At 33.2% G+C, this 72,089-nt stretch overlaps 3 protein-coding genes across 4 annotated transcripts; 2 read left to right on the top strand and 1 right to left on the bottom strand.

Moving 5' to 3' along the window:
* Positions 1-24,223: 24,223 nt before the first annotated feature.
* Positions 24,224-31,256, top strand: LOC108466968 (uncharacterized). Its single transcript, XM_017767374.2, has 17 exons — positions 24,224-24,626; positions 24,731-24,773; positions 24,866-24,987; positions 25,092-25,199; positions 25,748-25,892; positions 25,971-26,062; positions 26,382-26,475; positions 26,606-27,101; positions 27,310-27,452; positions 27,652-27,983; positions 28,628-28,795; positions 29,051-29,341; positions 29,491-29,922; positions 30,017-30,061; positions 30,157-30,242; positions 30,501-30,594; positions 30,787-31,256. The coding sequence occupies exons 1-17, from the start codon at positions 24,438-24,440 to the stop codon at positions 30,862-30,864; spliced, it is 2,958 nt and encodes a 985-aa protein (XP_017622863.1). The 5' UTR covers positions 24,224-24,437; the 3' UTR covers positions 30,865-31,256.
* A 1,139-nt stretch (positions 31,257-32,395) lies between these two features.
* On the top strand, positions 32,396-37,977 carry LOC108466967 (NAD kinase 2, chloroplastic-like). 2 transcript variants are annotated; one of them, XM_017767371.2, is made up of 8 exons: positions 32,396-32,787; positions 33,232-35,157; positions 35,775-35,896; positions 35,976-36,117; positions 36,214-36,438; positions 36,654-36,728; positions 36,836-36,937; positions 37,497-37,977. In XM_017767371.2, exons 1-8 carry the CDS (start codon positions 32,569-32,571, stop codon positions 37,698-37,700), a joined length of 3,015 nt encoding a protein of 1,004 aa, XP_017622860.1. In that variant the 5' UTR covers positions 32,396-32,568; the 3' UTR covers positions 37,701-37,977. The 2 variants fall into 2 exon arrangements, with proteins under 2 accessions (XP_017622860.1, XP_017622861.1); XM_017767372.2 differs by having other exon boundaries at positions 32,399-32,787; positions 33,235-35,157.
* On the bottom strand, positions 37,578-40,415 carry LOC108466969 (1-aminocyclopropane-1-carboxylate oxidase 5). The gene is made up of 3 exons (XM_017767375.2): positions 40,177-40,415; positions 39,882-40,093; positions 37,578-39,805 (listed from the first exon to the last, which is right to left on the bottom strand). Exons 1-3 carry the CDS (start codon positions 40,276-40,278, stop codon positions 39,208-39,210), a joined length of 912 nt encoding a protein of 303 aa, XP_017622864.1. The 5' UTR covers positions 40,279-40,415; the 3' UTR covers positions 37,578-39,207.
* Between the last annotated feature and the right edge of the window lie 31,674 nt (positions 40,416-72,089).

The following is a 72,089-nucleotide window of genomic DNA, read 5'->3' as shown; positions in this document are numbered from 1 at the left end:
AACTCATTTATTATTCATATTATTCAATTCAGCCCAAAAATTATATTATGGAAAAATTATATTTTTACCCCTAAACTTTGACAATTTTACAATTGGGTCCCTAGGCTCATAAAATGAAATAAATTCAATTTATTTGATTCCCAAGACTAGTCGAACCTCTTTTATGCTTATAAAAGCCCACATTTTTCAATTACTCACACTTTTACACACATTTTATAACCTTTTTACGAATAGGTCCTTTTGACATTTTCATCAAAAATCACCTAGTAAAAGTTGTTTATCTTACATCTAACATACATTTTCTACCATTAGACATCAAAATGCACAAATATTCTTCAAGGTTAAAATTTTATAATTTGATTTTCTTTCAAATTAGTCCTTGAAATAGCTAGATTAGGTTACAAGGATTTCAAAAATATAAAAATCATTAAAAATGGGGCTAGAACGGACTTACAATCGAGCTTGGAAGATGAAAAAACCCAATCTATGGTTCCCACTTGAGAATTTCGGCCATGGGAAGAAGATGGACAAAATTTGACTTTTAATTTGATTTTTAATTCATTTATTAGCCAAATGACCAAAATGCCCCTAACTTAAAACATAAAATTTCTCTTACCTTATTTCCATTTTTGTCCAAATTAAATTAAGATGGTCTAATTACCATCTAAGGACCTTTAATTTAAATCTCATAACAATTGGAAACCTCTAGCATATAGAATTCAACTTTTGCACTTTTTTACAATTTAGTCCTTTTTTGCTAAATTGAGTGCTCAAACGTCAAAATTTTCAAGAAATCATTCCATAAAATTGTAGACCATAAAAATGAAATAAAAATAAGTTTTTCTACGCCGGATTCATGGTCCCAAAACCACTGTGCCGACTAGGCTTAAAATCGAGCTGTTACATAAGTAGTTCAAATCAATTGTAATTTGTGTAAGTAGAGTTAAGTTTCATCTGTTTTAGTGTAGTAACATCCAAGATTCGGATTTGATTCATCGAATTGGGTTTGGGGTGTCAAACGGGCCTTGGATGATTGGTGGATCGGGTGGACAAAGACTACTATTTTTGTCCAATTTTGTCCCCCTCACAATGTTTGTGGCTCAATACCCAAAAGTGGATATCGCGATACCTCAGGCAGTTTCGAGCCTTGGGGTATTCTTTGAAGGGTGGATATCGTGATACCACTGAAGGGTGGTCTCAATCTTTCATACTATTAGAGGTGTCGTGATTCCAATGTATGTATATTGTGATACCCTTTCCTTTGGTGTCGTTTTCACTCGTTTTCAACCTTCAACATGTCCTTACACCACTCAACCACACGTTAGGCCCCCTAATGGCACTATTAGCCAAATTGGGCTACAAAATGTGTAAAAAAAGAGATATTTACACTTATTAAATTAAAATTTAAAAATTACGAAAAATTATGAAAAAGAAGCTACTTTGCTAAAGAAAAAGTTCCTTAAGTATACCGAGAAAACCTAATTTGCCATATCAAATTATGACATATCAACTACTCGGTCAAAGCATTCATCCTAGATAAATAAAAAATGTATGATTTTGATTAAGTGTTTATTACTTTAGATAACACAACCAAGTTTTAGTTTTGGACAAAAAAATTAAAACTCTGATTTTTCCTCAAATCTATTTTTCGTTGCGTTTTCCAAACCTAATTTTCCAATAGTATCACTATTCGCAATGAATCCATTTTCTCGCTAAGTAAAAAAAATGACTTAGAAATTAATTTAATTTATTCAAATTATTATTTGATTAATTGTAATTAAATAATTAAAGTTCAAAGTAAGAATTAAATTTATTAGTCGTAATGGATTTCTCGAATAATGCAATTAAATATATTTCCTCATAAATTCTAGTATGGTAAAATTGTCATGACTTTAATGCAATTAGAATTGGAGTGAGAAATCAGCTTTGTTAGGGCCCCTTGGATAGGCAGTGCTTTTACTTGCGGTTAGTGTAAAAGCAACGGTGGCGGTGAGATTAGATACTGTAGCGATACTGTAGCGTGAGACAAAAAGAAAGCTAAACACATCACACTTGAGGTAAATGCCCATCCAATGGGTTCCTTTATCAACTAAATTAATTGGTTAAATAAATAATGTTTGGGAAATATAAAATATTGACTGGGTTAGATAAAGTATAAGTGTTAGATAAAAGTCTAGATAATACATATAATTGGACCTAATACATAAAAGGTCTAATTAAGCCTTGTGAAATACATGGGGCGGCAAACCTTAGTGTATTTTAGGGCATGTTGTCACCCGTAGCTCTTCTACTTAAAGTGGAAGTTATATTTTCTATTAAAATATTATTATTTAATTAGACCTTATTGGAATAGAACTCTTGTACCAGTTCTCTATAAAAAGGAACGATGTGTTGAACTATGCACTCACATTATTTGCGTTATTATTTCGTTAGAAAATAATGGAAATTTATTGTATAGAATAAATCCTATTTTATGGGGAAAACGCACAGTTTCTAGTTAAAGAGAGAATTAACTTTCCTACCGAAAGTTAATAAAATTTTTCATTCTATGTGATTGGTTCATGTTGTTTGAGCTCACTCTCAAAGCAATTCGTTGTTCGAGAATTGTAGAGAAGTCGTTCAATTGAAGTCGAGATTAACTTAACCACCTCATACAAAGCACATATATAATTTTAATTAAGGGTTTATTGTTATAAATATCACAAAGGCTAGGTTTTAAAGAAAAATTTTAAACTTTCGTTGTGCCTAAAGACATTGTTTTCTAAACCGATTTTTCCAACACATATATACAAGTATAAACTGATATATATGTGATTATGGATGTGTTATAGTGAAATTGAAAATACTAAGTAAACTTTGCCCTTGTAAACTTAGAGAAGCAGTTAGAATACGATTGGTATGCCAATATATATATATATATATATATATATATGAAGTTCTATTTTAGCCAAGAGTCTCATTGCCTTTGGGCTTCGCAATTTGGTGCCTTTGGTGTGGTAGAGGTTTCGCACTTATGTGCACTTTATATCGCCTTTGGACCTTGCACTTAGGTGCATCTTAGTGTGATGTAGTTATGCGCTCTTGAGCCTTTTTGTGTGTTAGGAAGGATGTTACATGATACATTGGGCTAGCAATCTTATGCTTTTTGATGTGGTGGAGGATTCTCATGTACCGAAATACTATTATATTAGTGTTTACTAAGGGCTTCGTGTTATAAGAAAAAAAACAAAGCATAATGTATAATAATATTAAATCAAACATGAATTATGAAATGAGTTCTAAAGGTAGAAAATGACTTAAATGAATACTCCTACAAGTATAAGTTAATATTGAAGTATAAGGTTAAATGACATTGAGAAAGTGAAGAATGAGTTATAGACCATCAATCTACTTAAAAAGGAATTCAAATTCATGAAAGGTATGAATTGAGAACTAGAATTGTACTCATTTTAATATCATTATAGTGTGAAATAACCCTATATAAACCCTTAAGGTAAGTTGAGTACATTTCTTGATTACTTACTAAGCATTTATGCTTAACGCCCTAATGTTTCTTGCTCGTAGATTCGTTTTCGAATTATGAGAATCCACAATCATTTGGGACTTTCCATCACCTTTGCAAAGTTGAAGAGTATATATTAATACTTGATCCTTATCTCCTATAGCATCGCATATACATAAATTTATTGAATTTTTAGAATTAGAACTAAAATGATAGATTTTATAAATATTGAGACTAAGTTTGTTGGATATTTTTATATTTAGGATCAAAGTGATAGAATATGTAAATATTGGAGGGATAAATTTGTTATCAAATAAATAAAAAACTTAAAAACTTGCAAAGTAGTAAAAGCTAGAAAACCACACCTTAAAAAATAAAATACACCATTAGTCATTAAACTATGGTAAATTTTCGATTAAATCATTTAATTAAAAGAAGTTACAATTTGGATACTAACATTTTCGAAATTATTTTTGGGTAAACTACAAAAATAGAACTAAAGACTTAGTTCGGTAACCATTTTTGTAGTTTACCCAAAAAACAATGTTGGAAATATTAATGATCTTTAGTTAAATAACTAAAATGAAAACGTACCATATTTTGGTGACTAATGATATAGTTTATTTTTTTTTATTTTTAAGTTTTTTTTTCTTAGAGATAGGGATTGTACCACAGGGGTGTGCAAATTTCGAGTAAAACCGAATTAATTCCGTTAACTGATCTAATTTGATTAATCAGTCAATTAATCGAATTAATTCAATTGGGGTCGGTTAATAATTGTTTGGAAGTTCAATTAACAGTTAATTCGATTCGAAATCAATCGGTTAATCGAATTAACCGAACTTAATAAATAATATTATAATATATAAGTATTAGCTCACTACTCAGTACCCACCTAGACCCAGGCCCCAACCACCAACCCACCCAACACTTCTAAGTCCTACGCAATATAAACCCAATCCAATATATATAAACCCAACTCGACCCAATCCTAAAAAGTACAAATAATTTAAATAATTTAATAATTTAATAAATAAAAATGAAAATCCTAAAACTAAAAATCATGCACAATCACAAAAATGAGAAATTCCTAACCCTCAAAATTCAAAATCCCTAATTTGAAATCTTTCAAAATCTCTACTACCGGTGCCAGTGACCTTCGTGAATCGTCCGACGTTTGTCCGCCATCCGTCATCGTAGTGACTCACCTTTGGTTTGGACTTCACTCACCACCGTCGGCACTCACTTTAGATTTTTCAAGTGTGTTTTATTACTTTGTTACTAGGACTCGGGTGGTGAACACTGTAGCGACGTAAAAATTTTGGTTTCGGGTCGCTAATTGTGGCGATTAAAAACTTGGAATTTGAAATTTGATTTTAGATTAAACCGGGAGTCGCCACCGATCTTTTTACTAGGTGTGATCGGACACCTATTAAATTTTTTAAAAAACGAGAAAAAGGCCGAGTTAAGGTCTCACGTTAAAAGCCGAGAAAAATTAGGGTTCGGAGTCGATTCTGCGCAAGGAAGGTATTAGCACCCTCGCGACGCCCAAAAATGGTATCTCATAAACAAGTGTTGTCTTGATTTTCATAAATATGAGTTCAAAGTAATATTCAATTGTGATCCAATTCAAAAGACGAAAACTTTCAATTTTTATTTTGAGAAGGATATACGTGTTAACACGGGCCTAAAAATTCCATCCAACATAGCGATGAAACTCGCGGCCTAATGTCACATCGATATATTGCCTCGCTTATTTAAAAACAAGAATAAGATTTTCGAAATAATGCTAAGCAAATTGATGCGAAATAAAGATAATTAAAGGATCTAGAAATATATTGAGGCGAATAACGAGTGTGACAAGAATATAAGAAAATAACAATAATACATGCAAGATTAAATGTAATAATAACATAAGATATGAGAAAACAATAAATATATGTATATATAAAAAATGGTATTAAGAGTATGTATGTAACGTACGTGAGAAATATATATACATAATATATTTAATATGAACATATACAGTATACATATATAATAATATACATGAAATAGTAAAAAGAATACATAACTAATAATATAAAAGATATATACACATACATAAAAGTGTATGAATAGTAAAGAAGTATACAATAAAGAACATTAAAATGTATATGTATAATTTATAAATATAGAAATATATACATACATTAGAAATAATAATATGAAAAAGAAGACCATTAGTATATTACATAAATACATACATGCATATATATATAAATACAAGTATTAGGAATATATAATATAATATTAGAGGTATACATAAAAATATAACTAGTAACATTAAAAATATATATAAAATATATATTAAAAGACTTATATATAACATATATGAAAAATATATAATATTAAACATTTACGTAAAAATACTGTAAAATATTAGAAGCATATATAAATAATGCATTATAAAAATACGTATATAATATAATATTGAAATATTTACATCATAACATGATAGGAAAGTAATAATATCATTAAAGTAAAAATCAATAATAATATATACATACATACGTACATATATATATTAAGATATATATATATATATAAATGATAAGATCTATAATAATAATAAATACAATACATTAAAAATGAGAAAAGTAAGAAAAATGACTAAACAGAACTATAATCAAACTTTTGGGGCAAATTTAGAATAAAAAGCAGAAGAGAGGGACTCATTCGAACACGCGTGCATGTAGTGGGGACCAATAGAGAAATTTTCCAACGCCTTTAAAGCAGTGCGCATCAAGGGGAACCAAATTGCGAAGCGCAGCAGTTAATAGGTCAATTTGCAAAAATTATAAGTCGATTTAGAACATAAAAAATGCGGAAGGACTGATTAGCAAATAACCCTCTATAAAAAACACGCGGATCCTTGTCCGGAGCGGATCGGATCGGGTCGGCCCGCCTCAAAAGCGGCGTTTTTTATTTAAATCTGGTACCAAAGCGGTATTGTTTCACTTTGGGCTATAAATAGCCTAAAAATCGAAAAAAACATTTGTGAGGTGGGAAAGAAAAAAAAAAAGAGAAAAGGAGAGGGAGAAAGGAGAGGAGAGAGAGGGCTCGGTCACGGGCGGTCATCGGCCGGTCGCCGGACGGCCACCGGAACCCGTCGGCGTTGGCGTCGACCTTGCCTGATGATGTACGGAAAATATTTTTTTTTTTTTTGTTATTTATTTATTTATATGTATTTATGGGTGTAAAAGCAGATTTAAATCGAAAATAGAAAGAAAAAAAGAAAAAAAATCACCTTAGGGTTTTGATTTCTGATTTTTGACTTGTTGATTCACTGATCTTGTATTTGAAAAATATAGTGTATGTATTAGAACTTGCCGAAAAAAGAGAGCTTTTACAGTTTTTGATTTGGGTTTTTATAACCCTTTTACACATATTTTTTATTATATCTGTCTTGTCTTCTTCCTTGCTTGCAGGGCATGGGCGAACGGCGGTGGCAGAGGCATGGTGGAGCAGACGGCCGATCTTGGTGTCGAAGCGTGGGCGTGGTGCAAGTCGAGATGGCGGGGTATGGGCGTGGTGGGATTAGGGTTTTCGAATCTTTGAGTTTAGGTTATTGGTTTGGGGTAGTTGGGCTTCGGGTTTAGTTGTTTAGGCTTAGTTTATTTGTAATGCATTTGGGTGCGAGTCTTATAAATGGCCCAAAATTGGCCTATCTGTTGCCCTCTTTGCTCATTGTCGTAACGGAATGGAGCAAAGACATAATGAAAGGCCAATTTTGCTCGGTCTTCTTTGGTCTTGACTTCATTGATAATCTCCTTCCAATTAATTGTATCTTGTAGCTTTGGTTCAATCCATGTATCTTCCGACATATGCCTTGCGACTTGATCTTCTCTAATGTAACTTCACTTGTATGAGATTTTGGGGCTTCGATCCGCTTCACTTGTAGCTCGGAAGGATGAGATCTCTGACTTCGATCCGCTCTTCTCTTGTTTTGGTTGAGATGCGATTTGTGGTCTTCTCTTCAGTAACTTTAGAGAGGCAAGATCGATATCCTCGATCGGTTCCATTGCAACTTCAAGGTATCCAAATCTGTGTTTCCCATCGACTTCAATCTTTAGTCTTTGCTTGGTGTGTGATCTTGTGTTCAACTCATTTCCGCAATATTAATTGACTCTTTAAAATGGACATCAAAAACAAAAGTTGAAAATACCTCATCAAGTGAATCGAGGCTCAACTCGTTTCTCATAATATGGGTTGATTTTTGAGACGTAGAAATTAAAAGGTTCAACTCACCTCTCGCAATATGAGTTAATAATTTGAAAAGTAGATTTGAAAAACGAAAATTAAAGGCTCAACTCACCTCTCGCAATGTGAGTTGATCTTTGAAAAGTAGATTTTGAAAACGAAAATTAAAGGCTCAACTCACCTCTCATAATATGAATTAACTTTTGAAAATAGAATTTGAAAATACCTTAGCGTGCCGCAAGGTTCAACTCACTTCTCACAATATGAGTTGATTTTTGAAACATAAATTGAAATTACCTTAACGTGTCTTGAGGCTAAACTCACCTCTCGCAATATGAGCTGATTTTCTTGGAAAACATGAATTAAAAAGCAAAAATTGAAAATACCTCAGTGCCACGAGGCTCAACTTACTTCTCTAATATGAGTTGATTTTGAAACATAAATTGAAATTACCTCAACGTGTCTTGAGGCTCAACTCACCTCTCATAATATGAAATTTTTTTCTTGGAAAACATGAATTAAAAAGCAAAAATTGAAAATACCTCAGCGTGCCCTGAGGCTCAACTTACTTCTCGCAATATGAGTTGATTTTTGAAACATAAATTGAAATTACCTCAACGTGTCTTGAGGCTCAACTCACCTCTCGCAATATGAGCTGTTTTTCTTGGAAAACATGAATTAAAAAGGCAGAAATTGAAAATACCTCAGCGTGCCCTGAGGCTCAACTCACTTCTCGCAATATGAGTTGATTTTTGAAACATAAATTGAAATTACCTCAACGTGTCTTGAGGCTCAACTCACCTCTCGCAATATGAGCTGATTTTCTTGGAAAACATGAATTAAAAAGCAAAAATTGAAAATACCTCAGCGTGCCCTGAGGCTCAACTCACTTCTCGCAATATGAGTTGATTTTTGAAACATAAATTGAAATTACCTCAACGTGTCTTGAGGCTCAACTCACCTCTCGCAATATGAGCTGATTTTCTTGGAAAACATGAATTAAAAAGCAAAAATTGAAAATACCTCGGCGTGCCACGAGGCTCAACTTACTTCTCTTAATATGAGTTGATTTTTGAAACATAAATTGAAATTACCTCAACGTGTCTTGAGGCTCAACTCACCTCTCGCAATATGAGCTGATTTTCTTGGAAAACATGAATTAAAAAGCAAAATTGAAAATACCTCGGCGTGCCTCAAGCTCAACTTACTTCTCATAATATGAGTTGATTTTGAAACATAAATTGAAATTACCTCAACGTGTCTTGAGGCTCAACTCACCTCTCATAATATGAGCTGTTTTTCTTGGAAAACATGAATTAAAAAGCAAAATTGAAAATACCTCGGCGTGCCTCGAGGCTCAACTCACTTCTCTTAATATGAGTTGATTTTTGAAACATAAATTGAAATTACCTCAACGTGTCTTGAGGCTCAACTCACCTCTCTTAATATGAGCTGATTTTCTTGGAAAACATGAATTAAAAAGTAGAAATTGAAAATACCTCAGCGTGCCCTGAGGCTCAACTCACTTCTCGCGATATGAGTTGATTTTTGGAAAAAACAAAATTGGAGGATGAAATTGAACATCAAAAAACACATCATTTGGTAGAATTCAAGTGTCTTTTCCTTTGATTCAATGTGACTCTCATTCCGCATTTCTTGCTCTTTGGAGTACTGTATATGCCATGCATGATGCACATGTTTGTCTTAAATACCTTTATGCCTACATGATTATGCAGTGCTCTTTAAGTATGTTTGTCGTATGTCTTTTTCATCTCGATTCTTGTGATGGTCTGCATTCATTACTTCGGCTCTTTGCCATGTACATGTCTTCAAGCTTCACGGGTAATCGACGTTTCTCAGGTGTCACTCTTTTGTCCCCAATTGAACTTTGTTCCTACTTTGAGGCTCTTGCGCTTATTAAATTTTCATCCGGGTAATGCTTAACATTTCTTTTGTTTAGAGCATGTCATTTCACCATTTATCATGTAAATAAACACATATTGATATGCATGAAAATGGTCAGGCAGGGACAAAAAGGATATCTCATATTCCTTTATTTCAAATGTGGCAAACAAAGAAAGTTAACTAATGATAGTACAAATGTGCAAAGAAAAGATCGTATTCAATGAATACAAATGCTTTAGATATTCGACACATGAACACTTCACGTTCCTCAATCAAGAATCTTTTAGAGTATGGCTCATTGCGTAGAAGATTTCGAGCTTTCAGAGATGCTTCAAATACTGTAGTCTCACTGTTTGTCGTACAGTTTAGAACGCCTTGCCTTGTAAGCCGAATATTTGCTTCATTAGAACGCCCTCTTGGGTTTTCATTCTAATCTTTTATGTTTAACCAAAGCGCCCTTTTCGGGTTTTCGCTCTGATCCCTTCCTCCTCTTTTTTTTTTTTTTTTTTTTTAGATGCCCTTTTCGAGTTTTCATCTCAAGCATAATATTTCTTCATCGCATCCGAGTTCCTTTGGATTCGACAACTCTTTCCCATCCATCTCGGTAAGGATCAAAGCTCCTCCTGAGAATGCCTTTTTTACGACGTACGGTCCTTCCCAGTTTGGTGCCCATTTCCCTCGCAGATCTTTTTGTATTGGGAGAATTTTTCTCAGCACGAGTTCTCCTTCGTGGAATTCTCTTGGTCGTACCTTCTTGTCATGGGCTGCGATCATTCTCTTTTGGTACATTTGCCCGTGACAAATTGCCTTTAGACGTTTTTCTTCAATGAGGTTCAACTGATCATATCTAGCTCGAATCCATTCTGCTTCTTCTAACTCGATTCCATCAATACTGTAGAGAGGGATCTCAACCTCGATGGGTATACGACTTCCATTCCATAGACTAGAGAGAAAGGAGTTGCTCCGTAGATGTTCGTGACAGATGTGCGATATGCAAACAAAGCAAATGGAAGTTTCTCGTGCCAATCTTTATATGTCTCGATCATTTTCCCAATGATCCTCTTAATGTTCTTGTTAGGCGCTTCAATGATTCTGTTCATCTTTAGGCGATAGGGCGAGGAATTATGATGCTTTATTTGGGCGCCGCACACTTCTTTCATCATTTTATTGTTCAGATTCATGGCATTATCTCGAAATGATTCTTTCGAGCAAACCATACCGCAAATGATTTTCTTTTTCAAAACTTGCAAGCTGCAGTCCTCGTCACATTGGCAAATGAAGCGGCTTCTATCCATTTTGTGAAGTAATCGATAACCACAAAATGAATCGATGTCCATTGGATGCTTTTGGAGAAATTGGCCCTATAACATCCATGCCCCACATAGAAAAAGGCCAAGGAGAAGTCATGACGTGAAGGGCGAAGGGCTACATGAATTTTGTCGCCATAGATTTGACATTTGTGACATTTTCCGCAAAACTAATACGATCGCTTTCCATCGTCAACCAAGAGTAACCGAGTCTCATAATCTTTACGGCCATCTTGGCCGTTGGCATGTGTCCCATGATTCCTTCATGGACATCTTCAAGTATCTTTCGCTTCGACATCATCCACGCATCTCAAAAGTATTTGATCCTTTCCCTTTATATAGGATATCCCCATCAAGAACGAATCCACCGCCATTCTTCCGATTGTTCTTTTGTCGTTCTCATTTGCTTGTTCGGGATAGCTTTGATTCTTGATATATTCTAAGATATCGTAGAACCATGGTCTTCCGTCGCCTCTTTCTCAATGCTACAACAATTGTGTGCGGGACCTCATTTATGCTCATTTTGAGGGCATTATTTCGCTTCTTTACTTGCTTTGAACATTGAAGCCAAAGTGGCCAAGGCATCCGCCATTGGTTCTCTTCTCGTGGGAAGTAATGAAAAGTTATTTCTTTGAATTCCTTGATTAATCCGACCACTAAATTGTCTGTACTTAATCAATTTTGAATCCTCACTTCCCACTCTCCACGAATCGGTAAATCACTAGGGTGAGTCCCCGACACCTCCAAGATCTCGATGTTTCGTTCGATAGTCTGCACGAAGCCCCATGATACTGAGCCTCATATTCTGCGATATTATTAGTGCGGAAGAAGTTCACCTTGCGGTGAGCGGATAATGATTCCCTTCGGTGATACCAGATTACTCCAATTCCATGCCCTAGAGCATTTGACGCACCATCAAAGCACATCTTCCATGACTTCTCTTTTGATGACTCGGATTCTATTTTCGTGATACACATTAAGTCTTCGTCTGGGAAATCGAATCTTAAAGACTCATATTCCTCTGTCGTTCGAGTTGCTAAGAAGTCACTATTGCGCTCCTTTTATCGACTTCGATTTACATAGGCAATGTCATATTCGAAGGAGGATCGCCATCGCGCCATTCTTCCCGATAGTGCGGCGATTCCATCATGTATTTTATTGGGTCCAGCTTTGAAATTAGCCATGTCGTGTGATACAACATATATTGTGCGAGTCTCCGAGCTACCCAAACCAGAGCGCAACAATATTTCTCAATGGACGAATATTTTGCCTCATATTGATGAACTTTTTTTGAGGTAGTAGATCGCTTTTTTTTTTTCCGACTCGTCGTGTTGCCCGATATACAACCCATTGAACTTTCGAACACGATCAAATACAATATCAAAGGTCTTCTAGGGTTGGCGGTACTAACTTTGGAGGACTAGACAAATATTGTTTTATCTTATCAAAGGCCACTGGCATTCTTCGTTCCATTCTCCGGGTTATGTTTTGAAGAAGCGAAAGATTGGGTCGCATTGGTTGGTAAGTTGAGCGATAAATCGGGCAATGTAGTTTAATCTCCTAAAATCCTCTAACTTCTTTTTGCGTGCTTGCGGAGGTGGTAATTCTTGGATGGCTTTTATTTTATCCGGATCAACCTCAATACCTCTTTTATCGACAATGAAGCCTAGCAACTTTCCGAGGTAGCCCCGAATGTACATTTGGTGGATTAAGCTTTAGTGAAACTTTCTCGACCTCTCGAACAACTTCTTGAGGTTCACCACATGCTCTTCTTCCCTGGATTTAGCAATCATGTCGTCGACGTAGACCTCTATTTCTTTGTGCATCATGTCATGGAATAACGTTACCATAGCCCTCGATATGTTGCCCAAACATTCTTTAACCCGAATGGCATCACCTTGTAGCAAAACGTTCCCACATTGTTATGAAGGTAGTTTTCTCCATATCCTCGGGGCCATCTTGATCGATTATACCCGAGAATCCGTCCATGAAAGAAAACAATGAATGTTTTTTGTGTTGTCCACCAACGTGTCAATATGTGGCAAGGAAAATTATCTTTGGGCTTGCTCGATTGGTCATGATAATCCACGCACATTCGTACTTTTCCATCTTTCTTTGGTACCGGACTATGTTAGCCACCCATTCGGATATTTGGAGGATTGTAGGAAGCCAGCGTCAAACTGCTTTTTGACTTCCTCTTTTATCTTCAACAGCATTTGGGTCTCATCCGTCTTAATTTTTGCTGGATGGGCTTGCATTCTGGCTTTAATGGGAGCTTGTGGACCACTAAATCTTCATCTAGCCCTGGCATGTCCTGGTATGACCATGCGAAAACATCTTTGTATTCGCGGAGTAAAGTGATCCAACTATGCCTGGTACTCTCTGAAATAGAAGTCCCAATCTTCACTTCTTGTTTCCTCTCTTCAGTGCCCAAATTTATTGTTTCCACAGGTTCTTCATGAGGCAGAATCAGATATCCTCTTGCTCCACCATTCTTAACAATTCAGAGGCGAGACATAATCTTGACATTTTCTTGACTTCAAATTCTCCTAAGCAAACGACCTTCTCAAAATCGATTTCAAGATTCAGAAGCGGGCTTATTCATGTCGTCAATATCGAGCACCGAAAGTTGAAATGGAAAAGGAAGCTATAGGGGACATCCAAGTATTGGAAACAACAAACAAAATGTTATGTCATGGTAATGAGGCAAATGTAAAGATAGGCTATGAAATGAGAGAATGATCATGAAATTAGTGATAACGCGAAAAATCGTGACAAAATGCATCTTCATCGATATTCATTTAAATGATAAAGAGCGAATGAAAGCTCTTACAAAAGAATTCTATTATATCTAAGGACACAATAGAAGGTTAATGTTTAGCATTACTCTGAAGACTTATAAACTACAAGAAGCTCCTCAGTAGTCCAATTGTTCAACATAAAACCAGGAGGGCAAAGGTGTATCCTCGAGACATCTTTACTTGCACCAACTTCTTTGTCGATGACACTTATATCGACATTCAAAACCCTTTCAATTAACTTGACATGTTTCAGTAGATCATCTTGTCCAGGTACAACATTCCCGCAGATGTAAATGTTTTTGACAAATGAGGGTACTCTATCGGTTCCCATTCGGTTCTCGGCCTAAAGTTCTTGCAATTCTTCTCTCTTGATCCTTCTTCCACTGTCTTCTTCTTTGGCGATGTCGTTGGAACCCCAAACCGTATCGGGCCTTGTGGTGCATCGCCTTAAAGCCCTAACTATTCCTTGTAGATGTCTCCCTAAACCTCTTCTCGCACGAGCTCCTCTTCCTACTGATCAACTTGACACCCATTCGGTATTTTCCGCGGTTTGGCATCGAATTTTGTTTCCTTCAGCGATGAAAGTGGCATTGGCGAATTCGAGGATCGAAAGGAACATTCCATGCGTCCTTACTTACTTCCGGTATGGCGATCAGCAGAGATAGATGCGACAATATCTTCTTCACCCTCATCGTGACCAAACAGACCATCCATGATAAATTTCAACTTTTGATGGAGGGATGATGGAACCGCTCAGCAGAATGGATCAAGGTCTTCCCAAAAGGCGCTTATAAGAGGGTGTAATGTCCATGACTTGGAACTCGACCTCATAGATGTAAGGGCCCACTTCCAAAGGGATTTCGATCTTTCCCATGACTTCGTGCCTCGTCCGTCGAATGCCCTTACCATGGAATGACAGGCCTTAAGTAGGACAAATCCATCGGTGATTCGGAAAGCGTGGCCAATGGCATGACGTTTAATCTTGGCCCATTATCGATGAGTACGTTCGGTATTATATAGCCCTTGCAGCGAGTCATGATATGCAGCGCTTTCACCGAGCCTCTACCATTTGGCGGTATCTCATCATCACTAAAAGAGATGAAATTGTCCGCATTGATTGTTTACCCATCTACCAAGCTTTTCGACAGATATGTTGTTGGCCACATAAGCTTGATTTAACACCTTCAATAAAGCATTCCGATGTGGCTCAATTTAACGAGAGAGATAGAACCGAGATTCGTCTTTGGTTGTTTGCTCAATTGTTCCACCACACTATACTCATTGTGCTTAATAAATTTCAAGAATTCTTGAGCTTCTTCCTCATTCACGTGCTTTTAGTTTCTTGTACGGTGGAATTTCTTGCTCGACCTCGACTTCGTGCATCACTACTTTCCCTTTTTGTTTCAAGTCGCTACTTTTCTTTATCGGTTCAACTTCTTTAGAATAGCACCGTCCACTGCGGGTAAAATGACCTACTTCCCCAATGTCTTCAGTTGTGACTTCAAGCTTTTCACCTTCAGGTGTAACGATGTTGACATCGTACTTCCACGGTACTGTTTTATTGTCCTTATAGGGGAAAGGAGATGGTACTTCAATTATCATTTTTGGTTTCACCGGCTCCTTCTTCGCGTCATAATAGATTATTAACGGTCGGTTTGCGCTTATATGAGAAAACGATGATTGATTGTCGAGGCACATATTTATCCATCGGCCTCTTTGGCTTTACAAAAATCCCAATCTCCTTATTGTCCATCATACTTTGCATAAACTTCAATTCCTTACGAGATTGAATGTTATGCTCCCCAATACCATGGAGCTTGCAAAAGCGTGACCTTTGCATCTTCTCCTTTGGATACTCCGTTAAAACGCAGAGCAACCCTTTCTCACTTAGTATCTCCCTGATTCTCTGCAGAGGTGTTCGTGCTTGAAACCCATCTTCTATTTTGTTGTTCATCCTCCTCTCCTCATCAAGGCCACATTCCCTTGGTGTGGTTTGGGAATGGATTCCGGTCTTCTTGCCAGTACCATCGAATCGCAAAATGCCCGCATCGATGAGCCCTTGAACTCTCCTTTTGAAAGCAAGATAATTCTCGATGAGAATGCCCTGGTTCCCCGCATGGTAGGCGCAACTAGCATTTGGATCGTACCATTTTGGGTATGGAGGTTTAAGGAGGCCATGTAATGGGGAGATATCAATTGTTTCTCCGAAGTTTTGGGTACAGTTCCCCATATGACACAGAATAGGGGTGAATTGTCATCTCTCGAGATTAGGCCTTGTTGGTCTTGGTTCATTTCGGGTTGGCTTTGAGTGGGCGAGTGTTTTGTGGAAATGTGGTGACGGGCCTTTGGTTATTCATGGCGTATCTGAGGTAGGGACGGATGTGATGCTTGGTAGTAAGGTGTTTGAGGAGGGTAATGGAAATTTGGGTGGATAATTTCGAGGTCGGGGTTGGTTAGAATACAAATTGGGGACGTAATGACTCCGGTTCCCACCATGTGGGCTTCGCTCTTTCTTCCTTACTGGTCTTTGCTTTTCTTGAGCCTTGATCCTTCCATTCTGCCGCTCTTGACGGCATTCTCTATGAGTTCACCAGATATTACGATATCCGAAAAATCCTTTGTAGCACTTCCCACCAACTTGTCATAGAACGGTGCTTTCGAGTATTGATGAAAAGGATTGTTATCTCGATCTTAGTCGATGGAGGCTCCACTTGGGCGAGATATCTCTCCATCTTTGCATATTATCTAAAGGATTCTGCTGGTTTCTTCTCCATCATTTGCAAGGTCATACGGTCCGGCACCATCTCCGATACATGCTTGTCTTGATCGCAAAATGTCGACGCCAAGTCTTTCCGAGATCGAATCTTTTCTCTACTAAGTTGATTGTACCACCGAGAGTGACCTGTTAGACTATCTTGGAAGCAATGTATGAGTAGTTTATCCTCGTTCACATAACCGGTCATTTTTCGACAAAACATGACCAAATGCGCCTTTGGACATCTTGTCCCATCATACTTCTCAAAATCGGTACTTTAAACTTTGGGGCAAAATCGGATCGGTACAGATCGAGTTCTTTGGCACCTAGTGCGGAGAAGACTTGATGCCTTCTATCGCTTTGAGTCTTTCCTCTAGACTCCTATATTTTGCGTCATGGTTATCCGATTTCAACTTGGCTACCTCTCTTTGGGTCATCCAGTGCGGAACTAGTGGATCGGCAGGACTATCCCCTGGCTTGACGCGAATATTCCTTGCCCCAAATTAGTGGGTGGAGCGGTGGCATGGGTCGATGTTCCAAGCCGGTGGGTTCCCCTGGTGCACCCTCTTTGTGTTGTATATGCGAATGGTGGAGTGAATCACGGGGATAGAGTGGATCTGATCGTGGTGAATTCTTGATCGAGATTCTTCAATGTCGGGCTCGCATGGGTCCTTTCCTTTAACTAGAGTGACATCATCTCCATCATTTTGGCCATTTGATCTCTTTGCTCGAGTGATTCCTCTCGAGATCTCATCATTAGGTCTCTCGTCTCTTGTTGTGATTTGGCCGATTGCTCTTGTAATTCTTTTTGAGTCCTTTCCATCCTTTCAATTCTCTCATTGAATTCACTTCCATCACTCTAGCTTGTCGGTAGCGTTTTATCTTGATGACGTGGTTCCGATCTTGTGGTATTACAAGCTGCGAATTATATATTTTGTCTTCAATGACCGAGTATGGGATATGCAATGTATGGATGAATGCATGAATGAATGTATGAATGTCAAAATGTTAACATGTTAATTATGCAAGGAATGCAAAAAATTGGTGTTAATTTCAAGGTAGCCCCATATTTAGGCATTTCATTGATCAACATAGCCTATTACACAAAGTTTCCATTTTCAATGGTTACACAAATTTCCTAGCCACATTGCCTTGTTTCTTTACTTGCTCTAAAACTCGATATGTTCGATCTTTGGCTCGGAGGGAATTGGTAACTGAGAACTTCGGCTTCATCTGATAATTGAACAACTTGCATAGCCGCTTTGCGAATTTTATTAATCAAGAAGCCGAGTTGCATTTCCTTTTCCTTGAGAGTTCCTTCATACGCGTGAATGTCCCTATCGTATCGCTCACTCTTTTCTTCTAGAGCCTTCAGAAGGTTATCTAATTGTTGTTGATGAGATTGCAGCATATTTTCTAGATCTCGTGTTTTCCTTTTTAATTCTTGATGTTTAGGTGACTTTTCGCCAATTCTGCGATGCTATTTCATACTCGGCGTTCTTCCTTCTTAACTCTATCAAAGCGCATGACCTTTTCCTCCTCTTTCTTTGCTTTTCCTTCCAAAACTCCATTCCTCCTTGATATTGCTAATTTCTTCCTTCCATTCTGCTGTCGACTTGCCCAACCCGCTATTCTTTATAGTGTTTCTTAATTTCTTATTTTCCAAATGAAGGTCCCTTAAGTCGTTTCTCACAATCTCGGCTTCTCTTTGTACCTTTTCGATTCGGATCTTTCAACTTTGAATTTCAATCTTGAGTTGATAGTTTTCTTCTTGAAGGGCACTAAGGTCTCGAGACATCTTGGCCTTTTCTCGCTCAATTCTTGTCTTGCCATTTCTAGCTCAGACGGCATTTCCTTGAGAAAGGATTCGGATGGGGTGGTTTGTTGTCGAGATTTCTTGACTATTCACCGTTGCTTCCTCCATACGTTGTAATCTTGGGTAAGGGTATCAGCATACAAGGCTAATTCCATGAAATGAATTTCCTTCCAAGATTTTCTGATGTCTCGGACTCTCTTCATATATCCTTCACCCGTGAAAGCGAACTCGAATCGTGCTAATCCTCCGGTTATGGGAGGAATTGTCGCAAGAGAATTGCCTTTGGACCAATAGCGGAGCATATCCAACTCCTCCCCATAACCCAAGTAAAGGTACCCAATCTTGGCTTCCACATTTGTATAGCAAGACTTGAAGGACGGATCCAGGTGCTCTCCATGTTATATCCTCTGCTGAAGGTTACGAAGATCGATACCCAATGTTGCTCAAGAACTTCCTTGACCATTCTTTCTTGAGGAAAGCTTCTAGCGGGAGAATGTTTTAGAAAACATATGGAATGGAGTGTGCTCTACCTTCCGAAGTGACTTAAAATCCAAATATTGAGCAGCTGCGGCGCATCCGATAAATCGTCCCTCCTCTTTCTTCGACAACTACTCGGGGACACGAAGGTCTCGGCTAGGATGGTTGGGACAGGTTGATTCCTTGTTTTAACCTTTGAAGAAATCGACTCTCGCCACTTCGAGATGTCCGAGAATCTTTGGGAAAATAACCGGACCATAAATGGCCAAAGCGAATAGATTTACCCTTTTCAAAGATGTCGGGATGGTTGAGTCAAATCTCGTAGGGAGGACCATGGAATGCAAATGGTTTCGTTCTTCTTCTTCATCATTTTTCAGCCCATGCATCGGTCATGTCATCGGTCTTACTAACTTTTTCTTGAAGGTCATCGGCTTAGGCTCCTTCACATATATTTTGTCGAATTGTACATTGTCGATGCGGAGTAAAGCAAGATACTCTTCTATGGTTGGAGTCATGTCTTCTTGATTGAAGGTGAAACACCGATAAGTTGGGCCCCGAACCGAACCATGGCTTGAATCAACTGTTCGTCTACACGGATGGTGATCAGGTGAGCTATATCTCCATACCTCTCGGTGAAAACGTCTCTAGTGTCTGAATCCCATCGATTCCAAATTCAACCAAGTCCTCAAAGTTATTTTGGTGAACATTTACAGTTATATGTTCGGACAAATTGGCGACACACCCTTTCACTAGACTATCCCCCTTTTCTTTCTGAGTTTTTAGAGACCAGTCCCGCACCACGGCATTCTTCTCGGTGATTTGTGTAATTGACTCCTCCATCAGAAACCCGTTTTTTGGCAACCAACCTTTAATCAACACCTTCCTAATATGATGCCTATGATGCATGATGAAAATAAAAACAAACAAACTTGGTTAGTAGACACAACAAATATAATTTAAAAAACAAACTAAACTACCCAATCCAATTATTTTGCATGAACAGTGTAAATGAAAGGTAAAAGGCATTTTCCCCGTGTACTTATTTTGGTGACTATAAGCGGACAGAGGTTTGGCATGGCTCTAATTGGATAGCTCGTATGGTTCATTATATGCAGCCTCGGTTCTAGACAGGTACTCGAATTGCTCGTACTATCATCTGCTAAGATTGGTACGAAGCCTCGGTCATAACCCATCACAGGCTCACGAGTTCAATTCGAGGGATTACATTTACTTATGCCTATGCGGAGGGACAAGTTAACTCACGAAAGCATAAGTCATATGTAACCGAAAGTATTCACTAGCTTTGTGCGGAGGGACGAGTTAACTCACGGCGTAGTGTTTACTTTCACTTAAACGGACGGGGCCGGGTAAAGAGCTCATGTTATGCGAAAATGCAAGTGCATGGTGTGTGGGGAAAACTCATGAACCTTTACGTTTTACTTAAACCATACCAAAATTAAAACCATAAAAATCGAAAACTAAAAACAACCAAATAAGCAAGTTAGAAGAAACATTTACGACATGATACAAATGCATGAATTTTGAAAACGAGATTTTGGATCACGACCAAATATTTACTTTGAACAAAGAAATTTGAAAATTTTGACAAAACGTGTTTGATTCGACTCGACTCGCAAGGCTATGTCCCCGTGGAGTCGCCGGTGTAGTGACGTAAAAATTTTGGTTTCGGTCGCTAATTGTGGCGATTAAAAACTTGGAATTTGAAATTTGATTTTAGATTAAACCGAGTCGCCACCAATCTTTTTACTAGGTGTGATCGGACACCTATTAAATTTTTTAAAAACGAGAAAAAGGCCGAGTTAAGGTCTACGTTAAAAGCCGAGAAAAATTAGGGTTCGGAGTCGATTACGCGCAAGGAAGGTATTAGCACCTCGCGACGCCCAAAAATGGTATCTCATAAACAAGTGTTGTCTTGATTTTCATAAATATGAGTTCAAAGTAATATTCAATTGTGATCCAATTCAAAAGACGAAAACTTTCAATTTTTATTTTGAGAAGGATATACCGTGTTAACAGGCCTAAAAATTCCATCCAACATAGCGATGAAACTTCATGCCTAATGTCACATCGATATATTGCCTCGCTTATTTAAAAACAAGAATAAGATTTTGAAATAATGCTAAGCAAATTGATGCGAAATAAAGATAATTAAAGGATCTAGAAATATATTGAGGCGAATAACGAGTGTGACAAGTAATATAAGAAAATAACAATAATACATGCAAGATTAAATGTAATAATAACATAAGATACGAGAAAACAATAAATATATGTATATATAAAAATGGTATTAAGAGTATGTATGTAACGACGTGAGAAATATATATACATAATATATTTAATATGAACATATACAGATATACATATATAATAATATACATGAAATAGTAAAAGGAATACATAACTAATAATATAAAAGATATATACACATACATAAAAGTGTATGAATAGTAAAGAAGTATACAATAAAGAACATTAAAATGTATATGTATAATTTATAAATATAGAAATATATACATACATTAGAAATAATAATATGAAAAGAAGACCATTAGTATATTACATAAATACATACATGCATATATATATAAATACAAGTATTAGGAATATATAATATAATATTAGAGGTATACATAAAAATATAACTAGTAACATTAAAAATATATATAAAATATATATTAAAAGACTTATATATAACATATATGAAAAATATATAATATTAAACATTTACGTAAAAATACCTGTAAAATATTAGAAGCATATATAAATAGTACGTACAAAAATACGTATATAATATAATATTGAAATATTTACATCATAACATGATAGGAAAGTAATAATATCATTAAAGTAAAATCAATAATAATATATACATACATACGTACATATATATATTAAGATATATATATATATATATAAATGATAAGATCTATAATAATAATAAATACAATACATTAAAAATGAGAAAAGTAAGAAAATGACTAAATGAACTATAATCGAAACTTTTGGGGCAAATTTAGAATAAAAACAGAAGAGAGGGACTCATTCGAACACGCGTGCATGTAGTGGGGACCAATAGAGAAATTTTCCAACGCCTTTAAAACGGTGCGCATCAAGGGGAACCAAATTGCGAAGCGCAACAGTTAATAGGGTCAATTTGCAAAAAATTATAAGTCTGATTTAGAACATAAAAAATGCGGAAGGACTGATTGCGCAAATAACCCCTCTATAAAAAAACACGCGGATCCTTGTCCGGAGCGGATCGGATCGGGTCGGCCCGCCTCAAAATGCGGCGTCGTTTTTATTTAAATCTGGTACCAAAAGCAGATGCAGTTTCACCGGGCTATAAATAGCCTAAAAATCGAAAAAAACATTTGTGAGGTGGGAAAGAAAAAAAAAAAGAGAGAAGGAGAGGGAGAAAGGAGAGGGAGGAGAGGGCTCAGGTCACGGGCGGTCATCACGGTCGCCGGACGGCCACCGGAGCCCGTCGACGTCGGCGGCCACCATGTGATGGTGGGAAGGTAATTTTTTTTTTTTTGCGTTATTTATTTATTTATATGTATTTATGGGTGTAAAAACAGATTTAAATCGAAAATAGAAAGAAAAAAGAAAAAAATCACCTTAGGGTTTTGATTTACGATTTTGACTTGTTGATTCAACGATCTTGTATTTGAAAATATGTGTAAAAGGTTATAAAACCCAAATCAAAAGCGTAAAAGCTCTCTTTTTGACAAGTTCTAATACATACACTATATTTTTCAAATACAAGATCGGTGAATCAACAAATCAAAATCAATCAAACCCTAAGGTAATTTTTTTTTTTTGCGTTATTTATTTATTTATATGTATTTATGGGTGTAAAAGCAGATTTAAATCGAAAATAGAAAGAAAAAAGAAAAAAATCACCTTAGGGTTTTGATTTACGATTTTGACTTGTTGATTCATCGATCTTGTATTTGAAAAATATAGTGTATGTATTAGAACTTCTTAAAAAAGAGAGCTTTTACGCTTTTTGATTTGGGTTTTATAACCTTTTACACATATTTTTATTATATCTGTCTTGTCTTCTTCCTTGCTTGCGGGCATGGGCGAACAGCGGTGGCAGAGGCATGGTGGAGCAGACGGCCGATCTTGGTGTCGAAGCGTGGGCGTGGTGCAAGTCGGATGGCGGGGGTATGGGCGTGGTGGGATTAGGGTTTTCGAATCTTGAGTTTAGGTTATTGAAATGGGGTAGTTGGGCTTGGGTTTAGTTGTTTAGGCTTAGTTTATTTGTAATGCATTTGGGTCTGAGTCTTATAAATGGCCCAAAATTGGCCTATACAAACACTCCATGGTTGTTCAATACCAGCCACCCACATCTTTAACTAAGAAGTGGGTAATATATGTTTCAATACTAAGATATTGTGTGATGTATATATGAAGTAATGATAATGAAGTGTGAAGTTGTTTGTTTCGTATGTGGCGAGGTAGTAGTTCAATGACGACCATAAATGGCATTACTGTTATTATATTATTCTTTCATTGTGATAATAATCAAGTGGGAATGTATTTCTTATGCGGCAAAGGATTAATTATTCATCTTCTCATTGTAACAGTAATGATCAACAATCACAAAAACAATGCCTAAAACTTAGAAGTAAACATCCTGCTTCTGTTTACACCGAGCTTAGTTTCTCGATATAGATTGACAAAGGAAACTTGTTTAATTGAGTCGATAAGACTAGCATTGTAGGGTTGGATGCTGATATAAGTGTTTTGGATTTTGAAGTTAATAATGCTCCTGGGTTTATAGGAGGATGATCATGGGCAATAGGTGATTGTAGAGTTGGTTCAAATTGAAAGTAGTAAACTTTCTGGTGAGTTCTGATTTCTAATTGTTGATTGTGGGTAAGATTTGCTGATGGGGGAATGGTGGTAAGTTTTTCAAATTTCTTTTGGCCTATATTTATGGGTTGAACTATTTTTTTCACTGGTTATTTTTTGGTTTGAATTGAGATTTATTGAAATTGTGGATTTGTGAGGGATTCTGGTTGCTGCATTTGAATTTAATAAGAATTTTGTGCATTTTAGTCATTGAAGTTTTTTACTAGTTAAAGTTGGTCTCTCGGTTAATTCGGTTAATTTTTGATATTTATTTTAACAAAAAAAATATAAATTTCGATTAATTCGATTAATCGACTGAATTAACTAAAAAAATTTAGTTCAATTAATTTCTTTTAAAAAAATTTAATTTAATTAACGATTAAAAATTTAAAAAAATTAATTAATTTAATTAATACTAATTCAAGTCGGTTAACCTGTTAAAAAAAACCCTAGTGTACCACCATGATATTTGTTGATTTGTAACTAAAAAGAAAAAGCAATAAAATGTTTTTTTCCCCTTGAATATATAAAATATAAACTAAAAAATGGTTTAGAGCTTTTTTTTCCCAATTTTCTTGGCGGTTTTTTTTTCAGCCCTACCAAATATTTTTCCCCAATTTCAAAAGTTGCAAACATACTAACTGTTCCACCATTCCCACTGTCCCTAATTCCATCTCTCTTCAAGTTCAACCCTCGCCAGTTATCATTGACAAAATTTCAGGGATAAAGGTTGAGGAATCAAGTGGAGATGATGATGATGACGAAGGCGAAGGCGTTCATGGGATCGAACGTCTTCATGTCGCGAAACCTCGTCCCTCCTGAAGTATTCGACAAGCTTCACGGCGTTCTCAAGGATAACGGTGCCCAAGTCTTGCTCTGTTGCGACCCTTCTCGCAATGGCCCCGATGATTTCCACGTTATCTCTTCCTTCGATCACGTACTCCCCCCTTTTTCCCTCCATTTTTGTTGCATTTTACGATATGTTTGGCATCTTTCTTAAATGTCTTCTTTTTATTTAGTTATTTTACTTTTTTTTTTCAGGAGAAATTTGAGGATCTTAGAGCTAAAGGCTGTAAATTGATAGGTAGTGTTCTCCAGTTGTAGAATTCTTCTTAAATTTACAATGCTGGTAATTTATGGGATTTTTTATTTATTATTTTTTTTTTTGGGTCATAGGTCCTCAATGTGTGATTTCTTGTGCAAATGAAAATAGAGCTCTACCTAAACAAGGATTTAGTTGCTGTCTTGCAATGGACGGTCTCAAAGTGCTGGCATCCGGTTTCGACATGGATGAGAAGGTATTGCGATTAAGGTTCATGCAAATGCGTTCATTTTTATCTACTCGGGTAACTTATATGAACCCCGAGTTTCTATTGTTTCTTCTGATGATTTTTGCTCGTAGGTTAAGATTGAAAAATTAGTTATAGCCATGGGGGGAGTTTTGCATACTAAAGCATCTCTAGATGTTAGCTTCGTCATTGTAAAGAACGTCTTGGCTGCAAAGTATAAGGTACGTATGATTCTTGTAAAATGATTCTCTCTCTCTCACCTGCCTGAATTTGTTGTGTTTAAGTGCGCAAATATTGTTTAATTGGTGTTTTTATGAACTCATCATTGTTAGGACTTCTATATTCTTAAAAGATAGCTGGTTTTATGAACTTAGAATACATCATAGTGAATTCAGAAAAAAATAATATTATTAAAGGTCTTTTCCCACTTGAGTTAGGTGAGAAGGTGTAAGAAACTGCTATTTGATCCCTGTTCTCGCATATTTGGAGATCGTCATGCATGTGGGAGGAAAAACTTGAAAACAATCCTGATAGTCCTTGCAGGAAATGAATGTTCCCATTGTGGAATATTTAGTAATAAATTTTTGAATTTTGTGCACATCTGGCTTTGAGTTGGAATTTCTATTAACCCTTTTTATTGGACTGTGAAATTGAGAATAATTGTCTTTGGAGTTTCTTGGAGAAGGTATTATCAGAAAGAAGCTAATGGTTGCACATCACTTTATTATATACTATCACTGATTCTTATAATTATTTTCTGTCTGTGCAGTGGGCTTTAAATGTTCTGAAGAAACCTATCGTTACTATTCAATGGTTGTATCAGTGTTGGAGCGAGCACCGTGTTGTTCCTCAGGAGTCATACAGGGTTCTTCCTTTTACTGGATTGACAATATCTGTTACCGGAATTCGTGCAGGTTTATTATGTCAACCATATTGGGCCTGCTTGTGACAGACTACTTAATCATTGAATTCTAATTTTCTCTTCCTCTCAGATGAGCGAAAGGAGATTGAAAAGCTTATCATACAAAATGGTGGAAAATATTCTGCTGAACTCACCAAGAAGTGCACACATTTGATTTGTGATATATCCGTTACATTGTTCCTTAAGATCTAAGAATTGTTGTTATTAGTTGCGTATTCTTAGGTTCTACACTTTCACTCCACAAGCAACATACCTCTAATTTATGATCACTGTTACATCTACTTATTTAAACTTCAGTTGTCTATTCATTTCTGTTCAAGGAATGTTATTCAGTTCTTGAGCCATTTGCAAATTTTCTTACATCTTTTTGATGTTTATGCATTGCACCTCAATAAATGTTTTACTTCCATCCTTTCCCCTCCTCAGAATAACCATCCATGGCCTATTCTGAGTATTCATTTGTGATCTTGACTTTCCATAAGTTCCTGAAGGTGACAAGTATAAAGTTGCCCGAAGATGGGGTCACGTTCATATCATTGTTCGGAAATGGTTTGATCAATGTATTGCCAGAAGAGGTAATGCTTTGTTGTTAGTAATGTCTAGTATTCCTGAGTTATGATATCTGGAGTATTTGTACTACCATGTATTATCAATGACTTCAAATTGTATCTGACCATGAATAATCCTTTGTCCCTGGTGGAATAGCATGCCTTAACGAGGAGTCCTATCCTGTCCAGGGTGGCAGTGCATCTTCAAAGAAAAGTGTGAGTGGTTCCTTGTCAGCACAGCATAGTCAAGACAAGTTTAGGGCAAGTTCAGTGTCTGCAACCTCCTTGGTGGTTCCTGAATTTAATACGTCCACAGTGCCTTCTACCGGATTGGGAGATCCAGATCTTGAAGCTGCTCATTCTCAGAATACACCTTCTGTGGTATCAGATGCTCAGGCCATTTTTGAAGAGGATGGTGGTGAAGCTCCAAAATTGCGGCCCTCTACTGAAACAAAGCTTGATGGTTGTGTTGCCAATGATTCTCAATCTGAAGATAATGATCTATACTTGTCAGATTGTAAAATTTCACTTGTAGGCTTTGAAGCTTCTGAAATGCGTAAGCTGGTTACCATGGTGCGTAGAGGTGGTGCATCCCGGTATATGTCATGTAATGAAAAATTGACGCACATAGTTGTTGGGGCTCCATCTGAATTGTAAGTATTTCTTCTTTTTGTGCAAACAATGTTGTGAGTTTTTTTTTTTTTCCCCATGAATTTCTTCCTTTTAGTTCTTTCCAAATTGTGCTTTGCAAGCCATGCGTTTTCATCTTCTGGCCTCAATGTACTGATACATTTGTTACATTGACTGTTTCCCCCTGTTTTCATAAAGCTTTCTCTTTCGTATGTTTGTCCTTTTGTCTAGGGAAAAGAAAGAGGTAAGAAGCATTGCTGCTTCAGGTGTTATCCATGTGGTAAAGACCAGCTGGCTTGAGGACTGTGATCGTCAAAAGAAAGAAATCCCTGTTCATCAGAGGCATGTTGCATATGACTTACTTCTTCCTAAAGGTTGCCAATTATTCTCTGAAATCAATCAGTCTTCATCTTGAATTCATGTTCATGCTGGATGTATTTTGTTTTTGACATTCTCTTACAATAATAAGATAGAGATCTTGTTCTGGAATTAACAGATATCGTCAGTAAGTTCTTTATAGCTTCTGTTATGAATTATTTTTCATGCGTTTAACTGATCATCATGCTTGGACAGATTCTGCACACTCTGTCACAGGAGCAGTGACGGGAATTATCAATTCAAATCAAAGTAAATCCTCAGTTCCTACAAACTCTGGAACTGGAATGCCTTCATCATTTGGGAAAAGTCTAGATGATAAACCTAAAATCAACATGAATGAGGGAAGCTGTTTGAAAGATACTGTAGGATCATCCAAGCAAGGTCTACTTCCTACAATAAATAGTACAAGTAATTTTTGGCAGAAGCAGCAATGTGACTCTGTAGTCCAAAATCCTAAGAATGGGATTTCATCAACTGTATTTAAGGGGAAAACATTTTGTTTTTCAGTTTCCTTTCCTGAAGATAGGGTAAGAATCTTCCTCTATGAATATTTTGACCCAGCATGAGTATTTGGTTATGAATTTTTGAGATGATTCAACTTGAAAACGTTGATATGGACATGTGACTTTCAAGAAGAAATATACTCAAGTAAACTTGGCAAAAATTTTACTAGTACTACACTCACATAAGTATGCAACAGTATGCTTGAAAGTTGCCAAAAGAATTTATGCTTGCTAAAATAACCACCTGAATGCATCCTCCTTGTTGAGATTTTTTTTGGCCCAGCAACTGACTCACCCAACTGAAGAAGGGAATTGCCTTGTTTTCCCTGTAACTAAAATTTTAGACTGAAGAAGGGCTCTGGAGGAACAAAGAGCAATTTATTTGCCATTGGTCAATTTGGGATGCCCTAATCTTGTAACTAAAGCCCCTGCCTCAAAGTAAGAGGCACCTGCCCATATCAATGATTTGATAACTATTTAAAACCCGTGTTGTTGCTGTCTAACATCTCAGATATTTAACTGCTTTTGAACTGTTTTAGCATGTCGTATTTATTTGTATCAGATATATTTCTTACATTGGCTCTATGTATTGCTATCTATCTTAGTTCCGATGGTGACTGTTTCTAGTGCTATTTCCTCCTTAATATTCTTTTAATTTCTTCTGCCAGAGAGCTGAAATTGTCGAATGGGTGGATCAAGGTGGTGGACAGGTTGTTGAGGATCAAGTGAAAAGGAATGTGAATTTTATTATTGAGTGTCATGGTGTGATACCCAGTTGTATTACTGATTCCCAGATTACTTATGTTTCTACTCACTGGGTCAGGTCTTGTTTAGAGGTATACATAAAACTTCCTCTTTGGTCATGATGTACCTTTTTCTGGTTACATATAGTGCATCGTACATTATGTGTACTTGTCTAATACTGTTGCTACAGCTACCACTGCTGCTTCCTTTGGTTTCTTCTTTACTCTATACCATCATGCATTGATATTTCTTTTAACTGAAAGTAGTAATTGGGTCTGAATAATATCTGGTTGGATTATATGTGTTTTCATAATCTTGTCAATGCTGATGGAGAACTGGTATTCTAGGATGGATGCTTGCTGGATGTTGGAAGTCATATTCTCTATTCGCCACTTCCCTGTCAAATTCCATTTCCTGGGTTCAAAAACTTCCGCTTTTGTGTTTCACAATATGAAGAGAAGGATAGATTGCTATTAAGAAATCTATGTTTTATTCTTGGAGCTAAGTTTGTGGAAAAACTTACAAAAAAGGTGACGCATTTGTTGTGCAAGTTTACTAGTGGACCGAAATATGAGGCTGCTTGTAAATGGGGAATACGGTCAGTTACATCAGAGTGGATATATGAATGTGTAAGGCAGGTATGGTTCTGATTCTCTCTCTCTCTCTCTCTCTCTGCGCTCATCTGTGCAGTTATGCATTTCCAATCATGTCTGCCCTGAAATTTTGTTGTTTTTCCTTAGAAATGATAAGATCAACAAAATTCATGTGTTCAATTTAAATCTCGTAGAATAAAGTAATATCTCTGGATCCATTTTGCCCTAAAGAAGTTACTGCTCAAGACCAAGAAGCAGGATTATGCACTGTGAGCCAGTTTCCGACTCAAGCTGCTCAAATGATGTCTGTAGATGTTCCCTCTCAGTTTACAAGTCAACCTCAGGGTCTGAGAACACAAGATCTTGGTGTTAAAATGGGAAGCATTCCTGGTGATAGAAATAATGGCTCTAGAGATGAGGCCGAACAATCAAATGATCATTTTAAAAGGGCAAGGCACTTAGAAGATGATGACCAGAATAATCTGCTTGCTTCTCGAGTGCATTTATGCGAGCCTTTTCTGCATGAAAATTCTACTGGAAACAACAAATTAAAAAATGCAGGTGAAGCTGCTCAAGTTTTGCCTGACGTAGATACTGTTATAGACTTACTGGAGCAAACTAGTAAGGTGAATATTGTTGTTCCTCTAACTGTATCACCTAATTGTTTTATTGTTCAAGATTGCTGGTTGGCTGACTCAATTATCTATGCTTCTTTTCAAGATTCATGATCAGAAGTCACCAGAGAGGAATGGGTGTGACAGAAGTGTATCCTTGTATTTGTTGAGTTTTCGATGTCTAGATGTTTACTCTCTATCTCTTATATAAGTTTCTTTATGTTATCAATCCTTGATGTGGAACAGATATTTTTATCTGATTGTACGGGCCTTCGTCAAGATCATACGGATTCTCATTCCGTTATTGGGTTATCTCGACACTGGTTAAACCGGTACCTTGTTATATGGTTACCAAATAATTGCTCTCCCTTTTAACATTTTAATATTGCCTCTTAGTTGAACCAAAAAAAGAAAATTATTAATGTCTGAACTTTAGTTGACTGCCTTGCATTTGCCAGAAAGCTTAATTAAGAAAGAACCTACTGAATTTTGGGACAATTGCAAGGCCAGTGGGGAATTATATTTCATTATAGCAAGCAAAAATCATTTCATTCTCATCTCCAATTGACATAATTTTTTTTTCTTTACAGGAATGTGAGAAAAGATGAAATCAGCAGTCATTCCCGAGATGTGAATGTGGGAAGCCTATATGGTGGTTTCAGTGAAACGCAAACAGAGTCTCAGGTTTCAGATCTTACTTGTCTAAGAAGTTCCATTTCCATCCTATGTTATCAGACTCGATAGAGAAAAATGAAAAGTGGGAGCAACATATGCTTGAACAGTTTAATGAATTTTAAATCTGTGAATCACCTATGATTAGTAATCCCAACTTTCAGGCTGAAGCCTCTTCATCTATCAATTATTTGGAAAATGCAGGTTGTGGGTTACGAAGAAGATTTGTCAGGCAGGCAAATGCTTATAGACCGAGTTCGGACCCGAAGTAGCATGACTTGAAAGCACTCAGGCCCGCCCTTGCCTACCAGATGCAACTTGATGGTTTAAACTCAGCCACTCAGGTATACTGCTTTCAGGCCATACTATGCATCAATCAAGTTATGAAGCCATCAGCTTATATACATAAATACATGCATATATATGCGTGTGTGTGTTATGTATGTATGTTCTGAAGGGGGAGATAATGTTATGGAAATTGTAACACTTATACATGCTTGTAATTTGAGCCTGTAAATCAATTTTCGCTGTGGATAAACATTGTGCTAATTTTGTGTATTCTATATTGTTTTTTTTTTTTTGAATTTTTTTCAACTATGTTAACTTTATGATTTGATGCTCTGATGGAAACTTCAACATGACCGAGTATTAAGACCTGTTGATTCGTGTATCCATGTGCTTGTGTATTTTTTTCATGTCAGAATTGTATTTAAGATATTTTATATTTATATAAATCAAATTTATAATTAGTGTAAAATGCAAAGCTGTTTCAAAATGATGCTTTCAAAACGGGTAATTTTAAGATTTTGGGCATTTTCAAAATGTTAGCATGTTAAAATACATTAGTGTAAAATGTTAGTATTTATGATTATTTTGTTTTGATAAATAATATTTGAAGAAGATTTAGGCTACTGGATTCCTAAATTAAAAAAATATATTACAAAAGGATAAAGATAATTTAATATATAAAAAGTATGCAATCATTATATTGATTAAAATATATAATTATTTTAATAATATAAAATAGTAAATATATATAAGAATGAAATAAACATTGCCTTTTAAAGTTCAGAATTTTTATTTTGTTTTGTTTTATGGTGGAACTATATTAATTAAAAGGAAAGCATTTTGAAAATTTTGGTGGAATTTGAGTTATTAAAAAATATTTTGAAATTCTTTATATTTTTAGAATTTTAAAATTTTGATAAAAATAAAATCTTTCATTCCAACAGACTCCACAAGTTTAAGTTGGTTTTTTTTTTTTTTTTATCAATACATTCAATGGGAAAAATAATCTAAATACTCAATCGAAAGATGAAACAAAATCTTATGAGGTAAATGACAGTTTTGACACATATAATACTATTTAAATTAAATTACTAGATTATTTTTCTGATTAGGTTAGCATCATAAATTAACTTAATAATAAAATTACTAAAATAACCTCAGATATAAGTTAATTATTACAATGACATTATTATATTTTTCTTATTTAAAAAATCAATTCATAAATTGTAAATGTTACCAACAACCAAAATTTTATTTTATATTTTTATCCACGTTGTACATTTATTATAATGATATCTTTATCTAAACTTTATTTATTTATTTTAATTTTGTATATTATTATTAGTTTCAAAAGATTTATTATTTTAAACACATAACTTTAAAATTCTTTTATTTTATTTTGTTTAGGAATAATCATAATTAAATGTTATAAAATAAAATAAATGTAGAGACATCACATCAAGAAATTCAAGACCCCAAAAAAAAAAATAAAAAAGAAAAGAAAAGAAAGCAGCAGAAGCAGAAGAGGAGCCAATAAAATCACTCCAAAATCTCAACATTTTGGGCTTCTCTTCCTTTATTATCCACACAACAATTAAATTATTTCTCATTATCCACATTATTTTTTTTACCAATAAAATACTTTTCAACTTTAAATATAAAAGAAAACAGAAACAAATAGTGAAACTAAACTTCCCTATGGTGGAATGTCTCTCTGCGTGCCACGTGGCGATCGTCGGCATGAGTAGGTTGTCTCCGGTGGCCGGATATTTCTCGCCCTTCAAAATCGATGGCAAAAGCAGCAAGGCTTTTGGGTTTGGGTTGAAGCGTAAAGTGGTGGTAAGGAAAAGGGTGAAGCTTGTAGTGAAGGCGGAGCTATCCAAGTCTTTCTCTCTCAATCTGGGTTTAGATTCTCAGGTTTATTTTCATTCACTTTGTTCTCTTTCACTTGGCCTTTATATCTTTTTTTTCTTTTTTCTTTTCAAATTATTTCAGTTTCAAGTTCACTGTGTTATTTAAACAATTACTGTTCGACGAAATGACCAGCATAGGGTGTTGGTTTGATGTTGTCGAATTTCTTTGTAATACTATTGTTTCTGCTGATATGATTCTGGGGTGTTTTGATCAACACATTGGAATTATACGTTGATAATGTTTTAGGCATCCTTAGGGACTATACTCATCTCAAACTTCAGTACCTTTCTGCCTATTTTGTATTTTTTTTAAATATGTTTTGAACGTACATAAGTCAAGTTGCTACATTTTTCATGATGCTTTTTTGGCCTTGCTCCTTTAATGTTTACTTCTTAAAGAGAGAGATTAAATTTCTTGCATTATCTGACACTGCTTTATTTGGATTAGAAGATCGCGCAGTCACACGATGTGTCACAGTTACGCTGGATTGGTCCAGTTCCTGGGGATATTGCAGAAGTTGAGGCTTATTGTAGAATTTTTAGAGCGGCCGAAAGGCTACATGCTGCTTTGATGGACACTTTATGCAATCCATTGACTGGAGAATGTAGTGTTTCATATGATTTCACACCAGAGGAAAAACCATTAGTAGAGGATAAGATTGTGTCTGTGCTAGGGTGCTTGCTATCTCTTTTGAATAAAGGAAGAGAAGATGTTCTTTCTGGAAGAGTCTCAATTATGAACACTTTTCGTGCAGCAGATGCAAGTGTGATGGAGGAGGATAAGCTTCCACCACTTGCTCTTTTCAGGAGTGAGATGAAGAGGTGTTGTGAGAGCTTACATGTTGCTCTTGAGAATTATTTGACACCTGACGATTCTCGAAGCCTGCATGTCTGGAGGAGGTTGCAAAGGTTGAAAAATGCTTGTTATGATTTAGGTTTTCCTCGCAAGGATGACCATCCATGCCATACATTGTTTGCGAATTGGCAGTCTGTTTGTTTGTCCACCTCCAAAGAAGAGATAGAGTCTAAAGATTGTCAGATAGCCTTTTGGATGGGTGGTCAAGTGACAGAGGAAGGTCTGACATGGTTGGTTGACAGAGGATTTAAAACCATTGTTGATCTAAGAGCTGAGACTATTAAGGATAACTTTTATCAAGCTGCCATGAATGATGCTATTTCATCTGGGAAAGTTGAATTTATAAGATTTCCAGTGGAGGTTGGAACTGCACCTTCAATGCAACAGGTTGAAAAGTTTGCATCTTTAGTTTCAGATTGTAACAAAAGGCCCATCTATCTCCATAGTAAGGAAGGAGTATGGAGAACTTCTGCAATGGTCTCTAGATGGCGGCAGTACATGACTCGCTTTGCATCTCAGTTAGCAAGTGATAGATTATCTCAAGATGCAAATGGATCAGGAGATCATCAGGCAACTTCTAGTACTGAAGAAAAGCTCAAGTTACAAGAGACAAATGAGTTATTGCAAGAGACTTCGAATGTGATACATAGTTCGAATGGCGCACATCAGAAAGAAGCCTCCTCAGATGATAAAGAAGATCACAAAATTTGTGGAACTGGCATTGACCTTGTTTCCAGCCAAGTTGTGACTCCTGGGGAAGCAGTCGATGCAGAAGGAGCAGTAATTAACATCTACGAGACTGCAGATCCTCTAAACGCTCAGATTCCTCCTTGCAATGTTTTCTCCAGAAAAGAGATGTCTTGGTTTCTGAGGAGTAAAAAGATCTCTCCTGCATCATATTTAAATCATCAGCTCAAAAGATTGGAACCTGTTCCAAGAGAGACTTCTATTACAGAAACACGGGGAAATGAGGTTGTTCGTGCTAACACTGAATCATCGTTTGGAGGGACAAGAAATTCTGATGGAATATTCAGTAATAAAAGTCCATCTAAAGAGCATAAGATCACTGCTGCTGGCAGTGGGAAGTACATGAATGGTTCTAGTTATGCTTCCAGTAGCCCAAATATGAATGGATCTCTTCAAGGACATTCCATGACTGAAACCAAAGTTGCTACTTTAGATGGAAATTTCAGTAAACGCACTTCTACCTTGTCTAGCAAGAGTGAGAATAGCAATTGTAAGGCCTCCTCATATTCAAGTGATGACGAATTGGGGTCAATGGAGGGAAATATGTGTGCTTCTGCTACTGGTGTCGTAAGAGTGCAGTCAAGGAAGAAAGCAGAGATGTTTTTAGTGCGGACGGATGGGTTCTCTTGTACCAGGGAGAAGGTGACTGAATCCTCATTGGCATTCACTCATCCTAGCACCCAGCAACAGATGCTTATGTGGAAGTCTACACCAAAGACTGTGTTACTGTTAAAGAAGCTGGGGCCTGAACTAATGGAAGAAGCCAAAGAGGTAGTATTTGAAGATATTATTTGTTAAATTGTTTGTTAATGCCAATAATTGCTTCCCTGCACTTTGATAACTTACCAGAATGTTCCTATTCCAATAAGTTTTCATTTCAGTCTGTGTATATGGTTGTATAATCTGAAATTGAATCACACTGAGATCATCAGTTATGGTTTATGTGCATTTTGATGATGCAGAGTATAGACATATATAGCCCTCAAGTGTACATGCTTGAAATGTTTCACTTATTAGGGTCTTATTTGATTTGGTTCAATTTTAAGTCCTGCTGTTGTTGTTGCTGCATTGATTACTCAATTATCAGGAACTTCTTAAACGATTTCAGTATTTAGTGCTTGAATTAGTAAGGAGAGGTGGTATGGGTGGGGGAGGGACAGAGCTGGTGATTTGAACTTGTGACTTGTTGAAGGTAAAGTGGGGATAACATCTGGTAGGAAGCCAGTCTAAAGCACAATGAAGAAACATCCTCCAAGTTTAACTTGCAATGATAGTTTCTTGAACTGCCAGCTGGAAATGCATCTCTTTTTTATCTGCATTTGATAGCATATAAAGTCGCTTGTTTGATCTTAGCAGTTGTAAATATATATATTTTGTGTGATGTGCAGGTTTCTTCTTTCTTGCATTATCAAGAGAACATGAATGTCCTTGTTGAACCTGATGTCCATGACATATTTGCTAGAATCCCTGGGTTTGGATTTGTTCAAACCTTTTATAGTCAAGATACGAGGTACTTTATGATTTTTTTTTTCCCACGGAGTTGATAATAAACCTGATTCGAATCCTACTTGTTTTATGCTCTTATGAAGTGATCTGCATGAGAGGGTTGATTTCGTGGCGTGCTTGGGTGGAGATGGGGTTATATTGCATGCATCAAATTTATTTAGAGGTGCTGTGCCACCTGTTGTATCATTTAATCTTGGATCTCTTGGATTTCTCACTTCCCACACGGTAAGTAACTCAGTATGTGATCTTTGTTTTGGATATTGGATGTCCTTACAATTTCCAATTTGTTTAATTTTTTTCCACCTTTTTTGATTGATATAGTTTGAAGACTACAGGGAAGACTTGAAACAGGTCATCCATGGTAACAATACAGCAGATGGTGTTTATATAACTCTTAGAATGCGCCTACGGTGTGAGATTTTTCGAAATGGTAAAGCAGTTCCAGGAAAAGTATTTGATGTCCTAAATGAGGTTGTTGTTGACCGTGGTTCTAATCCATACCTTTCTAAGGTTGAATGTTATGAGCATGACCGACTTATAACAAAGGTTAGTTAATTATTTTCTATGAAAAGAAAGGAAAAAAAAATTTTAGCCTCCATTGTCAGATACAAGCGAGTTCTAGCTGTCACACTTGTTACCGACAAAGTCTTAGTTTATTCTAGGTTGTGACTGTTAAAATATCTTCTCTCATATAGCTCTAGAGGTGTTCAAATCTTTTGTTGCTTTCCCATGCTTTTATTTAACTTAAAATATGCCTTTAGGTACAAGGCGATGGAGTCATAGTAGCTACACCTACTGGAAGTACTGCTTACTCTACAGCTGCTGGAGGTTCCATGGTGGGTTGTCCTTTCAAGTTTTCAGAGATACATATGAGATTTATTCTATATAGACCATTTTGAATCATGGTTATTTTGCAAGTAACAACATACCATTGCTAATGCAGGTTCATCCGAATGTTCCTTGCATGCTTTTTACGCCTATCTGCCCTCATTCCCTCTCATTTAGACCAGTCATACTTCCAGATTCTGCAAAGCTTGAGTTGAAGGTAAAATTATTCATATATGACCATTCATAGTTCATTGTAGCAGAACTTTTCTCCATCTAATAAGAATCTGGTGGAATTCTTCTTTAAACTAGGATACCGTTTTTTTTCTTTAATTGGTCAAACGAGGTTAACAGTCTACTTCTTCGATGGACATGTTATTTCTCATGTTATATATTAGAAAAAAATCATTACCAATTTTGTTGTGCAATATGGTTCATTGCTCATCTAAAGATGTCGACGGGGAAGGAATAAATTTATGTTCTTTGATATGCTAATCTTAGTTTTTCAGGTTTAAAGTTTAGGGTTTAGGTTTGCGGTTGTATTTCTGAAATTGCTTCCCATCTTGGCATAAAATTTGTAGCTTGGTGGAGAGTTGTGGGTTTCTTTTGCACAAGCTGAGGTCACTTGTTACTAAACCAAGCATAAAAAAATTGTAACGAATACGTTTTTTCGACATGACATCACTGTATTGGAATCTGAAGGAATCTTCTTATCTACGTGACCTTTTTTTATGTACATTACATAAAGCATTGGAACATTGCTGTTGTTGGTTTCACAGATCCCTGATGACGCTCGAAGTAACGCATGGGTTTCTTTCGATGGGAAGAGAAGGCAACAACTCTCTCGAGGGCACTCTGTCAGAATATCTATGAGCCAGCACCCCCTTCCAACTGTCAATAAATCTGACCAAACAGGTGATTGGTTCCACAGCTTGATTCGCTGCCTTAACTGGAATGAGAGATTGGATCAAAAAGCCCTCTAAGGCCCCCACAGCTTCATTCTCAAGGTAGGTTGAACCTTCATGTAAATTGATGTATAGATATAAAATTATAACTTGGAAAGAGAAAAAAAGAAAAAGAAAAAAAGAGTTTAATATACAAAGAGTGAATGCTATTCATTACCAACATATGCTTCCCCACAAAAGTAGTGTTGGTCAATTTTTACCCTTAGATTGTACAAATAATGTCAGATAGGGTACTCACAACAGCTTTGAAATAATAATAAAGAAAGATCTCATAGTATTTTATTTTGTGAAAGAATCTAATCAGTTAGTGTTCTGTATCAAGGCTGTAAGTTATCCTCAGGGGTGAAACCAGAAATTTTTTTTATGGGGCCGAAATTAAATTGTAATTTTTATAATAGTAAAAATGTAATTTCATCATTTTGATAGTCTATATCTTTATAATTTTTAAAAGATTAAATCAAAATTTTATATTTTTAAAGGGGTCAAAGTGTAATTTTATCTTTACTAATTTAAAATTTTGAAAAATCTAAAGGACTTAAATGAGAAAATTTTCATTTTAGGGGCACAGTTTGGCCCCTGTCCTGTATTTCTCTGTTACTTTCTGGTAGTAGTATGTATAAAGTTATAGAGCAAGTTCCCTTGATGTTGAAAATAATCCCAAGGTCCACGCAGAGCTCCACTCTATGACATATGATATGACGACTTTGTTAGTGACTGAAATTGTTGCATGTTTGATAGGGCTTTCTATCTCTACTACTTATGAATGATAAAAACAAATAAAGGCACCTAAGTTTACAAGGACTATAGGCATATACTTGGATTTCATGTCATCTTGCTGCCTGATCAATATTCTGGCCAATGGACTGAAAAAAACAGTGAAAAGCATCCCCCATATATTTAATAATGTTTCGGTGTTTTTGTCTTCCATTTTTATAATGTAACCAGAAAATCTGAGATTAGATTGATAAAAGTTTTTGTTCCTTTTACAGAACATGCATTCCAGTTCTATATAAAAAAAATCAGAAAGATTTTTCTTTTTTTTCTATATTGTGTATGGAGATGCATGTGGAGCATGTTCTAGGGAGGCATCTGTTCTCACTGAAGTAATGTTAAATATTAAAATAAAGGGAAACATAAGAAAATCGGAATAAAAATGGACGACAAGCACTGCTGATATATAATATAAAAATATAATTTTAAGAAGTCAAAAGCTCATAGCTGTTTCTTAAAATAAAATAGAAAATTCATAATAAAATATATATGTGATTCAAATTTACACACCCAACTTTAGCAATTTGATCGAGCATCTCATCATGTTCATCAACACAAACTCCCAACCAAAAAAGGAAAAGAACAAAAACAAAAAAAAAACACAACAAACAAACAAACAAACAAACACCCTAGTAACATTGTATACTGACTTGAGCTCTTCATATCCTTCCCTGCAATTTTATTTTCCAGGAAAGAAAGGGCTCTACTCTTTCAATCAAAAACATCATTCATGGTTTTGAGCTTCTTCTTGGTATTACACTGCCTTTACAGCTTGGAACCTTGGTTCCTTGGGAAGGAACTTCTGCTGAACATAAACAGACATATAATCCCCAAAAACAAACTTGGGATAAGTTTGTTCCACTTGTTGGTTTGTTTTTTCCACCAGCTGTGGTGCAGGAGCAATGGTCGCTTTCAGACTTGGATTGTAAAATGAAGCAATGGATCTCCTGATCCCATGGACGGGGCTCAGGACTCGGTGCCAAGCACTCTTGTAGCGGCCATTGCTGAGGACCTCAATCTGATCACCTGTGTTGATGACAATGGTGTTAGGCAAGGGCTGGACATCAATCCATTCTCCATCTTTCAGGACTTGAAGTCCCCCCACCTTGTCGTCTTGGAAGAGTAAAATGACGCCACCAGCGTCTGTGTGGGCTCGAAGACCCTTCACCCTCTCAGGGTGAGGACATGGTGGGTAGTGGCTAACCTTGGTGCCAAAGAAGGCATTATCACCATCTCCATCATTGAGTGCCTTCCTTATGTATCCCTTCGGTAATCCCAAGTTTTCATCCATAACTTGCATCACCTTTTCTGCGAATTTCTTCAACTCAAACCTGTATTCCTTCATGGTTTCCCTGTCATAAACATCTAGTTAGACCATATACATACATATATATATTCAATCAAATTAATGAATATGAATTAGCTTACTGGAAGCTAGGTGTTTTGGATGGCCATTCATTATCATCCAAGATAGTGATAACATCTTCCCAATCCACATTCTCCAACTTTTCACTACTCTCATCCAACAAATCCACCTCCTTTGACTTGTTGAAATTCTCCTCCCTCTCTCCCTTATAAAACTCTGATGAGACCTTCTTCACCCTCTCCAGCAACTCCACTGGGATGCCATGGTTCACCAGCTGCACCACCAAATATATATATATATATAATTGCATCATTTTAAATCTTATTTCCTATAATACAGTTAGAGATATAAGGGTACCTGAAAAAAACCCCATTCTTGGCATGCATTTGCAATCTGAGCCATTGTTTTGGCCCTATCCTCACCATTGAGCTTAGAGAAATCAATCACTGGAATTGCCATTGAAGACTAAAACAAATACCAAAAGAAAAAAAAAAAAGAAGAAGAAGAAGGAAAGCTAATGAGTAGTAGTAGGGGAATGGCTAGCAAAGTTTGCAGTTAATTGTGGTTGAGAAAGGGAAGAGGATTGGCCCTATTTATAGCAAATCACAACCATGCTTTCCCGCCATTTTGGATTTGTCGACCTTTTTATTTTTTATTGTTTTTCTTTTTCCTGCTTCTCGAAGTAGCCGTAGGAGTGAGCCATGGGACGGTGAAACTATGGATAATTAATTTACGGGTAAACTAAACCCAAGTTATTAAACTATTAATAAGTTTATGTTTTGGTCACTCAATTTTAAAAAGTTATAAAATATCACTAAACTATTTAAAAGATTTCATTTAAATCATTGAATTGTTAAAATTACTATTATATGGACTTTTCTATTAACAACGCCTACACTAATCGAAAGCTCTACAATTCAATTTTTTTCATGAAACAATAACTTTGGACGTCACGAATCTACGAGCTAAAATCCAAAAAAATATTTTCTCCGATCTCCAGCATTGGTCATCAGCTCGACTTAGATTTAAAATATATTGTTTAATTGAGTTAAATGTCCAAAATGTAAATGTACTAATAAATTAGTGCCCTTAAATTAATTTAGTAAAAGCATGCTCAGATTACTTCAATTTGTATTACTTGTTGACGGTAAAAGAAATTTCTAATAATTTTATTATTACATTTGGATAATAAAAAGAAATGGATGATTGGGAGCATGAGTTTTGTTCAAATTTCATAACTTATAAACCATTTTTCTTTAGTGATCTCCATTAAACAAAGTTATCTCTCTTTTACTTATCAATTAAACTCTAATTGGTATGGCTGCCACGTACTAATCATCCTTCAGATTTCGAGACAAATGAGATGAGAGCTCTCATCTCTTTCAAATATTCAATTATTAGTCCCCAAATCATGTTCAATTAATTAAACCCCAAAGTGTTATTTTTACCAAATAAGCCTCCGATTTCCATAAATTAGAACCTATGGGCTATTACTTGGTTCATTCATCTGCCACATAATTGGAATCTGGCACCCAAATAATCCATGCCAAGTTTCATTCATCATTCATGTGCACTTTTTATTTTTTATTTTTTATTTATAACGAATAAGGTATAGGATTGTTTAAAAATATATATTTTTTGCTACTCCATAAGTGATTCAATTGGCATATACAATTTTATTAGTTTTGAGATTAGTCATATTGGTTTATTCGTGCAATTTCAATTTTTAAAAAAAATATTTATAAATTTTAAGAAAAATTCAAGTTACACTCCTGTTTGAATAAAAATATGCATCATATATTTAGAGATTATAATATAAAAAATGTTATAATTATTAGGATCCGATTAATATTATATTTTTCTTTTTGCAAAATATCCTTATAAATCAATTAAACTAAACTTGTCGACTAAATCATAGATAAAATGATAAAAAATTATGTTTAAATTTTAATTAATATCAATCTCGAGTTTAGTCTTAAAATAATCTAAATTTATATTTAGAGATGATTTTGTATTTGTTGCTTGCTTGTAAATTTTATTTTGGAAGGATGTTACTTGTAATTTAAATCATTGCCGACCCCCCAACATTAGGCATAGATGTTGAAGGGTGTAGCCCCCCAATCCATCACCGTCTCATCATCTCCCACACGTCAATTGCTGCTCTTCAACCAAATGCACTCTTATAAATGTACATGTTGTAGTACCCATAGTTTAAGGGTTAAGCAAAACAAACCCAATAAACACTTGTATTATATTAATCATCATTTTATTATTGCATTTGTCAACTTCTTTTTATCTTATTATATTCTAACTAGTTTCCCTTTTTCTTTTCCTGTATTTTTCTTATAGTTGTTATTGTTAATTGAGAAAAGTTTTGTTGCTGGTGTTGTTAAATTACTTGACGCCATTATGTATTATAGACTTTGAATTCAATTAGTACTTCTCTTATATTTTTAATCTTGAAGTAAATACATGATAAGATATATGTTTCCTTTAATTGAAATATTACTTTTTACTTTTATTAGATAGTTATAAACTAATTATAATTGGTAGTTTTTAACCATTTATATGACTTATTTGTGACGAAGAGAATGAAAACTTTTGCTTATTTTGAAGAGGTCTTTTTTTTTTACAAGAGTTTTTACTCATAGTTCTAATTGTATGTTTCAATTTGTACTAATTATTCTTTATTTTATATCTAACTATATTAGAACATATATGTTAAATTGTTATGTGTGGCATGAAACACTGTCATTTAGAACTTAAATGGGGTTACTGAAATGCTATCATAATGGGTTTATGAAAACATTGCCATTTTTTTTATATTGGTCGCTATTTGGTTATAACAAATTTCTAGTCAGTTAATAAAAGAGGAAATGGTTTGTTAATGATTATTATCCAAAATTTTTAAGAATTTCATTCATTCTTCTCTCAATCTGTCCTTCTTACTTCTTTTCCAGCTTTAGCTTGTAACAATTGGGTATCAGAGTCTTCAATTATTCTCTTATGGTTGGTGATGACGTTACTACTTGCAACCAAAAGGATGCCAGACAGCTGCACTAAGATGTGGCCAAGTTGTAGGTTGAGGTTTCCTAATAGGACAAGAAGTTGGATGCAAAACTTTAAAGATTTCATGAAGAGTTTCGTGCTAAGCTTAAAGCTAAGATGACATATCTTTTTGAGCGCTTCTTGGGCAAATTCGATGTTGCTACCAAGGTTCCACCAGTCTCCAAGGATAAGGTTAAGAGCATATTGGGCGCTCTTCCGGGGTTCCCTCCTAAGGAGACTATCGTTGATGCTCCTTTGGCTCTGATGGATGATGTTGGTTTGAGAGGGAGCAAAGGTGGTTCCATTTATGGCGGTAACCATGTGCACAAATTAAAGTGTCCTAAGTTTGATGGTTAGGATTTTCGTGGTTGGCAAGCTAAGATGAAATAATTTTTTAAGGGCAAGTTCATGCTTGATAATGTCAATGTGCACATAGTCATGCTTTAGTTGGAGGGAAAAACCTTGGATTGACATCATTTTTATGTTTAGTAGAAGAGAGGTCTACATTTGTTGGAATGGGATACTTATTGGTAGAGCATGCAAGAGAGGTTCACTCATATTCGTTTTTAGGAAACCTCATGGTCGAGTTGGTTGTTATAAGATAGTACAGTTCAATTGAGCAGTATCATGAGGAGTTTGTAAGTATTCTCAACCAATTGCAACTACCTAAATTGTATGCTCTTAGCATTTTTGTTAGCAAATTGAAATGTGAAATAGCTCAGTATGTTAAATTTTTTAGGCTAACTAATCTCATAAAAGGGTTTCATATGGCCACACATGTTAAGAATATTATGACTTCTGGTCTTAGGAAACCCTTTATGTCTTCCTATACTAAAATTAACACCTTAATGCTTGCTCTTAAGACCTCTTTACCAATGTTATACGTACCAATAAGATTGTTGGTAGTGCTTGGCCTATTTCAAGTTCAAATAAATCAACTCACAAATTTTCTTCTCCTACTAAAATTGAAGTTAGGAAAAGAAAATGCTTATGTTATTGGTGTGGTGCCAAATGCTTATGTTATTGGTGTGGTGCCAAATACTTATGTTATTGGTGTAGTGCCAAATTTGGTGAAATCTGCTTAAGATAAGGTGATGTGGATGAATTTCATGACTGTGAGGATCACCAAGAGTATGAGACACCTAGAGAGAAAACATCGATGCTTTTTCTTCATGCCATACGACAAGGCACGAGTGGTGAAACTATGATAATAAGGGTTAAGCTTAGTCCATTATGGTCGTAGCTTTCATTTATTTGGGTAGTTCTAATAATTTTATGGATAGTTCCATTGTTAAGAACACGGGGGCTGTGGTTTGGAAGCGATATCAGTTGAAAGTGGTCATAGCTGATGGAAGCTTTATGTACTAGAAGGTTATGTAAAAAATTAGAGTAAGAGTCCAAAGGTTTTTGTTTTTCCACTAATTTCATAGTTTTGCCCTTAAAAGGGTGTGATGTGGTGTTAAGTGTTTAATGGTTGGGACAATTGGGGCTAATTGTGTGGGACTTTCACGTCCTTACCATGAAATTTCAATAGGGGTAATCAAGCTTGTGTATTGCAAGGATAATTCCTAGTTCCTTACAGTTGATGGATATCAAGCTTAGCTCTAAGCTTTATATACAATTGGGGCTGAGTGGTAGCAACCTTGTGTTTATTCCATGACTAGTGATGCACAACCTATATTAATAGAAGAACTAGATTTGTACCTCTATTACAATTTGTAAACATTATTGGATGAATTTGTTGATGTGTTTTGGGGACATACTGGTCTGCCTCCCTCAAGACTTTATGATCATAAAATACCATTGGTGAATAAAGCACAAGTTTTCAACATCAGACCTTACAAGTATCCATCCATTCAGAAGGCTGAAATTGATAAAACAGTCAAAGACATGTTAACTGTGGGCATAATTTGGGAAAGTAATAGTTCATTTGCTTCCCCAATAGTCATGGTAAAAAAGAAGGATGGCTACTTTGTGGGCATTATGAGCAAGTAAACTAAATTACCGTGACAGATAAATTTCCCATCCCTATTATTAAAGAATTATTGGATGAATTAGTTGTTTATTTCTTTAAATTGGACCTTAGGTCTAGCTATCATCAAATTAGGATGTGGGAGCCCGATATCCATAAAACAACATTTAGGACCCATGAGGGGCACTATGAGTTTCTTTTCATACCTTTTGGTTTGACAAATGCTCCCCCTAGCTTCTAAGCATTTATGAATTCGGTGTTTAAAAAACTTTAGGGCTATTATAATTGAATATATTGGTCACACTATTTCACAAGGGAAGGTATCTATAGATATGTTAAAAGTTGATTGACTGCTTAATTGGCCTATTCCTAGTTCTATAAAGGAGTTAAGAGGTTTTTGAGGCTCTTAAGTTATTACATATATTTTATTAAGTTGTATGAAATTATTGCTAAATCACTAACTAACTTGTTGAAGAAATGTGAATGGTTTTGGCCTTAGGAAGTTGGTGCTATTTTTGACAAGTTGAAGCATGCTGCGTGTTATGCCCCAGTCTTGACCTTGCCCAATTTCTCTTCTGAATTTGTAATTGATAGAGATGTATATGATTATGGCATTGGAGTTGTCTTTCAGTAGTAGAGGAGACCATTAGCTTATTTTAACAAGGAATTTGAACCTAAGCATCAAGCCCTCTCTATCTATCACAGAGAGATGCTTGTAGTGTTACTGGCTGTTAAAAATTGGAGTGCATATTTAGTTAGCAGACATTTTAATATTCAAAATGATCATCAGATTTTAAAATTCTTATATGATAATTAGGTCGTTACTCCACTTCAACAAAAATGGGTTGCCAAGATGCTTGGTTATGACAATGAAGTTTTCTACATGAAGGGTACTAGCAATGTGGTGAAAGATGTGCTATCTTAGAATTTGAAGTTTGGTTATTCTTAGTTGTAACAACTCACCCGTGTCATTATGACCACTAATTTGTTTGCTCAAATTAAAGAATCTTGTTTGACAGATTCTCAGTTAAAAATTTGATTTTTGAGTTGGAGTTAGGATTGACTTCACATCTAAAATATAGTTAGGATGGTTATTTTTTGAGAAGAAAAAACAAGCTAATGGTGGGTGTTATGGGTGACTTGAGGAATGAGTTATTTGATTATTTCCATAGTAGTGTAGTGAGGGTCACTCTGTTATTAATGTTACAAGAAAGAGAATGGCAAGTTTATTATACCAGAAGGGTTAAGCGAAGATGTTAAGTTTTGGATTAATACTTGTGTGGTTTGTTAAAGATGCAAAACTGATAACTCTGTGAAGCCTGGTTTACTACAACCTCTACTAATTACTAGTAGAGCTTGGTAGATATTAACATGGACTTTATTGATGGACTACCAATACCAAAAGAAAAAAAAACTCCATTTTTGTGGTGGTTGATATACTGATGAAATATGATCATTTCATTATGTTGACTCTCCTTTATAATGCAATTACAGTGGCACAAGAGTTTCTTTTAAATGTTTGTAAGCTGTATAGCCTGCCCAACTTTATTGTATCTGATAGAGGTAAGGTTCTTGTCAACACATTTTGGTAAGAACTTTTCAAAAGGCTGGGTACCAAATTAATGTTGGCAATTGTTTACCGCTTGAAAATAGATGATCAAATATAAATGATCAACATATATCTAAAAAGCTATTTGCGATGCATAATAAGGGTGAGACTTAATGACTGGATGAATTGGTTGGCTTTGCAACAATGGTGGTATAACACTTCCTACCATTCCACCATTCACACAACTCCCTATCAGGCCTTGTATGGTTAGGACACACCTCTACATATTCCATATTTGGTTGAGGCATCTTTGGTTCACTTGATGGATAGAATCTTGCAATATTGAGAAACAACTTTGAAAATCTTAAAATTTCACCTTCAACAGGCTAAGGATCGAGCAAACAAGAAAATAAGTGAAATGAAATTAATGATGGGTGATTTTGTATATTTGAAGCTTTAGGTTTATAAGCAACAATTTGTGGTTAAGAGAAGTAACCAAAAGTTAGTAAGTTTTTTAGTCCCTTACTTATTTTGGCAAAGATGGGAAAGACAACTTACATATACTTCAACTACCAAAAGGTTTGCAGATATATTCCACTTTTCATGTGTCTCTACTTAGGAGCTTCCAATTGTTGGTTTAGATGGTGCCATGAAAAAAAGAGCCAAGAGCTATTTTTGAAAAGCGAATAATAAAGAAAGTAATCGAGCAATCAAATAGGTGCTAGTTCAATAGACCAACTCATTTCCAAAAGATTTCACCTAGAAGTTCTTCATGAGTTAAAGTAGAAGTTTCCTTATTTGAATCCTTGAGAATAAGGATTTCTACAGCAGGAGAGTATTGTTTTGTGTGGGCAAGAAATGTTATCATTTAGAACTTAAATAGGGGTTATTAAAACGCTGTTGTAATGGGTTTCTTGAAACGTTGTTTGTTATATTAATTGTCATTGGTTATAACAAACTCTTTAGTCGTTGATAAAAAGGAAATGGGTCGTTATTGACCACTATCCAGAAATTTTCAAAACTTCATTATTTCTTCTCTCTCGATCTCTTTTTCTTCTTCTTTTTACTTCTTTTCTAAGTTTAGTACATAACATAATTAAGTTTTTTCCTTATGTTATTAAGCTAGTAGCCAAACATAGCATTAATATTTAAAAAATAACGACTTTTGTAATTTAATGCAATGTAAAAAATTGAAGACATTAATTTATGTCATATATATATTTTAAAATGTTGAATTTTATTTATTTAATTTTCATATTACTTTAAGCATAATATTTTTTAATGTTTAAGAAATGAATCATTTTTTTGTTGATATGAAGTTTAGGGATTGGTGGCTAAAGACGATTCACACTATGGTTATGGTGCTAAGTGTAATAAAGAGGTTTTGGAAAAATAATTGGTGGCCTAGTGTTCTTGGGGAAAGAGGCCAAGAGGGGCCTTTCTATAGATGAAGGGCCTTAGGAGCACTGTAAGTGGACCCTAGAAAATAGTAGTCCTACTTTAAAGACTAGTGAGTAGTGTTATGGAAGATGTGACCAAATGAGAGAAGTCACACGGTAAGTGGTTGGTGGCAAGCAAGCATGATGTCTGGGACATGATGGGTGTGGAAAAAAGGGGCTTCTAATGGATTTTTAAGTAGGATGTCGATGGTTCCTTAGGTGGACGAACATTTTGTTGGATCTGGTGCCCTAAGTATGGTATATTCATTTTTTATACTTGTATTTTTTGAAGAATTTGGTTTAATAAAAATATCCATTAATTACATTAATACTGTAACAACTTATTTTTAGTCAAATTAGAACAGTGGTTTCGGGAACACAAATTTTAAGGTCAAAATATTTATTTTATTAGTATTTTAATTTCTACAACATGATAGTCTGATTGTGTGAAAATTTCGTTAAGAAATTTTATCGTTTGAGTGCTCAATTTGATAAAAAGGACTGAATCGCGTAAAGTGTAAAACTTATGTTCTATTAGCTAAAGGGGTCTAATAGCTATGAAAATTTAAACTGGAGGTCCTTGTATGGTAATTAGCCCATTTATAAAGTTAGTGGACATTCTTGGACATGTATTAAGTGATTTTCATGTTTTATAACCAAGGTTAAAAGTGTAAATTAATAAAATAAATTAAGTAAAATAAAAATAACATGGATATCATCTTTCTCCATCTTCCTTCACCGAATATTTACCAAAGAAACACCATGTTTGAAGCTTGAAATTTTGGCTAGGGTTCATCCTTGCATGTAAGTTCATTTTTCTCCCGTTTTTAATGATTTCTATATTTTTGAGATCGTTGCAACTTAATTTAGCTAGCCCAGGGACTAATTTGCAAAACTGTTAAAGGTTTAGGGTTTTTCTATTGATGAATGTACATGTGTTTTGATGTTAGATGATAGAAAATTTATGGTTTTTTTTCGATAAACAACATTTGTAAAGTGATTTTTGATAAAATTGTCAATTAGGAATTTATTTGTGAAATTTGTAACTTTTGTGGTAAAAATGTGAAATAAATGAAAAATATGGGCTACTATGGTAATAATGAAAATTCAGCTATCATGGGTAGAGACCTAATTACTTGAATTTGTATTTTTATGAGATAAGGACTAAATTGTAAAGGTATTGAACTATTAGGGGCAAAAATGTAATTTTTCTATAATATGATTTTTGGGCTAAATTGAATAGAATGATAATTAAATAAGCACATATAGATAAAGAAAAGTGAAGTTCGGATTTAGATCAGGGGAAAAATAAAATTTTTGGACTAGTCGATCCATTTTGTCGTTTTTGCGATCGAGGTAAGTTCGTATGCTAATAAGCATTATTATAATTGTGTTTTAAATGCTTTTGTACAAGCCCGTTTGACCCCCCTAGCCCAAAAACCTATTTCCTAACCCTCAAGCCCAATACCCAAACAAAAGCCCAAATAACTCCCGGGCCCAAATAACCTTAACCCTAGCCTAAATCAACAAATCAGAAACAAAAGGACAAAAAAACCTAGCTGCTGCCTCCCCGTGCCAGGTCTGCCACCGTCTGTCACGTCTACCGCCTCACCGCCCAAGTTGCACCTGCAAGCATTAATAGGAGTGGACAGAAAGCAAGAAAAGAAAATATAATAGATATAAAAGACCGAGCAGAAAACCATTGTCTCTGGGCATTTTTTTTAGATACAAATAAAGCATTCAATTTTTCTAGCAAAAAAAACAGCAATATCATCCATCAAAAGAAAAGAGAAACAGCATCAAAAAAACTAAAAGTCCTCAGAAACAGAAGCCATAGGCACAAGGTGATTCGTTCGCTTTCCCTTTTTTATTGTTTTTTCATAGCCAAATCTACCTACTAAATGCCCTTATATAAGTATAAATATACAACATAAACAAAAGAAACACACTTAAAAACAAGAAAAGGAAATTTTTTTACCTTCGACTGCCGTACACGGCGGTCGCCGGCGCCGGAGACGCGGAGGAGGACAGTGGAAGACCGCCGGAGCGACGATCGAGCTCGAACCTGCAGAGAAAACAAAGAAAAAGGCTTAGTTTTTTTTTTTTTGGAACAAACAGCAAAAATGATTTCAAAGACAAAATTTTGACTTATATAGATGATACAAAATGGTGCCGTTTTGGTTGGCACCCATAAGCCCAAAACGATGCCGTTTAGCTACCCTGACCCGAGAACCGGCTCCGACCTGCCTCAGGATCCGCGCGTTTTCGTATGATGGTTTAATTACGCGCGCGGTCCTTCCGCTTTTCACACGTTTTGCAATTAGCTTTTTATTTCTTTCAAATTGGCCTCAAATTTCATCACGTTTTGTGATTTAATCCTCCCTCAGCGACGTCGTTTTAAGGGTTCAGGTAAATTGCCCTTTTGGCCCCCGTATGTTATTCGCGTATTCAAATAGGTGCCCCTTTTTATATTTCCTTTTGAATTGGCCCCAAAATTCTATTTTAGTTTCGTATTTGGTCCCTTCTTTGAGATTTAATCTGATTTTTATATTATTTTTACTCCATTTTTTATTTTTAGCATTATTTTAACCATTATTATTATTATTATTATCATATTCATTAACATATTATTTTTGCTATACTATTGTTATTATTATATATATACATACCTTTTATTGTTTTTATGTATATTTTAAATATTATTATCATTATTATTATCACCTATATGGTTATTATTATTACTATTAATATATATTTTATGCATATGTGCGTATATACATTTTCTATATGTATAGTATTATTTTAATTCCTTTATTTTAACATTACTATCATATTATATTTACTTTTTGCATTTTAACATTATTATTATTATCACTATTATCATTATATATTAGTACATTTTATATGTACATATACACATTTATATATGTAGTTTTATATATATATATTATTACTTTAATTTAATACTTTTATTGCTTTTTCTTTTGTATTTCTATTATTATTACATAGTAGCATGTATTTTCATTATATATGTATATGTATATATATATGTTATATAGCATTATTAATAGCTTAATATTATTGTTTTTAGGTATTTGTATGTCACATATGTTTTCATTAAATATATATACATTATATTCCCTATTACGCATATCTTAATATTATATTACGTACATTTTACATACATATATATATTTTATGTATACCCGTCTATACTTTTAATATATTACACATATTTTTATGTATATATATATCATTAATATCGCATTTCTATATATTTTAATACTACGTGCACATTTTATTTCTATTATTACGTATAAGTTTTAATACATATATTTATATATTTATATATCGTTATTATTAGTCCTTTTATTATTATTACTATTTTAATAAATATTATGTATATATTTGTAATCGGTATTATATGTTTTACAAACATATGCTCCCTACTACTTCATATTCACATTATTACTATCATGTTTAAATACCATGCATTATTATGGTTTCGCACTATTGTTATTGACATTATTATTATTTTCGTTTTCGTTTTCGTTTTCGTTATCATCGTCATTTTTATTTTTGCCATGTTTCGTTTTCGTTATCATCGTCATTTTTATTTTTGCCATGTTTAACATTTGTTTATATTTGCATACTATTAGCCTTGATATTACTTCACCTTTTACGGTTGCTCATGTTATTGTTTTGACACCGTCGCACTATTATTATATTCTTATACATGTCAATGCTATATTTTGCTTTTACATTTTACTATAAATCGCGTTACTTTTTGCTCAATATATTAAAACAATTCTTTCATAAAGCAAAATCATTATTAGGTAATTCGAGATAATCGTGCCCTAACTTCTTGGGTTTGAATTTTCTCATTTAACCTAAATAATGAATGTTCTTTTAAATCACGATACAAGTCTTAAAAATGCTTATTTTCGGAGATACGAGCGTGGTGCCCTAATTTACGGGTATGACACTTTGAAACTTGAAACAAGATCTTTTACAAGTAAAGGCAATGTTCGGTGTTCGGAATTGAGGAAACGTGCCTAACTTACGGGTCTCGATCTTCCTCGTTCACCCTAACTAACCGAATATCCTTTTAAAAGAGGTCAAAATATATTTATTTTAAATACAAGGCAAGCTCATTCTCAAACGTTCGAGATGCCGTATCCTAACTCACTGGATATAACATGTCGTTGCCTTGAGACGAGAATGTCTTTGACCTTTCAATGTTCACTTTACAAAAAGGGATCGTATTTCAAAATTCTTTCAAGTTTTTAAATTTTCGACACTAAGACACTAATTAATCAACTAAGTACCAATTTTGAGCGTATCGAGGGTGCTAACCCTTCCTCGTGCGTAACCGACTCCCGAACCTGTTTTCTTGATTTGCGTAGACCAAAATTGTTGTTTAAATAAATCAAACTATTTATTAAAAAACAACCACTTTTACGAGGTGACCCGATCACACCTTGTCAAAAAGGATCGGTGGCGACTCCCGTTTTTTTCATTTTCAAAATCCAAGTCGATTCCCGTTTTTTTCAAAAAATGGTTACGACAGCTTTAATATTGAATTAATTGTGAATACGACCTTACAGATATGTTCAACAAAGATTCGGCAGGGTGAAATCCTTGCTGAACCTTAGGAATAGATTAGGATACAAATGACATGTCATTAGGGGTTATGTGATTTGGGTGTTGGTCCATACATCCTACCGGTGTCTGAGTTATCCAGCATGTGTTGCGGATTCTCTTCAGCATGTGTGAGTAGCACCGTGTAGCTACATCATAACCATCAGCTTGTGTGAGTAGACCTATTCATAGCTCGAGAGTGAACATTATATTAGATATGAGATTGAGATAGTTTCGGCTATGTATTGACACTTAGAGTGTGAGATTCTTGAGTATCCAATATTATTCCAAATGATTCAATGGGTATATCGAAGATATGAAATAGTGAGAAATAGATACGTATCAGTACAGGTATGTACGAAAACTATATAAGCATTGAATCTATGAAAGTTGTGAAGTCATGATTACTTATGTGATTGAATATATGTTAACTTTATGATTTAATGATTTTGTAGTATATTATGTTCATACTACTTGATTTGGTGAATGAATAGTGAGTTTTACTTATTAACTATACGAGCTTACTAATCTTTATAGCTTACTCTATTTACTTTTCCGTGTTTTATAGTGATTATTGAAGCTAGCTCGGATTGGGAGTCGTCAGAGATTGCGTCACACTATCAAGCTATCACTTTGGTACTTTTGAACTTATGTATTTGGTTATATGGCATGTATAGGAGTTATGTTCATTTTGGTATATAGTTTGGTAATTGACTTAGCCATTTGAGTTGGCTTGTAAATGATAAATGTTTGTTATGTGTATAGCTATATAAAGTAGTTTATTTTGGTATGCTTGTTGATGTATATATATGTGCAACAAGGCCTTTTGATATATTGTGTTTAATTGACATTTATATGCTTGTTGTGAATTGGTATTTGGAGCATCAAATGGTTGAATTTGAGATTGGTATGCTTGTGGTTTTAGGTAAAGTGAGGCATAGTTGAAAGTGACCATATTGATGATTTGAGAATGTGAATTTTGGTATGAAATTAAATGGCTTATTGTGATACTTGTGTATCTTGTGATTAATGGTATGGATTTAGAATGAATTATACTTAATTGAGATTGGTTGAAATGCCTATTTATGCCATGTTATATGCTTTTTTTTTTTTTTAGTTTGGTGTAGGTGAATGCAATTTGGGTAAGAAAGATGGCTTCGTAAATAGCCTATTTTTGTCCACACGGGCAGAGACACAGGCGAGTGTCTCAGCCGTGTGTGACACAAAGTCAGGTGACACGGCGTGTGTCCTCTGGTGTTTAATTAGAAATCAAGCCAGTATGCTCCACACGACCCAGCACACGGCCCAACACACGGACGTGTGAGGCAATTTCGAATGGCACACGGGTTAGATACACGGGCATGTGGTGGCTGTGTGGCCCAAGTCAGGGGGTTACACAGGGTCGGACATAGGCTGGGATACGGCCATGTGATCCCATTTCGAATGTCCACACGACCTATGACACGGGCGTTTCTTTGGCCGTATGAGACACACGACAGGGCCACATGGGCGCGTGTCCCTTGTATTTTGTAAAATTTTCTAAGTGTTCCAAAAATTTCCTTAAATATTGATTTAGTCTTGAACCACTTCTAAAGCATGTTTTGGGCCTCGTAGGGTCGTATTAGGGACGATATGAATGATTGTGAATGATTTATATTTGGATTGATAATTGTATAAGAAATGTATGTTCATTTGTGAAATAAGTTCGGTAATGCTCCAAACCTATTTCAGCGACTGATATGGGTTAAGGGTGTTACAAATACCCTTTACATATTGCCCTTTATTTTTTTTGCATGCAAAGAAAAATGGAAGCAAATATTGGTGCAATGGTTATCTAATGTTTAACTAATACTAAGTGATATTACATTGTTGGATCATAATACAGAAAGACAACTTATATTAGTAGATGAACTACCATTTGTCCTTAGTTTAATCAGAATAAGCAAATCAATTGAAAGACTAATATGTCGCCTATCAAGTCCAATTGGGAAAATGTTTTGTCTTAATCATCAAAGCAGATTACTCCTAGAAGACAAAGACATATATGTGATTGACAGGACTAACAATACATCATATTGACCCAAGTAGAATGGATCCTAAATCTGTGTATGGATTTATTCGCTTGTGATGTTCATAGTGTGACTTACATCAATATTAAGTGGATGATGGACTATGTATACGTGACTCATATATTTTGTTGTAAGTAAAAGCCTGAGTTCAAATAGATAAGGAACTGAAAGCTGGTGCATTGAGTATATGCCTTCTACAGTATCTAGTATCATTCGCAGTAGTGAAATTCATATGAGGGTAACACATTTGTGGCAAGGTCATTGGAAAAACACTGATTGAGTAACTTTCGTAATGGTATGTAATTAGGGAGAGCTCAGTCATGATACTATAATGAAATGACTTCCTTACTAAATGAGTTTATAATTAATAGACAAAAAGCTGAAACTTAATTATAAATCATTTGAGCATTAATTATATATGTTCAATCTGTCCCTCTCCTAGCTCGTTGAAACAAAAAATGAATTGCATAAAATATCAAATGAACAAAAATGAATGGAAATGACAAAGCTAGAGAAATGAGTCACATTAAGAAATGAATGTGTTTTCTCACTAAATATAGAAATGACTTCAGAATTAATTTAAGTTTTTTGAATTATTATTTAATCAAACAATTGAAGTTCGAAAATGAAATTAAATTAATTGATCATTGTGAATCCGTTGAATATGGAAATTAAATATATTTTCTCATAAATTTTTTATGGTAAAGTTCTCATGACTTTAGCAGAATTATAATTGGGTTGAGAAAATTATTTTTAATTGAAAAATTAATTTATCTAATTAAATTAAATTAAATTAATAAATAATATTTATTTTGGGAAATGGAAAAACATGTATTGGGTTGGACCAAATTTTAAAGTGTTTGTTAAAAGTTTAGGAAGCACATATAATTGGACCTAATACAGGACGTCCAAAATCCCTCATAATACATATGAAGGATGACAACCCTAGTATATATAACTACGGTGGGCCTCCCCTTTTACTATTTCAACTAGGAGGCTAGTTTTTCTATCAAATAAGTATTATTTGTTTTCAACTAATTCAACAATGATTCTCCTATCTCTCCCTATAAATAGATGGTACTGGGAGGCTAAAAATACACAACTTTGATATATTTTTATTCTGCCCGAAAATATTGAGATTTTATTTTCTAAGTATAAATTTTATTTTTTGAGAATAACAAATCTACTTGTTTCTATTGGGAGAAAATTATTTTCCTACTGGAAGTAAGAAATTATTTATGGTTCTGTGTTTGATCTGTGATTGTTCAAGCCCACACTCGAAACTATTCGTGGTATGAGAATAGCGGAGAAGGCCATTAGGTTGAAAGCCAAGAACGTCTAGGATCTGTCTCACACAAAGCACATGTGCTTTTTGAGAAAAGTTTATTGCTATAAATATCACAAACTATATCACAAACTATCTCAATTTTTAAATTTTTAATTTTCCTCTATAACAGAAAATCGTTTTTAAACTAGATTTTTTCCAACACATTTATGTTAGTAAGTCCCTTTTATGTCGGCAATCCCCTAGATTGGGTGGATGTTCTAGGTGGTGCATGTCTAGTGGGGTGTTGGTATAACAAGTGTCCTTTTCATGGGGAGAATAATTATAAATTAACCTTTGTCAAGATGTTTGCATTCCTCTTGCTAAGCGAGTGAGATAGGTTATTACTGTTGGTATGAGAGTGGTGGTTCATGGGAAGTAAAATCATGTGTTTGGGTTTGAAGTGGCAAGCTTTAGTAGTTAGAGAGTGAGTAGACAAGTGAGTTTGATGAGGTGAGCCCTAAACTTGAAAGATTATGCAGACATGTGAGCCTTTAGGTATTAAATACAAACTATATTTGCAGTGTCAAATATTTCCTCTATTTGTGTATTAAATACAAACTCATACATATTAGGTTTATCTTTCATAACTTAAAAGTAGAGCTTTTAATTCTACAAATAGCGTTAAAAATTGTTAGATGTTTCCTTATATATATAGTTTTTACTATAGTATGTATGGGTAGTTTAGAGTAAGTACAAGAAAATGTAATTGCTAGGATAGTAATTACACCAATTATAATGAATTCTAATTCCTTAGACGTGTTTTGTTGACACGATATAATCATATCTTAATTTCTTATTTGATGTTTGGTAGTGCAATTTGTAGATGTACAACTATTTACTTAAAAGAAGAATAAAAAAAAAAAAGAAATTTGAATGTCATCAATGCTAATTACTCGTGTAATTATCTCAATTTAAAACCATTTTGCTAAGAATTAGAGCAAGTAATTGGGGTGCTCCAATTATAATCACTTCAGTGAAATTCACTAATTACAATAATTATCCAAATCTATTACTCATGTCATTATTTAAATCCCATTGGCAAAATCTAAAAACTATGTAATAAATATATAGAATAACTTTCCATATATATCTTATAAAAAATCAATGTATATAATTTTTGATGTGACGGATCAACAAATAGGAGACACATAAGAGGATATGGTAGTGCTGACTAAGGCCGATTCACCCTTTCTGGGCAGAGAGCCGGGGAGTGGAGAGAATGAAGATGGTGGAGGTGGAATCTAGGAGTAAACTAACAGAGTGTAAGTAAATGAGTTGAAAGTTGATCCTTTCTCCATCGTTTTGGGGACTATTTATAGGCGAGGTCCCCTATTAGGTAGTATTAACATGGTGGACTCACAATCAAGCCATCATTCTGGGGTACTAGGGTGGATATATTAAATGGGGTAAGGATGTTTGTGATGAGACATATTCTGTCATTCCTTCTGATTGGAGGTATGGAGTAGTTGAACCCATGTGGGGTTTGGTAACCAAACGGATCATGTTCTGAGCAGAAGTCGGGTGTTTGGAGGAACGAGTGGTGGCACATTCTAGGAAGCAAGTGGCTAGCTTGCTTGAATTGCTACCTCTCATCTACTTGGGAGGTTGAGTAAGGAAGTGAAGATTCTAGTGGTCTCCTAGTCTGTAATGGGTGGAGTATGTTCCTCAGGTAACCTTTTGTGCTGCCACGTGTCCCCCATTGGTGGGGGGTATAACAATAACTAGTTTGCATACTTGTATGATGCATAGGCTAATAGTGTTTGTCCATGTAACTATTTTTAAAAAGAAATAAAAGTTAATGTAAATTTTATCTCAACATTAAAAATTGATAATATATATTAGTAGCATATAAAATATATGTATTTTTGCTGACTATGTGTTTTTTTTTTTTTTGCCGACTAACTTAGTTTGGTTGGCATTGGCATTATTATCAGTGTAGAAAGACGTGGGTTTGATTGCGTTGAATCACGTTTATCCTCGTGTTTAAGGGTTGAGAGAGATTATGAGTAGTTTTAGGCATTGTATCAAATATATATATATATATATATTTTATGAAGTTTGAAAATATTATATTAAAATGATTATAATAAATAGATACGCTCAATGTTTTATTATAAAATTTATACTAACAAACAAATTAAATTGAAAAAAATATTATAGTTAACAATAACAAAAAATAAAAATAAGGTTAATTTAAAAGGAGTTTTAAAATGGTAATATACCTATAGTAATTAAGTAATGTTTAAAGTGAATTATTTAATATAATTTAAAAGACAAGGAGTAAAAAGTAATTTAATCAAATTGAAAATAAGTGTATCAAATGAGGTGTGCCATAGTTAAAAAAACTATAATATAAAAATGTTTATTCATTTCTAGTTTTAGATAGAACCTTGTAATATATATGATAATGGTAGAAGTATTGTGAAGGCTTTTGTATTAGGAAGTAATTATTTTTTGCTTTTACCAAAAAATGAATAAATTAATTCTTATACGTTAGATCAAAGAAAAATTAATTATTCTATTATAAATTTTGTTTATTTTATTATTAAAATTGATCATTGTACGTCAACATGAAGTATACATGGCACAAAAAGTGTAATTGTTTAGTTATTCCATAAATCACTTTAATTTTTAATAATAAAAATAGATAAAATTTTAATAAATTTAACATACCATAACTAATATACACCTTTTATAAGTAAAAGAGAAAATGACCGTATGCAGGGGGAGGACTGATCTATAATTGAAGTAGCTCTTAGATTTATAGTTGGACATTGCTGATATCCATTCAATAATAATGTCCTAATGTTAGGGTACAGCTTTGAAGAGCCAGGTTATTTTGGTCTCCATCATTATAATTTTGTTAAATCATAACAATAGAATCACACATATATTTGTTGACATGGACTTTGATGTCATGTCTTAATTATTTCACATACTAATAAGTTTGTTGATGCTATTTATCTAATAGTAGAATTAAACAATTTTTATATTAAACTTATATATTATTATTTAAGTTTTTGTATTGGTGTTATTTTCAATTAGAGCACCAATTCGATTAGAGAAGTTATAAAAATATTTTTTCTAATTAAAATAAATTATATTATTCAAGAATATTTTATTAATAAAAATATTAAGATTTGAATTCAAATTAATTACATTAGTCAAATATTTAATTCACCACTTAATTAAAACTTTATTTTAATATTATAATATTATAATATATTTTAATATTATTATTATGCACTCTTTTCTTTATAAATTAACTAGATATCAACTCGATTAAAAATTACAAAGATATCTTTCCATAACCTAATATTCAATCAAGTTAATAATAATAATAATAACTTGAGCACCCTGCTAAATTAAGCATGTATACCAGCTTGAGATTACTATTCTAGGTATTTAAGAGATATGAAATATTTTGTAATTACTACAATTATTCATTTATTTTTTAAAAAATATTACATTTGTAACACTAACATATTGACAATAATTTCAAATATTTTAATAAGTTCAGATTAGATGAATCAAAGCAGTTGAATACATCATTAATCCTTTTATTAATCAGTCAATCAATCTTTTATTAGTATATCATAATTAAAGTACAATAATTCATAGGGTTATTTTTTCATTTCATAAGCAAATTTAAAATTTATCATGTATATTTTTAATATTTTATTATATCTCATTGAAATATTCAACCCATTGATTCTACTTGTGAAATCTAAAACTTCATTGACAGATATATCTGAATATTTTCTTTGAATCATAACCCTCAAATATTAAAGAACAGTCAATAAAATTTATTTGACCAATCTATATTTTGTTTCATTTGATTATTTATTCTACTATTTAAACTTTTAATTGAGTTGGTATAAAAAATTAACTTAATCGAAAAATGATCAAGAATCATTCTTTATACAAAAGAATAAATATCGATATTAGATTGTTTTCATCTTTTTATATTTTATATGAAAATCAAATTAAGTTAGAATATGTCTATAAATATGCTCATTCATAGTGAGATTTGAACCTAAAACAACATGACATCAAAAGTTTCAATTTTACCATTTCAACCAAACTTTTATTTGATTATTGTTAAATTTTTTATTAATATATACCTTTTACATAAAATTTTCACCAATATCAAGAATTTCCCAGTTCTAGTGCTAATATAATACTTTTAATTAAATTGGTGTATAATTAACCAAACACGAATTTAGTTGGAAAAAGTTTTAAATACCTTTTCTAGTAAAATAATGAATATTATTGCAAGAGTTTCTGTGTTTTTAATAATTTATATAATTTTATTTAAAAAACTTAAAAATTCAACATTAAAGTTTAAATTTTGGATCTTAAAATTTTTTTAACTTTATTAAATTTAAAGAGATATATATTTCATAATTTTCTTTTTTTTTTCTTTCACCTTAGTTTGACACTATCTAATTATCTTAATATCATTTTTATTTAATTTAGTCAGCAATTAAATTTTTGAATAAATTTTAGAATGATTAGAAATTATCCTTATCATTATATACTTGCCGCTCAAACTTGAATATTTAAAATTTTAAGATCTTAACTTTGTGAATACAACTAAAATTTTATTGGCAAAAAATAAAAAAGACACAAAAAAACTTAAGTAATCGTTGTTAGGACTAAAATTAAGATGACATTGAAATATAACAATCTTTTCTTGACCCAAGTTCATTTTACTATTAAAAGATATGAAGTATTTTTACAATTAATTTTAAATAAAATTAATAGTTTTGTTATTAAAATTTTAATTTGGATATCAACAATGCATAGAATGATAAGACATATTGTATTTCTAAAGAGAGATTGTAAATTTAAGATTCAAAATGACATTTTTAAGAAAAACTTTAAAAAATTTAATTTTCATGAACTGTAAAGTAAATATGAAAATGATTATACCAAAAAAATTCAGGTATTCAATTTGTAGAATCGGACTGTTGAATCTTCTTCAAATGAAAAAAATTAGGAATATTTGAATTTAAAAAAAAATGATATGAGAAAAGGAACCATGTTTTAGGTATAATGTTTGGATGAAAAAAAATATATATTCATAACTAATGGGATCACAAATTAAATTAATTCATCGCTGTACTTTGTTTGTACCACGAAATTAAGCAGTAGTTAATTAATATTAAAGTGTGAAGATTGCATGCATTATTGGCATGTTTTGGATCATTTGATACACATGATTATGCCCCACGTTCCTCCTTAACCATTCCTCTCAACTTTCATTAAATTATCTCACTTTCGTAATTCCAGTTAGTATTGTATCAAACAAAATTATTTTAACAAATTTTCATCGAATTATGAATAATATATAATTTTGATTTTCATATCATTACATTCATATATTATATATTTTTATATAACTATTAATTTTAATAATTTATTAACTTTTAACATTTATTATACATATATAATAATTACCTTAAAAATAATTTTAGATTAATATTTAATGTTTTCAAATTTTATTTTAATTTATAATTTAATATAAAGATATATTGTTATTGATAAATTTTTAATATAATCATATAATGTTTAAAATATATTTTTATAAATTTGAACATTCTCGGTTTTAGATAAGACCTATTTGAGCTTGAGCTCAGATCTATCTCAAGCTCGAATTTTTTTGGATTCGAATTATTACGGGCTCCAATCGGCACTATGGGGCTTTCAAGCTCAAGCCTATTTGCCAGCTCTATTAAACACATGTTCGATCATTGAATTTGAAAATTTGAAAATTTGAAAATTTTTATTTGAAGATGATATAAAAGTATGAAAAGAAAAAATTGTCACCATAATAGTATTAAGGGTAAACTACCTTGTTAGTTACTCTAATTATGGGTCGTTCCTATTTTGATCGCCCCACCGTTAAATGATAACGGAAGACTAACGGTGCATTTCCACGTTAGTCACTCTAAAATTAGGGTAAATTACCTATCAGTCACTCTAAATAGGAGTCATTCCTATTCTGGTCACTCCAAAAATTTTCAAACAAATACATCGTTAGTCTTTCATTACCATTTAACAGTGGAGTGACTAATTTGATCAATTTCTATTTTAGGGTGACCAAAATAAGAATAACCCTTATTTAGAGTGATTGGCATGTAGTTTACCCTAATGCTATTAATTATAATTTAAAAGAAGGATATTTCTATAATTTCATTACCGAGTTGAGGTGAAACAAACACAATAATGTGCTTAAAAATAAGTAGTAAAAATTCTAATACACGTGTACGTGTGTGGAAACTCTATTTAAAACATAGAGAAATATATAATAAATAATGAAACCTATAGTTTGACAATAACAAATGAAATATATACTACATTAAAATAAAAATAAAAATTTAAATTACGAGTAAAATAAATATATAGGAAATATTCATTTATAGTTATCATATATATAGAAAAGGAAATGATGAGTTGGACTCCGTTTGTTGTAACGGTATATATAGGATATTTTAGTAACAAAGATTTGAGGTTTGTATCGTAATGCTTTCCCTCTGGAGTGATATATCTTCACATTTATATAATATAAAAATTAATGTGGTTATTCAAAATAATAATAACGCTTTTGCTTTTGATTTTTTAAATATTATCATCCCCAGTAAATTTTCAAATCTCATAATTAAATATAAATTATTGAGAGATTAAAAAAGAAGAAGTTATAATTGCAAATAATACATTCTAATAACTAAAATATATCTCAATTTTGACCAACACAAATATAAAATAAGAACTTGGGTGGAATTCAAATAAAAAATAAAAAAATATGAAAACCGTGGAATTTTTTTGCTTGCTTTTTGGGGCTTTACATTATTTATTTACTTCTTAAGGGTTAAAGATGAAAGTAATCCATTTCCAAACAAATATCTTAAAAGCATGGAAATATAATTTTATATGAAATAAATAAAATTAAAATTTATGGATTTTAGGGTTACATTTCTTCTCCAATCTCCGTGCTTTGCTTAAGTTAATAAAATAAAAGCAAATCTAACGAGTGCAAAAAGTACACACTTCTCTTAACTAACAACAGAAACTAACTTAAATTAATCTTCACATAATATTTAAATTGAAGGCAGGTCCCCCCAAGACATATTTTTGGATTGAAAGTGCTTCGAGGGTTGTGCCATGCATGAATCAAGGGTTAGAATTACAATTAAAATAAAACAATTTACATTTTATAAGCATTGATTCCTTCTTTCATAGCTTAAAATCAAAGAAATAATTAAAAGTCTCTCACATGGTGCTGACTAATGGGTGTCTCTCTTTACAAAGCATTTCTTTTTATGTCAAACAAATGGTCTAGGGACTCTGTACATGGATTTCATTTTTCTACTTCATCTCTTTCACCCTTTTACTTTTCTCTTTTTTTTTTTTTTTAAAAAAAAACAGCCATCATCCATATTTATTAAAAAAATTATATATTCTTATTTAAATAGTATTAGTTAAATGCTTAATTAAAAATAAGGATTATTGAGTGGTCTTACTTCTGTTTCAAGTTTATCTACTACGAGCGGTGATTGTGGTAAGTGGCTTTTACGGCTTCCCGGAGTCTCATAGAGTTGGGACTTATTACCGTCTATTTCAACTTGTCGTGGTTGGAAGGTGACAGGTTTGGATGATGAGTGGGCGGCTATGTTTCCTTTTTATCTGTGGGAGATCATAACCCCCTGGCTCACTAAGAAAGCGTTGCCTCCTTGGGAGAGGGATGGCTCATTATGTGTTGTACGTGGGATACGGAAGATGGCTCTTTCAACTTCGCATCCAAATTTCTCCATCTCAAGAGTAGCGGCTGATGTCTAATAAATTTTTTAATTTACAAATTATTCAAGAGTTAATTTAAAATTATAATTTCCATAAGAAATTCCATGGTTTATATATTTAAAAGATATTTTTAATTTACAAATTAGCTTTTTATATTTTTAATAGATTTTTATAAGAGATAATATATTAATTTTAATATATAAAATTTATAATTATAATTTAAATTATTCATGAGATAATTGTCAAGACCATTTTTTTTTTGTAAAAGGGGTTGACTTTTTATTTTGAAAACGAAAATGAAAAATGAGAGCCGCCACTAATCCTTTTTGATGAGGTGGGATCGGGTCACCTCGAAAAGTGGTTGTTTTTAATAAACGGTTTGATTTCTTAAAACAACGCTTTTAGTCTACAAAATTCAGAAAGATGGGTTTGGGAGTCGGTTACGCACGAGGAAGGATTAGCGCCCTTGTAATGCCCAAAATTGGTACCTAGTTGATTAATTAATGTCTTGGTGTCTAAAATTAAAAATTTGAAGAAATTTTAAAATACGATCATTTGCTAAATATTGCTCAATTGAAATTTTTTTGAGCAAAGGGCGTATTTTACGTTAATCGAGGAAAAGAATTATGTCCCTTAAGTTAGGACACAATATCTTAAATCCCCGAAACAAGAATAAACACCGAAAATTATTTATTTTGGAAGATGTTTGATTATCTCGGTTTTAGAAAGAAATCATATTCCGTAAGTTAGAACACGATTTTTCTTAATGTGACAGCCCTAATTTGATCCTAGTTGGGAAGTGGTTTCGGGACCACAAAACCGAGTCATAAAAATAATTAATTGTTATATTCTATGCTTATTATATGTGTACATGCATATGTGAAAGTTTCATGCTCTAATTTTGTCATTTGTATGTGAAATTATTAAATAGGACTTATGTGAGATAATTGTGAAATGTGATAGCTAAATTTAAAAGTGGTCTATTAATGCATGTTATAAAAAGTGGGACTTGCATGTCAAATATCTCTTTTTGACAATAGTGGCCGGCCAAGCTCATACTTATGGGCATTATATGCATGGGTTAATATTATTATATTAAATAGTGGTAAGAAACATGTAATAAAAAAATTGTGTTAAATTAATGAAGTGAATAAAATAAAGAAAAGAAAGAAAAGTGTTCATCTTTTTGATTTCTTTGGCCGAAAATTCTAAGAAGTGAAGGGAGGGGAAACAAGCATTCGGCTACTCCTTTATAGTCTTAAATAAGGTAAGTAATTCATGTTAGTTCTTGGATTTTTAGCATATTTTAAGTTAGGTATTAAGTTTCTTACTTAGCCCATGACAAAATTTTGAGTTGTGTAGTGTATTGAGCATTCGGCCATGGGAGAAATTGAAGGGGATAGATTGTTGTTCTCATAGTTTAATGAAGTTTGAGCTAGATAATACTTAATTGTTAGTATTTACATGTGAAATGGATGAACTTGGACTTGTTGAATTACTTGAACAAATAATTTGTTTTCAAGTGTTAAATGTGAGCAAATGCCGTTGGGTGATTGAATGAAATAATTAGAGGTTTTCATATCAAGAGGTTCGGCTTGTAAATGAATTTTTAAGGGCATAAATCTTGAATAATGTTATGCATAAGTATCGGCTTTGATAGTATTTATATAAGTATAATTAGTTCATTTTGATAATATGATATGAAGTGATAAGTAAAAATATAATGGTAGCTTAAGTTAAATAACATTCGGCTATGAATTTTTGTGTTTAAATTTTTGAATGTTGAATATTTTAGAATGATGAAATAGAGATTATGCTTAAGTGAAATTATAGATATGTGATGATTGATTGGTGATATGCATGTTTAAATAACATGCATGCAAAGAATGTGTGAAAGAATGAATTGGTAATAAATCTGCTTGGGATAGCAACAGTAACGTGATTTTAGAAAATCACCATAAATTGTGGGAGTTGAGTTAGAAGCTGAATAAATTATGTAATTAAATCTTAATGAGTCTATTTTCTTATAAAAGAAACTGTACAAGCAAAAGAATTTCCTATAATGAGATATTTTAAGTGATGTAGGACAAGGTCAAAATGACTTCTAGATCCCCTGTTCTGTATTTATAAAATCATGATAAATTGTACAAAAATGGTTATATGATGGAGTTTATATAATTAGACTCCTTAATGAGTCTAGTTTCAAATGAAATAAATGAGGACATATTTTGAATTCTGTACAATGAGAAATTTGATTCGTAGTGAAGAGTGGTCAGATTAGTCAAACAGTGAAACAGGGGAAACTTTAAGAAAAATATGGTATTGATTGACCAAGCTAAAAATTCTTAAAATTTTATGGATAAAATATATATGAGTCTATTTTCAGGGAAATTTTACGGCAATTGATTTGGAGTTTCGTAGCTCCAATTATAAATAATTTAGTGACTGTTGCTCAGGAAGACAGCTTATTGTGAATTTGTGATTATGTGGTAAATATTGATAAAAATTTGTTAACGAGTTGCTTAATGTTTTCTTATAAACTTACTATGATCTATATGTGTGAAAGTCGTATATATATATATTATATTCTGAAAGTAATGCTTGAATAGTCGAATAATGACTAGTTTAAAATTGTTGAATTTAAGCTCAAGAGCATAGAGAACCAAGGTTGGACAAGGGAAAAGAGAAAGTAGTTGAATAGCCGATCCGAGACTGTTCGAAAATATTCGAGGTAAGTTTTGAGTAGTCACTTTTAGTATATAATTGATGATGCCTTGATATCTGTATATTAGATGAATTGTGACCTTTTGGTTCTACTTGAATTAAGTTGTGTGATAAATAATTTATGTATATGACTTATAGTCGAATGGTCACTATGTGTTAAGCTTGAATGGTGAAATGGATATGTGATATTTATGTATGACTTTCGAATCGAAATGTAAATGATGGTATTCATATGGAGCTTATATCCGAACGTAGCAAATGACTACTAATGTGATAAGTTGAATAAGTTATGTTAATATATGATTAAATATGCATGATATTGATGTATATCCGGACTTAGGGTCCGCAGGCTATGTGCTGGAATTATATCCGGACTTAAGGTCCGCAAGCTACGTGCTGGAAATATGTCCGGGCTTAAGGTCCGCAGGCTACGTGCTGAAAATATGTCCGGGCTAAAGTCTCGCAGGCTTCGAGTTGGTATTATACCGGGTTTAAATTCCCGCAGGCTTGTGCTGGTAATTGGTTTCAAGTCCTAAGACCTGACAGGCTTAATGCCAGTAAGTTAAGTAAGATTACGATATTGAATGTTCGCAGTAAACCATCGTCGAGTAAGTACTATACATTTAATATGTTCAGGTACGTATTACTTACTCATCGGTAAATTGATTTCGAAGTGAATCATTAGCATCAAAGAAGAATATATATAAATATGATGGATGGTTATCTTTGCGAATATGAGAATGATTTAATCAGTCATGGTATATTTGTATATGAATTATATGTTAAAATTTCTTTATGTACTCATGTACATTCAGTCAATGATTTTGTGAATTATTAGTATCAAAGAATGATACTTAAGTGTGAATGATTGTTATATCTACGAGTAAAACAATGACCTATTCCGTCAAATGTTGTTATTATATGAGATTATTTGATTTAAATGCATCGCATGAACTTTTAGTAAAAGAAAAATATGTGCCGAGAGTCTATGTTTATGTTTATGTGTATTCGGCCATGAAGCAATTTGAATTGAGAATAAGTCTGTTTAAATGAATGTTTTGAATTTCGATAAGTTTTAATTATTTGTGATGCTTAAAACTTACTAAGCTTATGAAAGCTTACTCCGTTTGTTACGTTCTCTGTTTTATAGATTGTTGATTCCGATTACACCTTTCGGAAAGGGATAAATCACTACTCGTCACACTATCTATCATTTTGGGGTACTATTATGTTTTGGAGTTAGTATGGCATGTATGGAATAGACTTAAGTGAATGATATTTCGAGATGTATTTGTATATAAGCCATGTGAATATGACTACTTTTGAATGTCGATACAAGTTTGAATCTCGATCTTTAACTAAGTTTGGCGATGCATATATATATATATATATATATATATATATATATTATTGCGTATGTTTTTAAAATATTAAATTTTGGGATTAGTAACTCGTCATAACCCACTCCGGCGACGGACACGGGTTATAGGGGTGTTACACTTAATTCCCAAGAATATTTTAATGAAAATCTCATGCTTAAAAAATATTCGGTTATTCAGATTTATTGAGAAAATCGAAATCCCGTAAATTGAGGAACGACTCTTCGAATCTCCAAAATACAAAATATTACGTATTTAAAAAATCTTTTTTTGTATCATATAAAAATTGTGATACGAATTAAAAAAGTAATGAAATAATGTAAAATAATAATACAGGTAAAGTATTAAGATGATAAATAATAATAAAAATAGAAAACTATAATAATAATGATGACAATATTGATAAATTGCAACAACAAAATAACTAAAGTAACATAAAATAAAATAAAATAAAATGAAAATAGGAAATGCATAATAATAAGAAAAAGTAAATATAACATGAAGATATAATAATTAAAAGAAATATTAAAACAACAAAATAAAAAAAATTAAAATTACAAACAGAAACAATAATAAAATAAACAATTAAAAAATATGAATAATCTATTTAAAATCTATTTTTAGTGTAAGGATGAATAAATAATAATAAATAAATAACAAATAAAAGTAAATAAATAAAATAATAAAAAAATGTGAGAGAGTTGAAATTGAGTTGCCCAAGATTAAATTGCAAATTGGGCAATATTTTGGGGCGGATTTTTTTAAAATAAAAAGGATAGGGCCGATCGAGGGATTAAAATAAAACATGCGCAAAAGTGCACGGACTGAAATGGAAATATTCCCAGGTCACTAGAACGGTACCGTTCTTTATAGGATTAAAATGAACAAAAAATAAAATCATGAGGTAAATTTAAAGAAATAAAAAAACTGAATTGCAACCTAATTAAAAAGCGGAAGGGCTGAAAGTGCAATTAGCCATTCCTCTAAAAAACACGTGGATACTGCTAGTGGGTCAGGTCGGTCGGATCGAGTAGTTCAAAGGGCGTTTGAGGCCAGTCTAAAAACGACGTCATTTTGGGAGCCTATATAAGTTAGGTTTTTGACAAAAAAAATCATTTAGCCCTTGTTTTAAAAAAAATCTGAAAAAAGCTCTCTCCTCTCTATCAAATACATCTCTGCTCCGGCCAAACTCCGGCCATCACCCAGACCACCACCATACCGACCACCGATCCCAACAACGGCACCGCTGTATACGGTGGCCGAAAAATTGCAAAATTTTTCTTTTTCCGGTGATAAAAAAAAGGTAAACCTCCTTTTCCCTCTATTATTATTATTATTATTATTATTATTATTATTATTATTATTATTATTATTATATATGTGTGAAAACAAGTTCGAGAAGAAGAAAGAAAAGAAAAAATATATATATATATAACCTCCTTGGTCGGATTCGATCTTTTTCTCGGTTTTGCTTTTTTTTTTCTTGTGAAAATTTTTGTTTCTTTTTTGATTCTCTGTCCCCAAAAAAGTTTACATTTTTTTGAGACTTTTATAGCCCGATTTCAATACAATATTTTCTATTTTTGCTACTGTACATTGTCTTTTCTACTGTTGATTTTGCAGGTGGCAGTAGCCAGTGGGCAGAGGTGGTACAGCAGGCCTAGGGGTGGCAGCAGACAAACTAGAGGGCTAGGGTTTCTTATTTTTTGTTTAGATTTTGGGCCAAATGGGCCTTTAGGGATTTTTTTGTATTTGGGCCTATTTTTTATTGTTTTTTTTGCTTGTAAAAAAATTGGACTGTTAATATTTTATTTGGTTTTTATTTCCTTATGGGCTCGGGTTAAAATTTGCATGCTACAATAATATATATAAACTTAAAAAATTTCTAAAAGGAATATTGAAAAATATATAATATTTAAAAATAAAATTATAAAACAAAAATTATTTTTTAAAAGCTTTCTAGGTTTATTATCCTTTTATACTTTTTATAAATTTTAAGATGAATAATTAATTAATAAACTAAAAGTTAGAAAATTTTAATTCATCTTTAACTTATATATAAATATTCTTTTATATAATTATCTCTACAAAAATAAAAAATAGATAAAAATGAAGATTCGCACTTGTCATAATATAAATGCTTATGTACCTTGTTTTATTATGTATTAGTTTCTTATCCTATCGGATGAATAAGTTAGTTGTATGTATAAATTGAAAAATATATATTATATTAACTTCTTAAAAATATTATATAAAATTAATAAATATTGAGATTTAAAATTTTAAATAAACATGAACATATACCAATTAATGTTGTTGATTTAAGGATTATAAAATATTTTATAATAATACTTAATTCGTGAATATATTAATTATATATATAAAGAACATACAATAATTATAAGTGAAATACTATAAAACATAGTAACAAAACCAAAAACAATATTCAAGATACGATAGAAATTATACAAATCTTTTAAAAACTATTGTATCTTGAATAAAATTTTGGTATTTTGGCTTCAATAAAACATAATCTTATCTTTTCTCATACAATTCTTTTATGATTATTATATTATTTATTGATTCATTCTCTCACTTGGTAGTCATTACAAACAATTCTTCTTTGTACTAGTACATAATACTTGGATGATTAAAAAACTTTTTTTTTTGTATACCAGCTCTCTGGAATCTTTTATTGTTGAGCATTTTTCTTAATGTTGTCAAAATGATCTGACTAGAAATAAGTAATCATTTTACAAAAAAAAGAATAAGTGATTAAATTGAGTTAATTGTAAAACAAACAAATGGAATAAGAGATTAAACCAAGACTACATTAAAGCATACTTAAAACAAATCTTGAACGAAAATGAAACTTTGAAGAGAACCAATAATACTTGAAACAATTAGAATCCAAATTATAAGTGAGTAGATATTAACTGTATAAGGTCATTCAAAATGAATTGAGATTACAACAAAAGCTCAAAAAAAAAAGTGACAAATGATAGAAAAAATATGAGAAACGGATGCCAAGAACTCAAAGAATCAAAGGAAGTTACTCAACTTGTCGTCATTGAAATTAGACGATAGGTGCTGGCTCTGATACCATGTTAGAAGTGCTTGATATGACCAACAATTGATGAACTACAAAGTTATTCTAGTATTGAATCAGAATGAAAAAACATATTCTAGTATCATTAAATTGCAATAGCAAGATGATTTTATAGCCTAGTTCAACTAACTGCTAACTAATAGCTAATCTAACTACTACTAATGACTTTTTGTTATTCAACCAACTACCGGCATCTTTAACATTATAGGGTGAAAAAAGAGATAAATATAAAAATTACACATAAACTTTGATTGTGTTTCAAATGTATAAATGGAACTTTAATTTTGATTTAATCATGGACATTTAAAGAAATAAATACATCAATTTATTTTTATATTAGATAAGTATAATTATTTGTGTATGTAATATATAAACATAAGATGATGTTATATCATTAATTGTGTTAATAATTTTGAAAATTGACCAAATCAAAATTTCATGTATAAATTTGTACAAAATTAAATTTTGTGTATAAAATTACATATTAAACCAAAATTCATGTATAGTATTGAGATTTTTTCCTTGAAAAAAACTTAAGAAGTTGATGTGCAATTAATTTTTTCTTTCTTTTATTGGAATTGTTTTAATTTTAATTTTTTAGTCACTTTTGTTTTAATCAATTTAAATTTGTGGAAAAAATTAAGTAAACAATTAAATTTCCTTTAAATAGTAATATGCAATTAAATAATCTATTTATTTGTACCATAAAAATAATATAAATTTAAAATTAATTTTCATTTACTATTTACCTTATCATCAATCATGGCAATTAGTGCATAATAACAAAATAAAAAGTTAATAATGCTAAAATAATATAAAATTTTAAGTTAATTTAATAATATTATTTTAGCATAATTAAAATTTATTTTTATTTATATATGGGGAAATTAGTTTTTTAAATTTTATTTATCTATTTATTTTGAATATAAAATTTAAAAATATTAACTTAAAAAATAGTTATAGGGTATAAAGTTTAGTAAATGCTAATATTTAAAATAAATACTAATATATATATATATATATATATATAATATAAATAGTATATAATTTAATAAATAAATAATTATTTAATTTAAATTAAATGGAATTTTTTTCAAAATTTTATTTATCTAATTAAAATTTATCTAATTTTTAAAATTTATGTTTATCCAATTAAATAATTATTTAAAAATAAAATTAACTTAAAAATTTATTATAGATAAAATATAGT

This window comes from Gossypium arboreum, chromosome 2, assembly GCF_025698485.1.
Source record: "Gossypium arboreum isolate Shixiya-1 chromosome 2, ASM2569848v2, whole genome shotgun sequence".
Lineage (NCBI taxonomy): Eukaryota > Viridiplantae > Streptophyta > Magnoliopsida > Malvales > Malvaceae > Gossypium > Gossypium arboreum.
This window is presented reverse-complemented; position numbering and strand designations above follow the sequence as displayed.

Excerpts from the sequence above, each read along its gene's own strand:
- LOC108466968 (XM_017767374.2), top strand. The coding sequence starts at position 24,438 with ATGATGATGATGACGAAGGCGAAGGCGTTCATGGGATCGAACGTCTTC. Across the intron at positions 29,923-30,016 it reads TACTGGAGCAAACTAGTAAG|ATTCATGATCAGAAGTCACC; the intron begins GTGAATATTGTT and ends CTTCTTTTCAAG. Across the intron at positions 30,062-30,156 it reads GGAATGGGTGTGACAGAAGT|ATATTTTTATCTGATTGTAC; the intron begins GTATCCTTGTAT and ends GATGTGGAACAG.
- LOC108466967 (XM_017767371.2), top strand. The coding sequence starts at position 32,569 with ATGGTGGAATGTCTCTCTGCGTGCCACGTGGCGATCGTCGGCATGAGT. Across the intron at positions 32,788-33,231 it reads ATCTGGGTTTAGATTCTCAG|AAGATCGCGCAGTCACACGA; the intron begins GTTTATTTTCAT and ends TATTTGGATTAG. Across the intron at positions 35,897-35,975 it reads TTTTATAGTCAAGATACGAG|TGATCTGCATGAGAGGGTTG; the intron begins GTACTTTATGAT and ends GCTCTTATGAAG.
- LOC108466969 (XM_017767375.2), bottom strand. The coding sequence starts at position 40,278 with ATGGCAATTCCAGTGATTGATTTCTCTAAGCTCAATGGTGAGGATAGG. Across the intron at positions 40,094-40,176 it reads AAGAATGGGGTTTTTTTCAG|CTGGTGAACCATGGCATCCC; the intron begins GTACCCTTATAT and ends TTGGTGGTGCAG. Across the intron at positions 39,806-39,881 it reads TCCAAAACACCTAGCTTCCA|GGAAACCATGAAGGAATACA; the intron begins GTAAGCTAATTC and ends TGTTTATGACAG.